Below are 60,948 nucleotides of genomic sequence, written 5' to 3'. Positions count from 1 at the left end.
AAAACTCTGTGCAGAAGTGTGGGTTGAAAACTTGTTTCAACCATTTTCATGAAAAATTCGGGTTGATATAACCCACTCTTCTATGTAACAGAATAGCAATGATAGATGGTTTTTTAATATGGGAAAATAATGGAAAAGACATGAATTACGTGGAAGTTGTTGGATTTTAAACCCATGTTTGCACAGACCAATCCAGATAATATTCCTCTCTGGAAATATACCTTGAGGTGCACAGTGTCAGAATTACCTGCCCCAGGTCTCTTCCACAGGACTTTTTTTCTAAATTAATTTTCAAACAGAAGGTGAGCTCAGGGCAGAAAGTGAAGTTTTTCCTAATCCCTGTTTGACAGCTTGAGTGCTGTATGAGCCTTTTGACAGATGTCCTTCAAGGGCCAACTTCTCCCACATGGAATATTAACTCACCACTAATAAAGGAAAAGCTTCTTTTACAAAACCAGGTGCCACAGAGTAAAAACTCATATTACAGAGCATTAATGAATTTCCCTTCTGTTTTTGCTTTTCAGATGTTTATACTTCAAACAGATCTTACTTTGACAGTGCAAGTTTTATACTTCATACAGTGATTTGTTGTGAAAATACTGCATTCCTTAACTCTGTGAAGTCAGACTCACCTTGTTTCATAAAGATATTTTCAATATCCAATAGAAGTTTACCAAGGGTTTGTGGATTCTTATTTATTATCTGAATGCTAAAAATCTGTTTTGATTGGTCTGATAGAAGAGCTCAAACTGAGCTTGAGAAAGGTCTCAGTGTTCTCAGTTAACACCTTCTGGTGGTAATATTGGTTAAATTACCATACCCACTCTTCTCTTCAGCCTTGCAGAAGAGAGAACAACAAGAGGTTCTTAGGGGCCAGATGTTGAACAGGAGTAAAAAACTTGGAAGAAGAAGGGCCTAACACCAAAATTATTTTACTTTGAGGAAGTGTGCTCTGGTGGAAGTACCTAGAGGGCAAATTTTGACCCTTTACTGAAAACTTTTTAACCATAGGGAGGCTTACTTTGTAGACAAGTGCCTTAGAGACCACTTGGAGATTGGAAGGGAAAAAGAGTTATGGGTTTTAGGCTTTGCACTGCTTTAATTATGTTCTCTTCATTCCCTCAGCTCCACTTTTACAGAAAAAAAGTCCATATTATATTAGTACTACTCAGCTAATGGAACTGCATCTCAGTTTTGCAATATCTTGGCATTCCATTTTCATCCTGCTTTGGAATGAAAAGCATAAAATGTTTTATATATCCTGTATATGTGTGTGTATAAAGCAAAAATAAGTTCTTGCAATTTTGATCTGGATTTGCAAATATGACATATTTTGACATTTTGAGCAGAATCTCATTTTAGCATTTGAAACAAATATTGATTCATACCAAACTGTTTCAATTCAAAACTGTTATTTCATTTTGAAAATAGCATTAAATTGGCATTTGCAGCTGAAATGTCAATTTGAAAGAAAATATTTCAGCTTAAGTCGACATAGAGGAACAGAACATTTTGATTCAAAATTTCTGTGGGGGAGTAAAAATATTCTTTGTTGTTGTCCAAAACATTTTCTTCTCAATTGCATTCATTTTCATGAAACCAGACCTTCCCACAATAACAACAGGAAAAAACCTACTTAACATAAAACAGTTGAACCTTTCGGCACTTGGCATTATTATTTGAATCCAGGCCCAAGGACAGCTGGACTTGTTGGTGCTGCCATGCAGACCTAGCTAAAATATTCTGAGTTCATCCTTGTGGCATTGCTCATGAAGAGCAGGAACTGCCATCATTATCACCCTCACTTTCCTCCCCAGCGCACCCCTCCCAAAACACACACACATATACAGCTGTAAGTTAGTGCCCAGTTTCACAAGAGATGATGGTCGGGATTCATCTGCCTGCTCAGGTTCACCCTTCAAGTGCTAAGAGGCTTCACTGAATTTACTGCTCTGGGCTGGCTGGGAACTAAATGGAGAAGTGTGAGCTCTGTTGAATTGGCTTCAAGGTGTCCCTCCTGATCTTACTCGTTCTTTGCTGTGTCCTTCTCAGATTTCATCCTCTCCAAAACTTATTCCAGCCCCTTCATGCTTCCCAGCTCTTTAAAGTTTGCTTTCTTAGTGTTGTCCTTGTGTCCCTTAGGACAGATTTCAATTTCCTGGTCAGTACATCTGGCCAGTTGAGGCTGCAAAGCAGAGAAGAAAGGAAGAGTTAGCAGCTCTGCTCACCAACGCATGACTTTTCATTTAGCATAATTTTGTGTCAGCCAAAGCAGAAATGATAAGTGGTGGAGTTGAAGTGGATCTTTTGCTGTAATACTTCAAGTGTTCCTCAAGGCCAGGTTCTGGGCCACCATCTGTTGGTGGGTGCAAATTGACTATAACATAATGGAGTTCTCAGAGACAAAATAAACATTGAGGACTTGTAAGAGGCCAGAAGCTCAGCAAATGGCAGGGCTTCAGGAAGGTCTCAAACCTACAACTGCCCTGTCATGGATAAAACATCATGTGGAATAAGATTTACTGAGTATGATAGAAGAAAATATCATTCCAACTGTTGTAAACCCAAAAGAGCTAAATGCTAATCCTTACTAATAGCACTATTGCTATTATATAGAGATTAGAAAGTAATAGTTAATAAATAGTTGTATATATAAATAAATGTATGGTTTAAACTGTACACACCATCATTGTGGACAATGAATGTGCAATTACTTTAGAATAGAAATAAGAATAGAATTAGAATGTAGAATAGAAATATATTTTATAAACTATGTGAATGCCTGCTTCACGTAGAAATAATACAAAGGGTAACGTGTCCAAACTAAAACAGGATAGATTTGAACTAGATATAAGGAAGAAATTTTTTATGATGAGGATGCTCATTGCAAGGGGGAGTGGACTAAATGGCCTTGAAAGGTCTCTTCCAACCCAAGCTATCCTATGATTATATGATCTTATCTGCTGGTCAGCTGCACCTTGCTATCCAGTGGTTTGGCCAGCAAGCTGCAATTAATTGGGTATTTACTGTATTTCCTGAACAAGAAAGAATGTCAAGGGATCTCCTGTCACTAAGCTGAGTTCATAGGATGAGGCATCAGAATGCAAAGAGAGTCAAATACTTGAGGGGAAAAAAAAAATAAATTGATACTTTTGGGCAATCCCAGGCTGGTACTTTTGTCTGTGCAGGAGACACTACCTGTATGATTACACATCTAAAAGTCAGCAGAGAGCAGTACAGATTGTACTAAGATTCACATACAATGGGTCCCTCCATAAATACAGCCACTACCAATCACACTGGGGTGAAATCTCACCTCTGAGAACTCCACAATGAAGACCCGCATGAGGTCTAAGTCTCATCTACACACTGAGTCCTGTCCATGGATCCTAGGTAGTCACTGACCTCTCTGTGACACAGTTCCCTTCTGTGTTTTGAAGTTAAAGAGAGAAATCCCTTTCTCCTTTTCAGAAGTATTGTAAGATGCTATGAATGGGATTCAGCTGCCTGAGGATATTGTCCAGCAGCATTTGATGCCATGGTTTATCCCACATTGTCTTCAGCTGTTGTTTCATCTACCAGCCTTACACAAGTGTCTGTGACAGCCATGGTGCTCTGGGCTGAATCCTACTTGCATGAGCAGGTTAGAAGGTCCATGTTAAGGTCACAGACCCTACCATAGGACAAAAGATAAGGATCACTGATGATATAGCCCAGAGGTCTATCTTCAAGTAACTGGAGGTGCACTTTGGTGTTCCTCATGCTTTGCTGAGTGTTTGTATCAAGATCCAGCCAGAACCATCACTTCTCTTTGAAATCAAGAATACACCAGCAAAGTCCACAGTCACTCTTTCAAGGTTAAAGGATTGACTCCTGAGCAAGAGAAGCAGAGTCTTGACCTTCCTCTAGACTCCAGGCCAGATAAATACTCCAAAATATACCATTACTCCAAGATGGGGATCCCTATTTTACTGCAGCAAAAACCCTGTGGGACTGTTAGCATTTTAGTGTCCCAGACTAATAGGACCATAAATTGGGTGAGTAGACTATAAATCACTGCATCTGAGATCCTTCTATAATGTTCCTTTATTGCTATTAGGAAAAAACAAGGTTAGTGGCAGCATAGTCCCTTTCATCAGAAGTATCTAAGATAGATTAGCTGGAAACATCACTAAACCACCAAGCAGGCATGTGGGAATAAGTGGTTGTTGAGGACTTAATTGCCTCCATTGAAAGCTTCCTGCACACAAGAAGGACTGAACCAGGACCATTGAAAAGATGCAGGTATGAATGTCATATTGATTTTTTCGCTATTTCCAATGGATTAAGCCAAGTTGGCTAATGAGGACCTTCCATTCTCTGTAATATACTGCTGATCAGCCTGCTTCAGTGAGGGAGTCTATGGGTGATATATGTACTAAATACTTATATATCACTATATGTACATGTTTTGTCAAGCAGGGATAACCCAAGTGTGAGATCCTCTTTGTCTCTGGCCTTTAAGATTAGCTGGTACTCTTAGGTGTAAATCAGCAGGGTGGTCTTCCGTGCCTCAGAGCTTGTATTTGGCAGTGGGTGTTCAACATATGGTCTCTTCAGACTGTGTCCCATATTCAAATAATTTTGGTTTTTATTTTTTTAATGAGGATTTTCTGCCCTTAGGTCCTCAATAGGCAGAACTTCAGACAAAAATTTAAATATCAGTTAAGAGAGATAAACCAGCCTGGTAACATACCCATAATCTTTAAAAGATGTGTTTGGGAAAAAGGAACACAGCCAACAGTTACCTGCTGAGTTTTATCCTTGTGAGAAAATTGGGTGGAGCTTTAGTCTTCATAGCAATCTATCAGCCTGATATGGTGTGTCTTAGGGGTTTGTAACCAGCCTATATCTAGGCACTCTGAGCTTTCATCCACCCCCTCCTTTTTTAGGGAAGTGGAAATGAAATACACTTGAGGTCCATAGGAGTTGAGCAGAGGCATTACCTCTGTTTTTAGGGATATTATTAAAAATCCCTGCTCATATATCATTTTCAGGGTACATCACACCTGTGCAGTGTGCATGCTTCTATGACAGCCTTGCTCTGATACCACCTACTTAATCAGGTCATGCTATCATATTCCATGTGACTTCCAAATTCCACCCAAACCCCAAATCCATCATCTCTTGTACTCATCAGTACCATAATGATAAATATCAAAGCTGCATCCTGTTTCTGTCATGAGGTATGGAATTATACTAGGCAGGAGATGTACATTACACAAAAACAACAGAAGGCAATTTGGATTTTTCCAGTCTCGAACTCCAGTTTTTATCTTTGTGTTTACCATGTACTGGGCTCTTCCTGGCACCGCAAATATCAGCATAGAGTGGATTGATAAAACACTGCAGATAAACATAGTAATACTCCATGTCTTTCAGTAATTAATAGGATACTAGGTTATAAATTCACTAGGAAATCACCCAACAAAGCTACAGCTTTGCTGCTGTTCCAAGCACCTCTTGAATGAGACATGTTAGAATAATAACACATATTATTAAAAAAAAAATAAAAAGGAGAAAAATAGAAGGAAAGGGGGGGGAAAAAAGACACTAAAACCAGTAAAGTGCAGACAAATGACACACAAGCAGACACTAAAGGGCAGAGCTACAAGGGGACTGTCCTTCAGCTACTACCTCAGATCTAGGCCCTTTTGCCAAGTTTTTCAGCTTTCCTCCTTTTGAACTCTGCAATTTCTTCCGGGAGTAACCCATGAGCTCTATACCTGCAGTGAACAGGTAGGCCATTAGAGAAAGAACCAATTTGGTTTCATCTGAAATAAAGAACAGACTGTAATGGAGACTGAGGGAAACGTGTCTTCTGGTGAGAGAAAGAAAAACAAATATGGGTTCTGGTTCTGGCTTTATTAATTCTTCTATTGTACCACTCAACTTACTGCAAAGGATGAGGTCAGCTAATTAAATTTTAAGTGTCCAGACACCTCTTGGCACTCTTAGACACTTCTGCCAAGACAAGATGAATGACTTTGTTGATTGAGGAGTACAAACTATATCTTTATCAAGGCTGTTTCCAGAATCTATTAATAAGATGAATCCTGAGAGAATGATTCATTATTCAACTGATCCTTCCCCACATCAATTAAAGGGAGGAATAGAACAAAACAGCAGTGAAGACCTTGCATTTGGTGAGTTCAGTTCCTGCTTCAGTGCATTTTGGTCTTCCAGGGATGTTGCTTTCAGAAGCTCTCAGCTTGCTAATCTGTTGGCATATTTCCTGGTAGAAATCCTATTTAACAGTCCCTAGAGAAAGCCAGTTGTCTCTGAATGCTGAACACAAATTTAACAGCCTTTCCTAAGGGAGATTAGGGTCAAGTTTTAGGTCTTTGGCCAGTTCTGCTCTACAAATGGAAATGCCTAGACAAGTTGTCCTCCCATGCCTTATCTAAATCCTCAAGTCTGGGAACATTTTTGTTCTTTTTAGAAACATTGATTTGTGTTTAGAAACTTCTTCATTAGTAATGGTGCCTTTAGGACTGTGTCCCAATGACAGGGAAGCCAGGAGGATATAATCCTAGTGGGTTCAATGAGGAATGACTTCTTCTGGGAATCTACAACTCAGGTGAGATTTAGCTTCCTGCTATTTTTTAAGTGCAGAAGAGATGTCTCCATCTCAGTCAAATACCTTGGATTCTATTCTGAGCTGGAGGAGGGAAGCTGGTATTCCTGGACCACAGCAGGAGTTTATCCCAAAGCAGATCAACACCAAGAAATGTCTGTTACTCTGTATTGCTGCAGGTTGCTGCCTGTGTCTGCACAACAGTGCAGCAGGTTGTGACCCACAAAAGGGGAAGGCCTGACCAGGGTATCTGGTGATCAAGCACAGTATTAGACTGCCTGAGGTCCACCTGCACACACTGCTCACACAAGGATCAAATAACAGTTTGGCAGTGACTTAAATTTCATCCACTGGACAACAGCAAAAAGAAAGATCCAGTATAAACAGAACCTGCACGTCCCCTAAACTGACAAATGTCTGAGCAACTGGAGTGGTCTGGTTCTGCGTTATCCATTCCAGCCTTGGGCAAAAGCCTTCTTTTTGGAGACAGCTGATATTTTTCCAAGGTCCTCTCTTTCTATCACGTTGTTTGCAAAACCAGCAGGAGCAAATCTGTGAAGTTCTTCTGACTTTGCTTCCTTTCTGAACACTGCAACTGTTTCTTCCTATTAGCACAAACTCTGTAATATTCCAGTCAATTCTCCCAGAAACTTCAGCTTGCTCAGGAAGAGCTTATTTAAATATAAAAGCTGATGCAATCACATCACAAGTCAAACAGTCTTGTTGAAAGGAAGATGAGTCATCAACTTTCATTCCCTTTCTCATTCTCCATCAAATTTCAGAGAAAAAGTCTTCTTTCTCGTTGTCATTATGCTACAGCCATGATCAGAATAGTCTTTTGTCTTCATTTTGCTGTTGTGTTAGGTGGTCAGAAATAATTTGAAAAGAAGGGATTGAGTATGAAGAAAAACACATCTGTGCTGACATTGCATGATCAAGCATATGAGACAGAGGATACTTTGATTTCCCTGAACAGCTCTTGTTAAATATTGCATAAAATTTATTTAGGAAATATTTTTATGCTGTTGTATAAGTCCAGCTATGGGAGGGCAACAAGAGTTTTTCACTGCTGTTTGGTCCACAAGTTCTTTTATTTTTGATTTAAAAGTGCATTTAACTGACTTCAAATATGAGCCCGAGCGGAAATGCTTTCCCTTTTCTCCCCAGAAAGACACATCAGCAGCAACAGCAACACTAGAGACTCTCTATGGATCCATCCTACAAGGGTGTTCCAACACAGACAAAGCAAAAACAACCTTGTACTGGGTAGAAGAAAAAACATTTTGTCCTAATGAGTGTCTTTTCCTGGCTCATAAAAAGGTGTTTCTCAGTTGGGGTAGGGAGGCGGATTCTTTGAGCATCCTTCACTGTTTCTCACCCATTTATCTTCAAACAAGGATCTCAGTGCTTCCTCCAGGGCTGATCCTCATGCATGTGAGGATGAGAGGGCCCCAAAACTCTCACCTATTCCTGGCTACATCTTCAGTTTTCAGTGATGTCACACATCAGGTTGCATTTATCAAAGTGAGTGGTAGTGGGCTGGAAGACTTATCAACCCTTCTGGAGTTAAGACTTACTGCATGAATTCATACAAGATAAGGGATCTGGGTTTATATCAAAAATCAAAAACTCCCACATGCTCTTTACCTGGGCTTTGGGTTAATGGTTAAAAGTCTTTAAGAGGATTTACAATATGTATCTTTGCTGAAATGTATTTTTTCCTCCAGTTAACTTTCCATAAATATTTTAAAGGGAAAGTTTCTGAATAAAACTACCTGCTGGGATAGAGGACTTCTGATGCTTTCAAACACTGTATTCAGTACCAGGAAAAGAATTTCTGAACCAGAATGCTAAAAGTTGGAAATTCAGAAGATCAAGAATGTCACTCATCTCCTTGGAATGGCAAATGAAAATCATCCTGGCTCTCGGTTTTGTTCTGGTTTGGGGGTTTTATTTGTTTGTTTTGGTTTGGTTTGGTTGGTTTTTTTCTCTCTGAATTTCATTAGCTGTTGAATTTCGCCTAGTGTTAGATATTGTTTCAGTGCTTTCTAAAATGCATCTGAGATTTAGTCCAGGTCAGACTTCTGTCTGGTAGTTTTGTATAACCTCATATCTTTTCTGCTTTTTTTGGACAAGATGAGTGCTCGACTGAAGTTGAAAAGATGCTGCCTGTCCCAAAGCATCACATGCCAATTCCAAATATCCCACATTTATATACTCATAACTTTGTGCTTTTTCCTTGTCTGATAATTCATCCCCCTCAGATAGTCACCTGGTGTACCCTCAAAGAAACCTCACAGCCTTCCTTTAAACCTATCTGACTGAAATCTCAAAAGAAGGTCTATCCTACGGGTAGTCTGCTGCTTGACTGCTTGGCATGCTTGGTTTTGCTGTATCTTAGTTTTATCCCACCTTCTCTATGTCCAATCTGCCATTATTTCCTGTGGCAGTATCAGGTGTATGTGTAGAAATATGTCTTGAAGCAAGGGAAGGTCTAGAGAGGCTATAGAACTGTCCTGCACTGTTCTTTGTCATGCAAAGTTAACCTAAATCTCCCACGAAAACCAGGTAAAACTGAGGTTTGACCTGATCAAGACAGAAGGACTTATCCTTTGAATAGAAACTTCAAGAACTTCCACCTGTAGGATCTGAGCCTAAAATCCATGGCCACAGGTTTGCAATTCCATAGCATGGACATAAGACTAAGCACAACGTGCTAAACCTTCACTTAGTAGGAAACACCTCTCAGCATGGCCACCACAACTGCCCAGCTGTAGATGTTTAGGCTGCCCTAGTCACAGTATAAATCACGAGATAAAAACAAGTGCTCATAGACCTCATGGTAAGGAAATACCCAAGAGAAGACAAGTTGCCTCAGGACAGATTGAAAAAAATGAGTAGAAGAGGAATTTATTCAGCATTTCCTTCTTCAGCTCAGAAGCCTACAAATGAGGAAATCCCAATGGAATTATACAAGGCAGTGACCTGAAACCACCATATTGGCCAACTAGAGAGAAACAACTTTCAGCCTCTTGATTTTGTGCCAAAACATGAATCATCAAGATAAGGCTGGATAACAGGACATAATGTTTGATATCAATCTGGTGTCAGCACAGCCTATGTGTGAGGCAGTTCTCCAAATATTTGCTTTGCTTCAACATCCAGTTACTTCTTTCTGTAACTTGATATTTGATTTCTACAGGGTATAAGATTCATTTTACCCCCTCACTAGGACAAATACAGGTTTGCGTAACTTTACTTTTTTCCTCTGATTACTGTCAAAATCACTCAGTCCTGTGGGGATAGAGATACTGCAGAAGAACAGTGAATATCTGGGCCTTGGGGCAAGAGTAGATCACCTCTATCTCTGCAGTGTTATGGGTGGACTCTTCAGCAGTTACACATGGATGCTCAAGATCCTCTAATCTTGAGTATGTGGGGAAATGAGGAGGTTTTTTTATTTACTAAGAGGGAATGAGGCCATAGGTAGAACAATATTGATCAGGAGAAGTCAGAGCTACATTAAAACAGACCTTGTTTGCTGTCAGACATTGATCTCTAAGGTAGTTACTTTAGGACCTCAACAAAACAGGCATCTTGCAAGGGCAAATTGAATCAGACCCCTCAGCAAGTATTTCTCTTTATTGTCTATAAAAGGAGTCAAGGCTGACTGCTTTTAATGTGGGTGACCAAGCTGTTCCTGTCAAACAAATCTGACTCCTAGTTTTATGTCCTGACCACAACATCCTTTCCAGGCATACAGCAGGTGACAGCTGAACAGGGAGTATTCTGTTTGCAAAGACAGGCATTGCAAATGCCCTAGAAAATGACTTAATGAATTTCCAGTGCTCAATCTTTGCTCACCACCATCTGGAGGCAACACCATTAAATCTTCATCTTCAATTATATAACAGTGCCATAAATTTGTAACGCAAAGCTTTCTTCTCTGTTAGAATGAAAGGGAAGAAATTTGTTTATATGTTGAATGAAGTTGATATTTTCAGCAGGAATTTGATGGAAGGGGAGAAAAATCTTGAGTGTCTCCCAGACATTGGTGTCACCAGAGACCTGAAAGTGTCCCTACCTATGTGTCTCCTATATGCACACAGAGCAGAAAGGAGGTTCAGGGAGGATCTCCCTGGTGTTCACTCTCCAAGGGAGTACAGGGGAGAAGCATGAAATTTCTGTGTCACTTCTCGGGAACTGTGAATGAGGAGAGGTACTGAAGGTACTCCATCACTTCTGAGTCCCAGTACTATGCCTTAATGTCTAAGTCACCTAAGGAATGTGATATAGACTTCACAAACAGATAACATGGACAGAGAGATACTCAGCCTTTGAGCTCTAAACCAGACCTTTAAATGAATGTCTTGGACAGTGATGAAGTCACACTTACCCTGGCTTTATTTCAGGAGGTTTAGGTAAGGGCTTCTGGAAGCCTTTTTTCCCAACCAGCCAATATGTTTCTTCTACTCCTTTACCCTAAAATAAAATAAAAAATCCAAATAAAAATCAGCTTTCTGACTGGCCTCTGCTTGATAAGTAATTTTCCTCTCTAGGTTTCTCTGGCTTCATACATATCCAGAGGCAGACCATGCCTGGGAGTCTTGGGCTGTCCTTCAGAAGAGCTCAGGGATTATTTGAGTTTCATTTTCCTGAAGAAGGATATTCATTATCCTTGTTCCAACTGTCATTTACAAATTACCCTCATTGATCTGGGTCATTGAAACTACACAGCTGAACAGAAATTGGAAACTACAGGATCATTAATCATCTTATTTGGCAGCACTAGCATTATTAATTGAGAGATTTTACAACTCATTCTGAGCTGAGTATCAGAATAATAACTTCCTCTCCCACCACCAATGATTTAGCTTTTAAAGTGTGATGCATCTGATGAACTGTAGGCACCTATATGAGAGCCAATCACCCTTGACTGAAGAAGGGGAGGAAAACTGGCATTCATCTTCACATAAACCAGACCCTGAAAGTACTTCAGGTCAATAATTTCCTAAAGGGCCAATTTATCTCCACTAACTATGTAAAGGTTTCATTCCATTGACTAAACCTGGAATATTTGCCCCAGACCTCCACTTGCAGACATATGAACTTGGATGATTCCACTTGTCATGCAAGATTGTTGAGGGACCTGAGACCATATTCAGACCTTTTATTCTAGGTACTTAAGGCAAGCAAAGCTCCTACTTCTGTCTATTGACTGTGAAAGGGTAGAAATTATGTTTGAATTATTTAGGACTGTCTTGTTTGGACATTGAAAAGTAGCAGCTTCTGTCAAGGGTGGACTAAATAGACTACAATATAAATACTTATATCCAGCATGTACAGCTGATTGCTTGATCCCACGGTCCTTCAACAACCACTTAATGTATTGAAACAAATGAAAGGGACAATTTTGGAAGGATTCAGCTGAAGATTGGCGTATGAAGGCTGAAAAAGATCTTAATATGAAAATTCCTTAAGCAAGATGACTCCCCTGTGAAGTGATTCACACAGCCCTGACATTCTTACCCTCAGTTCTGTTTTTCCCCTGGGTATGATTTCATAGCCTTCATTCAGATTCCGAAGTGTATCCACTGTACTTTGGCTGACATGAATTCTGTAAGCTGGGAACAGAAAGCAAAGCAGCTGGATCATTGTACTGCACACATGCTGCGAGTTCCCCACTGTTTCATCCGGACAAGGAAAAGTGCTCCAAGGTGGGAGTGCTCCAATTCAGGTGTGTGGCTGGTGTAGCTGTGCAGTGCTCCTCTGTGTAGAGTTTAATGCTGACTGATGGATTCTTCCAGGCAGGGCTGTAAAGAGCACAGGGGAAGAGGAGATCTACTCTGGGGGCTTCCTGGAGAGGGATAGCAAACACACTCAGTTTAGAAGTCCATCTCTTCATGAAGATGGTAAGTGGTTTTCCAGAAACATTGTCAGCTAGATTGCTGTTTTATCTATTGCCACAGTATAACTAGGGAATGAGAAATAAATGAAAAATAACCAACTGTCCTGATCCAGACACCAACAGAATTTGAAAGCTGGGATGAAGAGCAGAGGGGTGAAGTTTGCAAGGGAACACAAAGAATATGTGGCTATGCATGTAGATATGTCTGGATTTTTAGTAATTTACTCCACCCAGAGCTGCCATTTAGTCTGTGAACAAAAAGGGCAAAGGTGGAGAACTTTATTGAATTCCCATCTTCCCCAGATTGTTTTACAGCCACTGCTGAAACTCACTGAAACTTGTTATTGCTCTGCTTGTGTGAACAAGCCGGGAAATATTTCTAAAACATTTCCCGCCAAAATAGTTTTTGTTGTTGTTGTTGTTGAGCTTTTATTTCAATTTTGTCAATCACATTGCCTTCCCCTTTGATGGATGGGGTATGAGGTGATTAATTTTTTTCCCCATAATAATAAGAAAGAAAAACATCAGTTTGAATAGGTAGGGGAAGATCACACAGCTATGAGCTACATTTCCAGCAAAACTAACCTACAATTTTTCTATTTATCTATATGCATTTCTATCAATGTGCAACAATGTTTTTGTGCCTGCAGTGCTCCTGCTGTCTCCAGCCTCAGTGGAACTCTCTATGGGTATGATGGAAGCAGGGCCCACATTGCTTTGTACTGGTCATGAAAGGTAAATGCATTATTTTACTGTGCAAGAACAGCTCTGAATTAAGTGCTCTTAGCACTGACTGAAAGTGAGATCCAAACCATATTGGAGGAAAGCAGGGCAAGACTCATGTTGATTTGGATGGATGGGATTGGAGTCAGAGGACTGCAGCTGGAAGGCAGAGCCCCAATGGCAAGGCTAGCACCCTCTCCTTCGGGCTGCTTTGAATTCTGCCATTTGACTTTCCCCTCCGTTTGACTGTCCCAAGCACTCACGCAGGCCCGTGGACTCCATCCTGGAAGCCGTGTTCACCGTGTCTCCGAAGAGGCAGTACCGTGGCATGGTCAGCCCCACCACGCCCGCCACACAGGGTCCTGAAAGACACGTCAGCGGCGTTACCTGGATGGTCCTGCACACACCTGGGGTTCACTGACAAACAAGCCTCGTCTTCTCTGATACCCAAAAAACCTACTGGGAACACAGAGGAAGGTTTTCTAAAGATCTCATCGGCCTTGGTGCTTGCTACAAGCTGTCGAAAATTAAGCGTTGCTCTGGATTTCATGCTGGTGTTTTATGTCTGAGAAAAGGTGGTGTGTGGTAGGCCTTCAGTTCACCATCATCTGGGAGAAATTTTTTCATAGTTCATGGAAATTCAAGGACTATCATAATCTCAGTTTAAAAAGGTCTTTTTCCAAGTAAGAAAACTAAAGTTCAAATCCTGTGACATGCCCTGTAACACATTGAAACAGGATTAAAAACCAGCCTTGGCAGTCCAGAGGTGCTGGCAGCACTCTAGACCACCCTGTGTCCCCTCCTTGGAAAAGAAGACACTGTTAGTGGGCCTGTCTAGTCGAGACCTGCTTTTTCCCTCTTTCTCATTATTTATACAAGATCCATTCATTTCCTAAGTAGCTTCCAAAGAATGGTTGCCAAGTTGTCAGGGAGAGGTATGTGTGCAGGATCCACATGAACATGCACAGACTGGGAGATAAAATGTGTGGGAGCCAAAGAGCACAGACAATTTTCATCTGGGGTATTTGGCTTAGTTAATGTTTAGACTGCACTCTAAAAGAGGAGATGCTAAATTTCATTGCCTACATCAGAAAATATCGGGCCTGCAAAATAAGTGCAAAAATAAAAATAAAAATAAAAAGCAATGTGATAAAGTGTGGGGTTTCCTGCAGATAAAAGGCAGAATTTTTTATATTTTCCATTAGATGTATTTATGAGATATGCCTTTTCAGGTTTTGCCTGCCTTTTTACTGTCATGATCATTCTGAGTTAAGATTTAATATAACTGATATCTAGGAAATCTTTTCCAGTGCAAGATTACAAGAGATGTGAACATTGTACATCATCAACAGTACCTGAAATGATGCTACAGATTAGGGTTTTCATAATATAAAAAGGCTATAGGTTAAAATGCTGGTTTTAAAACAGTAATATTATACATAGTAGGAACTGTAACTTAATTTAGAAGTGTTCAGTTACTTAGTTTAGTAGTGATACATTTTTATGCTGATTTTAGCCTTATTTTAAAAAATTGATCCCTCATACATTTTTGAGATCTATCTCGTGGAAATGAAACTCCATACTTGAAAGCTGTGGGGAACTTCACAAGAATCCCTCTTGCTGTGACCTCTGAGAAGTCGTTGCTGTCCAAATTTGCCGGATTTTAAAGTAGTTCATGAGGATGCAAAATCAGAGGTAAGACAGATATTAACTCCTGCCTGATGAAGCATTGCTTGATAAAAGGTTTTTTAAAAAGAGAGAGGAAGAATGGTTCATACAAAAAATATTACAAGGACTTGAACAGCATGGATCAAACTGGATAAAACGCAGCAGGCAAAGACTGCTGGAGATCATGAAAACCTGATTTTAAGGGGGTTTCTTTCCAAATGTCAGTGTACCTCAGACAAAACACTGTACCTCAGAATCTCTTACAAGTTAATTCCCATCCTTATCAGTACCCTCTAATTTGTTTCAAGCTTTTCAAGAGAGGAATTATATCCACTAGAGGAAGTTTAATTCAGGTTTTCATCTAGAGACACTTCTATACACAACTGTAAAGGCACTGTTAATAGCCTTGGCCAAAGACCTTATGGTTTCCTAACTCATCTTTATTGTATGCATGCTAATGTGACACATACACAAAAAAAAGGTCTTGTTGGAGACTTCTTATTCATGCTTCAGTAAGAGGTTTCACTGAGAAAACACTATCTCACAAAACACTGCCTCTCTTCTTTTTGTGGTGATAACATGACAGCAGCAGTCTGAAATCTCACTAAGGACCAAAGCTCCTTCAGTAATAGGTGTTGGAAGGACATAAAAAGGTGATTCTTTTTGAAAAAACAGCCCTCACTGAGGTGGATTTGAGCTCCATTAGTTGGAGCATGGTGCTAATAACACCAGGGGTTGATCCCTGTATGGACCATTCACTTGAGAGTTGGACTCTATGATCCTTATGGGTCCCTTCCTACTCAGAGTATGCTATGATTCTGTGATTACATTTTAAGAAACACGAATAAAGGCAGATGAGCTTCTACTGTAGTCAGTGGAGACCAAGTCAATGTGGTCAACTGAGCTGTAAGAGCTTTTCCACTCCTACACATGAACAGCTTTACAGGGTTCATTTACATGAACTCAAAATGAGTGCAGGCTCCCTAAAAGTCCTGGAAACATCTCCATGTGGGTGCCTGAATTCAGATTCCCTACTCAGTCACCCAGCCATTTCTGCAAAGCTCACAACAGAGGAGAGGCAAGATTTTTAGGGCGAGGTGTTATCTTTCTAGAATACTGCTTTTAAGCCTATCCCATTGCAGAAAGTTCTCAGCTCAAAACCAACCCTACCATATAAGCATTCCCAAAATGACACATTCTCTGTGTTGAAAGCATCTAAGACTTAATTTGCTCACTGCCTTCACCTCCTATGTGTGTTCCCCCTTTTCCAAACAGCTCCAACAGAAGGCTAAGAAAAACTCCCAGTAGTAAATCTCCCACAGTTACAAGTTTCAGAGGAAACCAGATACTCTGTGAAGAGGACATTATGGCCTAGTTGTTTAATTACACAGGTTCATGCGTTTGCTTTGAAGTGTCTTTTTGCCAGGGCATGCAGGGGTCAGTTAATGAGAGGCTCTGGCTAAGACTCTGCAAGGACCATCAGCAGTTCTGCAGCGTTTAGAAGTCAAGATCAAAGTGCAGGGCTGGCTTCCAGAGAGCCTGACTGATACATAAATCATCTCCAGCCTCTGTGGAAAAGCTTATCTTCTCACCACTGCTCTCGCTGACCGTCCTGCTCCAGCCCAGGCATGGATAGAGGGGAAACAGCTGAGTCAGCTGGATTATCCTGGACCTGCAGTGAAGTCAAGAGAGGACAGCCAAGATTCCAGGATGTGTTTAAAGCAGGGGAGAAAATGCAAACCAAACACTGGTCATCTTGTCCTCTTCCCCTCACCCATGCATTGCCACAAGCAGACCATGGGCAAGGGCCATCAGACACTCCCAGAGGTGCAGCTTTCCCTCAAGGTTGAAAAGACATGGGCAGCCTACGCCCAAAATGCATTTACTGCTTTTTCTGAGAGGGCATCATGAGCTCTTCTTGGCACCAGTTTCCAGAGAGCAGCTGAAGTACGTGACTGGGGTTCACACCCTTTCTCCATCCTTCCCAGTACAGTGGAAGTGTCAGCCAAGTTCTCCTCTCTCCCAAGAGCTTCCCCAAGGCTTTCATGATGCTGATCATTCCCTCTTCATGCATTTTTTCTCAGGAGAACCCAGGTCTAGGGTTAATCAAACTCTGCTGTCAGCTCCATGGCTCAGAGAGCTGGTTTGCTTTGGAACATGTGTTTGTGGCTGCTCCCATGACAGCATGATGCTGCCAGATCTGTGAAAAACAAGAGCTGCAGAGTCCTCCTCCCTCTTCCTCTCACACCCAATACAACAGTTCATAGCAATTCTGCTTTCCAGATACCCAGAGTTCATAAAAACAAATAAAAAAAAAGGTTTATACCCCCCATAGACATCACCCAGGGATGTATTTTTTGGCCAACTGCATGGGAGATACATCGCAGAACTGCTGTCAACAGGCAGCAGCAGATGTTGCACAGCAAATTCCTCCTTCTATGTTGAAAATATGCTGCTGGTGCTCCAGAGACTCCTACTCTGGGCAAGACAATCTGCAGCCATAGTTTCATCTAATTTCTGACAGAGTATAAAACACGCAGTGTGCCTGCAATCATCCCTTAATGCTTTAGACTCCTGTGAAGGGTCAACTAAGAATCACAAACTTCAAAGGAAACAGTAGGGAGATGTGTTTTAGAGATAATTGCAAAAGCGGATCCTATAAGGTCTAGGATTCATAATATTGATTTTAACTCTGCTAAAGTCACAGCTCTGTTCTTGGGATATTCTGGCTGAGATCTTTTACTCTGCTTCTGTCTCCAAACATGTACATCAGGGACCAGGATATTGACATCTACCAAATGCTTGCATGCTAAAGCTGCAAAAGTGTGGATTTTATCAGATAAGCAGAAGGATAAAACCCCATATAATATTGGGTCAGACTCCTGGGTATTCTTAGTCATTGTTTGGCTTCCCACTGTGGGCAACACCTGGTACATTAGAGGAAGAGGCAGAAAATCTGGTCACAAACAGCTGTGAAAAATCTATTAATGGTTGACTAAAAAATGTATAAAATTATGAAGGTTTATACATGTTATACAAATAGTGATTCATGATACTAGAAGATGTATTTTCTTACATTTAAAATACTTTTATCTACATAACTGTAGTTCTACTGTTTTGGGATTTTTTTGTTTGTTCGTTTTACTTTGGAATTTAATTACATTATCTATATAATCTATATCTATATCTATATCTATATCTATATAAAATGAACTTCCTCATTTCATTTTAAACAAGCAATTTTTCTGTTAATTGAATACATTATGACTTCTACATCAGAGATAATGTTTTCTTTATAACATAACCTTTTCTTAAGAGCTGTATCATATTTTTCTTCCAGTATATCCTACCTGTAATAACTATCTCCAACCTTTTTATTCTTTCTCTTTATCTGCCAGTGCTTCTGTGCTTTTTCATTTCAGAACAGAGTTGCAAAGACATCACTGGGTATCTCAATATCCCACCTCTGAAAGTCCTATGGCACATTAAAGGGCTATCCATACAATGAAACCCTTGTGACTAACATGCCAGGTGTAGTTCCTGGCTGGGACAGAATACAAAATCTCTCCTTAAAATGATATTAAGCCACTTTCCTCCACAAACCCTCTCTGGTTTTTTGGCGTTTTTGTGTTGGTTCTTTTTTTTCCATTTTAACTCCCTTGTTGATGTGGAAGATTTTAAAATGTCTTGTAAGGGTGGTTTTTGTGGAACAAGCATGAAGAAAGCATTCAGAGTTGGAAATGCAGTTGAGAAGGAGTTCTCTGATGTTCAGATGCAGGTGGGTGCTGCTGCCTACCTGTGTGCAGCCCAATTCTTATCCTGAGGGGAATGTCTGGCATGTGCCTCATTTTGAATGTTCCCACAGAGCTGAGGATGTCCAAGGACATGTTGGCTATTTCAGCTGCGTGCTTGTTTCCATTCCGTTTTGGGAGCCCTGAAGCAACCATGTAGGCATCACCAATTGTCTCCACCTAGCAAATACCATTACATTAAGAAATAAATATAGAAATAGAAAAAAAATGGAAAGGAAAAACAGAATAAAATTACTTCTCACCTTGTAAACATCATGGTTTCCAAGAACGGCATCAAACAGAGAGTAAAGGTCATTCAGAAGGTCAACTACTTCAATGGGTTCACTGAGGGCTGAAATGGATGTGAAGCCCACAATGTCATTGAAGTAGATGGTCACCTGGTCAAAATACTCTGGTTCCACAGTGCCACCAGTCTTGAGGGCTTCTGCCACTGATCTGAAATAGTAACACAAAAAAGATAGCAGGGAACAAAGTCTTCTCTAGTGCATGCTGAAAATCTCAGACTCTTATTTTTCTGTGTCCGGATCTTCTACTAAATAGAAAGTTCTATAAGGCTGTAACCAGCACTGATTAGAGTTTCTTACTTTGATTTGAAGGTCCTTGTCAAAACTGATGGTCAGGTTTACAAGGTTGCTCACTTCCAGGGAAGAGTGTTGTCCAGATTAGCTATGGGTTTGTTTGGGGGTAGTTTTGGTTTGGGGATTTTTTACAGTACCAGTACTTACGGTGGAAGCATTTGTGACAGCAGTTTTTCTGTCTTCTGTTTTTCAACCTCTAGCTCTTCAGTCCGCTCGCTGATTAAATCTTCCAGGTTGCTTGAGTACTGCTCAAGCATCCTGAGCATTGAGTCAATGATATTGGTCTTTTTCCCTTTGTTGATGGTTTTGAACTGGAAAATCAAACTGGAGAGTTATTTGTCTGTTTCTTTACACCACTGTAGCACTCTGAGTTTGGAAAGGAGTAAAAGCAAGCATTTCTTCTGAAGTATCAGGGCTAAAGACTGGCTTTTTCAATGACAAGAGTTCAAAGATAAAGGAAAAGGTGAACTAGAACGTAAATTTGAATCAATCAGTGAGAATTAGATGAAAAATAACCTTATAGAAATTGTCAACATGTACACTGTTATGGAGTCTTGTCAGGCTGCAGGTTTGCAAGCCCGTTATCCCATGAACAATCCCATGTTATCCCATGAACAATCTTTAAGGTAACTTGCAAAACTTTGCATTCAGAGGCATGAAGTTCAGGGTGTTAGCAACACTTAACAACCTTTTTACATGTTACTGGACTTAAATTCATCTTTGCACACTGACATGCATAGGTACTGCCACCTCCATTCTCAGTTCTTCATTAAGTGATGCTTTCTCCTCCTGACCTGAAGTTGAACCACTGGAGCTTTCAGATAATTTGTGGCTTCAGAGGCCCTTAGACTCAAGAGCAGAGTTACGGGGTTCAAAATTATTCGAAGCTTCATAGAACCAAAAGGTAAAAATTATGGATATTTGTTTACCTAGTTGGAGGAAATGCCCTAGAGTTGTGTCAGGGAAGGTTTAGATTGGATATTGAGAATTTTTTTTTCACAGAAAGGGTTTGTAAAGCCTATTTGGAACAGACTGCTCAGGATAATGGTGGAGTCACCATCTGTGGAAGTGCTCAAGAAACACGTGGATGTGGCACTTAAGGACATGGTTTAACAGTGCACATGGTGGTGGTACATGGTTTAACAGTGCACATGGCTGATGATTGATGATCTTAAAAGTTTTTTCCAACCTTAATGAGATTATGACCTTATAAGAGCACAGGAACTACATTGCTTGATCAGAAAGGTGAGGTATTTTGCCAGTACCTGTCCATGAGACTAGCGGATATTAGTAACAGATATCTGGGAAAGCTGTTTAAACAGGCCTCAGGCACAGTCACATTTCCCTGGGATATTCTCAAAGCTTCCACCAATCTGGAATTGAGAGATCTCCTATGCCAAATGTTGTATCTTTGTCTTTAACAGTCTTTGGCAAATTTTTCTTATAGTCACCATTTAAGCATTTTAGAAGAAGAAAAAAAAAAAAAGATCTGAAGGAGCATAATTTTCAAATCCTTCATCTCCATGACCGTCCATGCAGGTACACTGCAGATGTGAAGACATCAAGCTCATGTCCGGGCTGCTTCACCACCCCTAAGTCAGAACATATCTAGGGCTCTGCAACTTCTTCATTCTTTAATAACTGAGTTAAAAAAAAAACAAAACAAACAAACAAACAAAAAAAACCCGAACAACAAAATACTTCCCCACCAAGAACAAACAAAGGGATTACACCAGGTTCTCTATTTACTGACCTTATTAAATACCTCCTCAAAGGTTGGACGTCTTTCAGGGGTTTCAGCCCAGCATTGCTTCATTACCTGGATGCATGTAAAGGGGGCTGCCTCAGGAGCTATGTTTGGGCGGCACAGGGGAGGGGGCTTCTTTACTTTCTTTATAATTTCTGTGGCAAAGAGAAGAATGGGAAGCACACTGTAAAATGGAGGGCCTTGATAGGGACAAAGGATATGGATCTTTCCATGTGTTCCTGGCTTGCTTCTTCAGCTGTCCCTCTTAGTTCTCAGCACCCAGTACCTGTGCCAAATGAAGAGCTTTCTGCTTTTCTCTGTCAGGAGTCTCTTGAAGGATTTAAAGAAGATTCATCTGCCTTCTTGTCCCTGGAGAACCAGGTTATGAGTAATAAAGTGACTGGATGGGGGAAGGATGTGTGACAGATGGATGTGTGAGCCTGCAGGCTTGTATTTAATGAAATTGCTCTGACTCTCTCTGCTAGGACCTGCAGTCTTCTAAGGCAGCAGAGGTTTATGGCTGAGCCCAGACAGGAAAGATAGCAGCCTCTGATGCTTCATTGTTAACTGGGAGCCTGGACGTAGGAGGCTGGTGGGAGTGGCGGCAGTGGAAAGTAGGTTAAGGGGGAGAGGTTGAGTTCAAAACAATTCCTGGGAAATGACTCCCTGTCTAGAGATCTCTTTCTAGAAATGAGGCTTGTAAGGAACTGGGGTTGAGTTTTCAAGCCCTGAGAAGTCAGTCCTTTAACAGCCACTGAAGTTATTGTGTTCTAAATTTTATTTTGCCCAGTGCAGAGCAGTCATATGGAGTGAAAACCTCTGTGTACCCAAAGCTTTTCAGCATTGACAGCTTAGTTTAAAGATGTTTGGCTCATCGCCCCAGACTCTGTCAAATGAACTAATCAAAACATCTGGCCCCAATATTTCCAGGGGCAGCCAAGGGGAAATGCCTTCCCCAGATTGTTTTAAAGTTCACACAACAAGTGAAAGCTCCTTAGGACTGAGCCACAATGAGTAGAAATTCATCACTTTATCAGGTTAGAAATCAGGACTGAACTGTGTTCAACATTTGCTGGAGGTTCTGCAGGTGGATGAGGTTGGGGAAACCTGCTAATTGCATCATAGTCTACATCATTGGTTCAGCTCTGATTTACACAGTGGGATACATCATAATCATCATTGTCATTGCATTGGCACAGCAGCTTCAGGCACAGAATGGCCATGGCTCCATTTTTCCAGCTGAACTGGCAGATAATGAATTGTCATATCCCACCTGATGACTGTCCAGCTTAAAGTGTGTTGAGAATGGGCTGTCACTGAAATCAGCTAATTTTAGATTGTTGTCAGTCCCTGTTCAAGTGCTTGTGACCTGACCCTGACTGCAGTGAGTTTGTTCTCCCATGGATGGGGAACACCATAAGCAGCTCCTAAGAACTTCATCTGTTTGCTATGCCCAATATACATAAGCAAAATGATGCATCACTTCAACCTCTGCTGAAGAGAGAGTCTCTTTAAAAAGGAAAGGATTAAGAAAAAAATAGATGGGTAGATGGACAAAATAGGGGGCTGGCAAGGGGTCCAGCTCAAAAACTTCAGCTGCCACAAGGCATAAAAAAGGGATGATGAGTGGGAAGCAAAGAAGTTTCTAAGCTATGGGAAATTCTGCCATCAGATTTCACCCCATACTGTGATGAAAAGTTCGAGTTTGGACAGGAAACTAGAGGTGCTGCAGAGGCCTGAAGCATCCTGGGGAGCATCCAGCACCCCAATCCCAGTGAAAGCAGTGATGAGACACATACCAAGGCTGTGATGAGAACTACACATTTTGATATTTATTATGAATGTTTTGTTGGAAACAGACTTCTGCCACTGAGGAAGGTCATGAGACTAATATATTGTTGACTTATTAATAAAGGGACTTGGCCAGACCTTTTATGAGTGCTCTGCACAAAGCCTTAAAAATATACTGTAATAGTTGCCTACCTTCAGCTGAGAGTTCTGTTGTGCAGTAAGGTGGACCACGAGCAACCACTTCTTGTAGGATGATTGCAAAGCTGTAAACATCCCCTTTGACTGTGCCTTTTCTGCACATGTCTGGGTCCCTCAGCAATTCAGGAGCTGTCCAGAGCAATTCTAAAAAAGTTCCAGAGCATCACACTTCTTACACTTGAATCCAGACTATTGCAAAGTGCTTAAATGAATACCTTATTTCAGTCATTTGAGGAAAGATTGGAAAATACTACATTATTAAATTAATCAAATCTTTTACTTCTTGTGGTGTGTTAGAAATATGAAACTTCTGTGTTGACAAAAAAAAAATTCGAGTTTTACTCTATTTTTTTTAATTGCCACACCAACAATTTGTATCATTTAACACCAGCTATGAACCTCAACCTAAGGAGTCATCTCACTGCTGCCAAAAGTTTTAACACCTTTTTTTTTTGATTTAAAATGTTCCTGAGACAAAACATTGTCACTGAATCTTGAATTTCTTTTAACACTTGTTGCTCTTTTACAAAGCAACAATTAACAACATATTTTCTGTAGTTCTTTTTAGATAGTTTCTGTAAAAGCAGTTTGCAACAATCTGATGCACAGTCTTTATAATCCAATAGTTCAAGTGACAAAAGACATAGTTTTAAAACATATCCAGCCTCATCAAGAAATGAATCTTCAAACTGAGATATTGTTACCCTGGTAACTGTGCATTCTGAGTAATGGGGGTACAGAACATTTCTGCCGCTGCAAATGTGTTTATCTTCTGTAAGGGGGGAGAAGAAAGTCTTCTGTCTGACAACCATCCTATGTGAGACACTGGAAAGGTCTTAGTAGGCATCAAATCCATGACAGAGGAATCAAAACACTATATATTACTTGGAAACAACTCAAGAATGAATTGGGACATCAGAGGAACCCCAAAGCAATGGCCAAAGAAATCCTGTCAAAGTCTCCAAACCTGGTCCCATGAGGGCTGTTCTTAAGTGGTGGGAATCTCATGTGGCAGCCTTTGGTGATTGGCAAGTAGAGGACCTATTTCAAAGAGACTTACATAATTTTGTGTTTTAGATGACTTATTTTAACAAAAAAAAAGTCTTTGTATTTGGGCTAACATAAAACTCTAAGTATAGGGTTGGATCTAAGGATGTGAAGCCATTCCATTAGTCACAGAAATTCAGTACTGATAAGATTTCAGGGACAATTCAGTCCTTCTCCAAGTGCAACATGCTGAAATTCTGTCACTGCTTACAGTAAAATATATTTTCTTTACCGTGTTGCTCTGCTATTTACTTCACTTTCAGGAAGTCTGAAAAAACCCTGTCTTATGTCTTATGCATGATATAGAGGAAACTAGATGTAGTGAGATTGAGCATGAAAATCCTTGTGTGGCCTCTGGCCTGAAATTGTACTAGGACAAACATCTGTTAAATCAATGGACAAATATTAAAAAAAAAAAAAAAAAAAAAATCTTCATCACACCTACCTTCTGGGGCTGGCTGAATATAGGGGCATTTCTGTGCCTCTAAGATCTCATTGTAACCATAGTCAGTGATCTTCAGGACAAACCGGCCATCCACAACACAGTTACGAGACTTGAGACGTCCATGGGGAAAATCTCGGTGATGCAAATATCTGATTCCCTATGAAACATAGAACAAAATCCAGGTTGATCCTTAAGAATTATCTTATCCATCAGCACTCAGAGACATCAAGCCAATTTGTCAGCTCAGACAGCATCAAAGGCAGCATTGACTCTATGTCAAATGCAGTAATGATCAAAACAATAAATTATGGAACAAGGTTAGAAATGGATTAGGAACATGAAAAAGGTTTCTCTGGACCCTAAAGTAATATTGGAAAGGTCTGACAACTTTAGGAAGAGTCAGATGCCTCCCTCTGCAGCCCTACACCTCACTGCACCTGGAAGTTCTGCTTTTAGGCAAGGATAAGAAAGTGGACACAAGTGTTAGCAAATAATTAGATCAAAAGAAGTCATGAAGAGCTGGGTGCCCCTACCCATCTCCCTCAAGGAGGTTCAGACGGCAGATCACAGGCTGCAAGAATGGTTCTGGCAGTCTACTCTCTGGAATCCACCTGTCCCAGATTAGTAGTTCACCATTAAGATATGAAAACATGGGACATGACTGGAAGTGTGAATACTGCTAAAGGGACCTTATTGCAGCCATCCTGTGGCAGGCAATGGATACCGTTTGGTTCTATGGTGGATGCAGTTCTGATTTATGACAAGAAAGGGCCTTTGCAAAGAATGAATTTGTCACAAAATTCTGTTGTTCTAGGTGATCAGTTGCATCCTGATATGTAGTTTTAGCCTCTTGTCCTGCTGTGTGGTTGTAGTTCTATTGTCCCAAAGGGTGCTTCTCTCAGATGGCAACAAAATAAGGATAAGAGGTCTCCTTTAAAGACTGATACAATTATATCCAGGTTTGTTTTCCCTGTGTTATTATAAAAAACCCAACATTCTGATTGAAATAACTTTGTCATGATAAAAGTCCCGTTCAGATAATGCCTCAGCAGGAGCAATGGATTTACTTTAATTAGATCCATCACAAGGGAGGACTTGAACATCCAGTCCAGTTTCATATCCTCATTTCTCAGCAAGTCCTCCAGGCTGCCTCGTGAGCAGTACTCAGTCACTATGGCAAACATGCCACAGTCAGAGAAAAAGCCCAGGAACAGATTCACATTTTCATGACGGAGATCTTTCATCTGAAACAAGACAGTAAATCACAGTGAGACCAGGTCAACCAGACATCTGCTCAGTAGCTTCTTTGTATCACTAGATGCCCTTTTCACACTGTTTGTGCTCCCAAACAGCCTTCCACAGAAGGATGGGGATGCAAACAACCTCTCTGGTGCTTAGCTTTGGCTACTCAACACACTTTTCAAGCTTTATTTTCCTTTGTCTATCCATTAAGACAAAGAAAGAAAGATAGCAAAAGCAAACTAAACAGAAGTTTGTGTTTTGTTTAGACAAACTGGATTGAATCTTTCACTAGGCCAGAATGGCTTTGCTGGGGTAGATTGAATTCAGCATGTGCATCTTACTCTGAACTGGAAAGCAATACCATACCTAGAGAGTCCAAAGTCATCCATCAATGGTGTTTTTGGAGACATGCCCTGGTAAATATGTTCCTTTTACATGCATAAAAATTCCACTGCTGTGTTAGCAATGGCTGTCAACAACTAATGGCATTGAATCTGGATAACAAATATGTTTTCTTGCCATTTGTAGCAATAAAATTGAAGACCAAACTTAAGCATCTGAGAGGCATCTAGAGAGAAACACAAAGCAAATCCCAGGAAAATGCACAACTGGGTCTGTGTCACACTGTCAACACATAATTCATGAAAATATCTGCCAGTGCCTCGCACTGTGCAGGGATGAGTTCCCCAAACCACTCTGCCTTTGCAGTCAAGTTCACTGGAAGGATTCATTGTATGTTTAACACTGCACCAACTTGGAAGTGGCAGGTCCAGGGTGGGGTTTTACAAGCTGCTGAATACATATGGATCCATGATAAATTTGTCAACTGCAGTCATGCATGGTCCACTCTACCACATTTCACCAGACAAGACTCATTGACAACCACAATGCATGATTTAATGGATAAATATGAGACAAGGACAACAAACATACCCTGAAGCCAAAAACCTCCCCTAAGAAACCTTCCCTCCACATGTCACCATCTTCTATTCTTACCTTCCTTAAGATGCTGGTGGAGCTTTGCCGCAGATTGTGAACTGCTCCTGTCTCAAATTTTTTCAGCCACACCCTGTCTCCCTGTCCAAAATCGCAGAATCAGAGAACAGTTAAGATTGGAAAAAACCAGTGATGGACCATCTAGTTCAACCTCCCTGCTTTGGAATGGTTATCCTAGAGCACATTGCACAGGATTGTGTCCAGGCAGATATTTTTTAATATCTCCAGTGACAGAGACTTCACAATCCTCCCTGGACAATCTGTTTCAGTACTTGGTCACCTGCACAGCAAGGTTCTTCTTCATGTTCAGGAGGAACTTCCAGTGCATCTGTTTATGCCTTTTGCCTCTTGTCAACTAAGAAGAGCCTGGCTCTCTCCTCTTGACATCCTCCCTTCAGATATTTATAGACATCTATAAATAGAGGTGCTCTCTCAGTTGTCTCTTCTTGAGGCTGAACAGGCCCTACTCTCTCAACCTTTTCTCCTAAGAAAGAAGCTTCAGCCCCCTAATCTCAATACTGGTGGATGACTGACAGAGCAAATCTCTGAGCAACAGTTAACATTGGGATCCAGATCTGAATTTCAGATCCTTGTCTTTGAAAGCGTCTGGGGATTTTTAGTATTCTTGGCAATAGATTATTTATGTGCTGAACCCAAATAAGAATATCCACAGCAAAACCTCAAAAACAGGGGTGAGGCAGGACCTTCACCTGGATCCCAGCTTCATACCTGGAAGGTGTCTTAGTATCTGATAAACAGCAATAAATTGATCAAAAAGGAAAATAACTCTGGCCAGAGCTTTCTCTGGCATTAATGATTGATCAAATTTTTTTTGCTTGTCTTCAGGGAAAAAAAATGCATTATTGAAAATACAGCTTTTTTTTTTTCAAAAACCTGCATTTTCAGGAATGACCTGATAGGGGGGATGAGTTTCTTGGTCATTGCCTCTGCTTAAGCTCCATACAGTCCTATTGCCAAAAAGGTGAATCTGAGCTTCCATTTGTGTATTTGGATCCTGTCTTGTAAGTTCCTCATTTGAGATGTCACCAAATAAAGATTGTCTTGTAAGAAAGGTTCTTCATGGTGCCACAGCCTTCTCTGACAGGACCAGACTGGCAGTGTTACATATGTATGTTGAATATTCCCATCCCACATGAATCCAAGTGTCAGCGTGAGGGTTGGCATAGAGACACCTTAAGCACTGCTAAGTCCATGTTTGAGAGTAACTTATTTTCATACTTAGGGTTTGTTCAAACTATCTCCATCCTGGGACCTACAGTACTGCAGCCAAATATTTTTTCCCCTTGGAGCTATCCAGTGAACAGAAGCACTGAGAGAAGGCTACATGAGGTCCCTACTTACCTCATATAAAGCCACATTGGAGGTTTCATGTGTGGCAACTGTGCTTTTCAAGGAAGCAGAGCGGGTTACGGATTTCAAGCTTCTGCTCTTGACTGCTATGCTGTGTGCATCAGTCAGACTGTCCAAGGTCAGCCTCTGGAAGGCAAGGAAAGCAGGTGCTAGGCAGCTACAACCTTTGGGTATAAACTTCCACTCCAGCTCTGCCTTGCAGCATGGATTTCCAGGTAAGGAAATCATAGAAATATCCCCCAGCAGACCACCAGCTCTGGGTATGAGCCAGAACGAACCAGGAACAGTTCCAAATATATTAGAATGCAGACACTTTATTTTAGAGGGTAAGATGGTTTGTCTTTTTGGACATGCCCTATGGTGCACCATCCAACCTGAAGAATAGGGAATAAGCCCTGGCAGCTAGAAGAAACACAATCAAGGCTACAATTTTACATAATCATAAAAGCTCTGACATCTAATATGAGACTCAAAAGCACTCAGCATATGGGAAATTTTCTAATATGCAGGGGAAAATTACATGAAGAAGTGAAATGATCCTTCCAGAGCTTCATGAGTACGAAAATACCACACAGCAAATCTGTTCTAGAGTGTTCCACCAGATTCCTTTCATGAGTAGAAGGACTCACCTTTCTATGTAGCTCTGGGTTGATGAAGACTAGGTCATCCAAGGTCAGTATTATCTTGTCTGGACCCCTGAAAAGCTGGTTGTTCAAGATACTCTGCCTGCAAGAGTCAGAGAGCCATGGTTATCAATTTTAGGTAGTGTATCAGGTCTGACCAAGGTAAAGTTCACAGCCCTTACAGTGCTGTGCTTTGCATTGGTAGCTGAATAGGTGTTGATAACAGCCCAGTGTTTTGGCTACTGCTGAGCAGCAGTGTCCTTCTGACATTCTTTCCCCTCACCAAAGGGGATGGGAGTGGGCATGATCCTGGGAGTGGACACAAGCAGGCCAGCTGACCCAAATTAGCCAAAGGGATATTCCATAGCATATGATATCAGCTCAGATATATAAGCTACGGGAGAGAGGAGGAAGGGGGGGCATTTGTGAGTTTTCAATGTTTGCCCTCCAGAGGAACCATTATGTGTGTTGAAGCCCTGCTTCCCAAGAAGTGTCTGAGCATCGCTGCTGATGGGAAGTAGAGACTGACCTTTTTTCTCTTTAGCTCTTGCAAGCACAGAGCTGTGCTTGTTTCCTTCTTTTTGCTGTAATAACACTGCCTTATCTCACCCTGCTGGTCATTCTCCTCTTACTCTCTCCCGTGTCCCAGTGGGAAAGGGAGAGATAGGGCAACTGAGTGGGCACCTGGAAGTCAGCCAGGGTCAACCCACTACAGGTAGGTAGCCAGTTTACACCTCCTCTGAATTCCCTACATCTGGCTTCGCTGCAGTATTAGACCCTGCCTGCAGTGCTGCATCCAACTCTGGGGCCTCTGACTTACAAAGGTCATGGATCTGTTGGAGCAGGTCCAGAGAAGGCCATGAAGGGCTAGAGCACCTCTGTTATGGAGACAGGCTGGGAGAGCTGGGGGTGTTCAGCCTGGAGAAGGAAAGGCTTTGGGAGATTCCTTCGGGCACCTTCCAGTGCCTAAGGAGAGGCGCTACAAGAGAGCTGGAGAGAGAGACTTTTGACAGGGGCATGGAGTGATAGGACAAGGGGGAATGGCTTCCAGCTGAAAGAGTGCAGGTTTAGATTAGATATTGGGAAGCATTTCTTTTCTGTGAAGGTGGTGAGGCACTGGCACAGGTTACCCAGAGAAGCTGTGGCAGCCCCATCCATGGAAGTGCTCAAAGCCAGGTTGAATGGGGCTCTGAGAAGCCTGGTGTAGTGAAGGTGCCCTTTCCCATGGCAGGGTTGTTAGAACTAGATGATCTATAAGGTTTAAAATGGTGTGGGAGTGGGGAAGGGATCGGTGAAAGCAGTGGACATTTGGCTTGGACTCAAACCCCAAGTCATGAATAACGCATTTCAACATGGATAGCAAGAAAAGCTATAATCTCAAAGGGTCTTATTACAAATAGATGATTGGATTTAATCTGCTTACAAATATTAATTGGATGTGTATGTAAGGCATATTTTGTTTTGCTTGCTTTTATTTGTCATATCCCAAATCATTCTCCATTTGGAGACAAACCCATTTTATTAGTCCAGCTGGTCTGGTCATGAGCAAACCACATTTAGGCACACCAGATTTTCCTAGAGACTGAAACTGAAGTTACTTTACTGTAGTTACTTTATAAGAGCTTCCTGGACACAAATTACTTTCTAAATGTGCTCTCTGAGTGTCTATATTGTAGCATGGTGTGTTATGAAGCACAGAGCAAGATGTCCCCTTGTGGTCACAGGTTTATACAGAGGGAAAAGCTACATGGGATGAGCAGTATGGCACACCTGACATCACACCTCATTATTTTGATCCCATTGTTTCAATGGACATCAGGGTTTAACACTGAGCACAAAGCAGCAGTATCTATTAGACAGTCAAAACCTCCTCAACCAGGAACAGAAAATGGAAGGGAAAGCTCCCCCATTGCCCTCAGTGTCACTTCTTCTGCTTAAGGAACATTGTTAACACTACAGCAGGTGGCTGATCTGCATTCTCCTTTTTCCCTGATGAGGTGGACAATAGGATGACTTTTGTTAATGCTACTGTGGAAGGACATCACCACATAAAACAACCCTAAATCACCACAATTCACTTTTCCTCTCCATGTATCATTCAGGACATTTTAGAAGGGTACAGACGGCTTCTTGAAGCTGAGAGGAGTCCTTGGCCACATAACCACAGGCTTTACTCTGGATGATATTTTACAATCTTTCTCTAAACACACTGTCCCAAGCCACCCAACTCATCTTCATGAAAAAAATCATCCCTTATGTACCTTTCACAAGTCCATCTGAAAAATCTTGTTTGATAAATCACATCCTGTCTCTAAGCAGGGAGGAAAGCATCCCTCTGCCAAAAGCTAAGCAGAGAGAGTGGAGTGACTCATTTAAGGTCATGCAGCAGATTCCTGAAAAAACGAAGACCAGAGCTTCCAGATTTCAACTCAGACCATGACGTGGTTTAAATTTAGTTCCAGACATGCCCCTTCCTAATATAAATCATTGTCTGAGTCATGCTGAACTTTTTCTTCCCTTGCAGATGACCATACATCTTTTCTCATGACCAAGCCTTTCCAAGCACAGCCTGGTGCTTGTGGAAGAGCTTCCAAATAGAGTAGGCAGAAATATTGTCTTTTATTTACTTAAATATAGAGGCTGGTGGCTAGGGAACAGTGCAGGGTTTGAAAGTGTGGGTGGATGGAGGCAACCTCATCGGTGTCTGCAGCTCTATCAGAAGCAGCTGTGTGCTGAAAGTGGGGGAGGTGTTTGGGGTGCTGCTTGCTGGGTGGCCTTATATCTGGGCTTGGAGGAATGATTCAGGAGTGGAGACAAAACATATCTGGGAATTATTTGAGAGGCAAAGCTGGAGGAAACAATCTAGGAACTCTGCTCTGCTGAACTCATTGCTGCTCAGTAAATATGCCTTCTAATTTCAGTCTTTTTTCACTCTAAATTTGGTTATGTGGACATCAATAATTAGAGACCAACTACTCCAGGTGCTATAGTGACCTTGCCAAGAGCAATCCATAGCTCCTCGACCAACCAATCAATTCTGGCACATTTCTACCTTGGATATAGAGTTGGGACACAGGTGTGACATGCAATTATGGGAAATTATCCTTCCCCCAAAAGACTACTGCATTTGCTCCAAAGATCTCATGCCCAGACTAATACATATATAATGGAGCTGAACCCCAGTTTTAAACACGGAGTGAATCAACTTGCCACTGGTGGAGAGAAAGTAGAGAATTTGGGAGAAAGGTAAGCCTGGGAAGAAGGGAGAGATGGGAAGAAGATGTTTTTAAGATTTTACTTCTCATTATCTTACTCTGATTTGGTTTGATTTCCCTACATCAAGTCCATTTTGACTGTTGTGGTAATTGGTGAATGATCTCTCCTTGACCCCATCTTGACCCAGGAGCCTTTTGTTGTATTTTATCTCTCCTGTCCAGCTGAGGAAGGGAGAGATAGAATGGCTTTGGTGGATGCCTGGCCAGGGCCAACACACCACAAATGTGAAGAGATATGTGGCTGGAGAGCCAAGAGCAAAATCAGACCTTCTGTGTGTGCATAGTCTAAACTGCTGGCTTAAGCACAAGCCTCACACAGAAGCTAAAAGTGGCACCAACTCAAGTACGTGTTGCAATTCTCACCTGATGAGAGAAGCCACGCCCACAGCACACAACACCAGGACAAATAACAGCATTACTCCCAACAAAATGACTGCAGGCTCAACCCCTGTGCAAAGAGGGGGAAAAGAGTCAGTGAATGAGAAAATCATTTTGATTTAGGCAACACTATTAAAACCATCAATATCAGGCCATTGGATTAAAAAGTCAAATATTCAGCCAGGGGCATGCCTGAAGATAATTTTAATTCAATGTTCATTTATGAATACACAAATACTAGCTTGGTGTACATAAGACTTCAGCTATGCTAATTATTTATTTCCATCCACTTCTTTTTTTTAAACCAGACTTAGAGCCCTGGAGCAGTGGAAAAATGTTTTTTCTTCAAGTAAAGAAATAGACTCACAGGGAAGTATTAAGTTTTAGAGGAATCTTCTGCAAAGTTCATAACTTTTTAACATTTGGCCCTTTTCTCTTGAGGAATAGAAAATCTGAAAAATCTTTATCATGTGATACTAAACTGATGGCTAGAGTGAGTCACTGGCCCATCTGGCCTTTTTCATTCTCTGCTGCAGATTTCTAATGCTGAAAAGAGAAGAAGAGGAGGAGCAGCTGAAGATTGATGTTCTCCTCAACACATCCATCAGCAGAAAGTACTGGAGACAATTTTGCTCATGAGTGTGTTTACTAGAGAAGCTGACACGACTGCATAAGCTAAATTCCAGTGGAAACTTTGCTATGTTTGTCCCTTCTGTTTTCCATTTTTTAAAATTTTATTCTGTTTGTATCCAGAGATCTATAAACTGAAACAAACATGCAGAAATTTGGGTTGACAAAAGGTTCGTGAGTCTATATCACACTGGCACCTATCTGCAAGCACTGAGACCTAGAGCTTTCCAGAGAAAGCTGAAGGCATTTTTGAAAATTGGTATTTGTTTCAGGAAAAGACAGAGCATTTTAGCTGAAATTTCACTGCTTCAGTCTAGGGCTCCAGGCCCTGACTGTCCTCACACATACACAGGAATAGATTGCCCATGGAATTCATGGCTGCCATCCCTGGCAGTGTTCAAAATTGGGTTCCATGAGACTTTAAGCAACCTGATCTAGTCTGGGATTGGAATAGATAGCCTTGAAAGGTCTCTCCCAGCCCATACTATACTTCACAACTAACCAGATGTCAAAGTAAGCTAATTATGAGCTTATGGAAAGAGCAAACTTATAACATGCTTGAGAGAACTTATGAGATTGACTTAAAGTCATTAGGGGATACTTTAAGGGAACAGTGAGAGTACATGCAAGTTCTTACAGGATCTTTAGGGGAAAGGGCAAACATGGATAAAGGGAGAGATAGAACAGGTTCAAATATGTGAGCAGATGGGGATGCTGGTCTCACGTAACCATGTTGTGCATTTTTTTCTGGGCAAACCCTGCACTTGATCAGTGCCATCATTCTCAACTTCTTAACCCCATCTATGTTTTTTTTCTTGGGCAACTGTGCTCTCTGGCTGTGTATGATATTTACAGACTTAACATCAACCTAACTAACAGGGAAGCTAAGTCCTGGAGCCTGCAACCCATGAGAGACAGCAAGTCTGGAGTCAGCTCCTGCAGAGACTGGAGGGTTTGAGGGATGGCTATGGGGGAATTGAGGTTTGGACCATCTACCAGAGGATGCATTTGGGAGTCTGTAGGAATTGAGGCTGTAAGATCTGGTAACAAGTTTGGAGCCTAATTATGAGGTGCATAAGAGCAGCACCAGGCCATTTCTGATGTCCATGTCCCAGCAGTGCTGGTTTTGGGTAGTGGTGCCTGTAAAGCCATAACTCCTATATGTGCTACTCTGCCAGTGACTGGCTGTGTCTGCAGTGTGTGTGTGTCCTGGGAGCACCAGCTCAGCCTGCTCCTGGTGAACCTGGAGCTAGGAAGCACAGCAGCCTGACAACTTCACATCCAACACCCCTCCAAGCCTAACTTAATGCGAAAGCTAGAGTGAGGCTTGTATTTAATTCTAGCCATAAAGTTCAGTCTCTGAAATTCTAGCAATCATAATAAATTACTGTTTAATTGACAGATGCCTGCAGCTTTATGCTTTTGTAAAGGTATGAACATAAAATCTCATCTCTCTAAAAATCAGTAGGATTTTTCCACAGACTGCAATGAGATGCTAAATTGCTACATTGTTCCTAGGGGCAGTGCAAAATTAGATCTATGATAGTATTATACTCTTCTATTGCTTGCCAGTTGCTATAAGATCAGTACATCTCCAGTTTTCATAGAGTGATACTGATATATGGGTTAGCTCAGTTATGGCTAAGCCAAGAAAGGTTTTCTCAGCTACTGAATAAAATAATCCATAGATGTGGTTAATTTCATCTGTTTAAGTCATATATTGGAGCAATAGATGCAAATGCTTAGTATTATAAGTAAATATATCAAGAGGAGGTTAAGTACCCTACCCTGAGGTTTTGGCTTCCCTGTGAACTTTAAAACTGCACCACAGTTGCTTCAAATTAAAAACAATAGGTAAACCCAGTGCCCAGTCTGACAAACGTAGGAAGCAGCACAGATATCTCTGCCCCCAGGCCTTTGAGCACTACCTCTGTTATCTATAAAAACTCAAATTACCTTGAGTAATAATTTTTGTCAATGAGGTGAGCTCTGATGGTCCTTCACTCCTTGTTGCTAACTGGATAAAGAAACAGGGGTTAACAGGCAGGATGCTGAGAGCATCTGCTCTTGTGCAGCTCTCTTAACCTGCCTTCAAGGTAAATCTTATTACTGTCCTGTCCCCCACAAGGACACAGTGCTGGGTGGAGCCTCTGCTATAAAATGGTTACTATTTATATTGGCAGGTGTTGAGTGTTAGGCCCAGAAAACTTTTTCGAGCACATAACAGTGGTAATGACCTTACTGGCCCAGGAGAGTAGTGGGATTAATGGCTTTGGAAGTGTTGAAAAATTTGTGTAGATGTGATATTTAGTGGTGGGCCTGGCAATGGTATGTTAAGGGTTCAATGGTCCTACATGTCTTTTCCAACAGTAACAATTCTATTATTCCATGACCTAACAAGCAATAAAAGAGAATTGTGGATTGATGGTGTTACCTCTGCAGAGGATTCCCATTACAAACAGCATGATGACTGGGCATTTTTATATTAGATTCTTGAATCTAATATAAATAATATATTTACTTTTATAATAGATATACTTTTATTATATATATATATAAATTATATATATACTTTTCTGGTTGGGGAGTTCTAATTTAAAGGGAGTTTCTCACTCCTCACTTGGAGTGAGAGAAAAGATCAAAGAAATGAGAAGAATGAACTCAATGCCATTTCACCCTATTTTTGGTTCTTTTTTTCTTTCTTACCTTCAGTGCAGAGAACATCTGGATCAAACCAACAGCTGGAGTCTGGTTTGGGTGGAACTTCATTGGGAAAGTGGATGGCCTGGCCTAGGGACAATACAGAGCCTGAAGACATGTCCAGCAGGTGGGTTGGGAAAAGCTGGTTCCCATGACCATCTGTGTCCAGTATCACATAGTTGCTCAGCCCCTTCCCATAGCTGTCTGTCTCTACCTGGTGACTAAATCCAGGGAAGCTGAAGTTTTTTGTGTGTTCAGCTATGTTGGCTCCTGAGGCTCTGCCTCCTTTCCTCTGTGCACTGTCCATTGCCGTTGCCATAAAATAAATGGCATCATAGATTGTTCCAAAGAGTGGAGAAACCTAAAAATACAGGAGAAATTGAGGATAAACTGCTCCTAACCTTCAGTTTGAGATTGGTGGAAAAATATTTTCCCCCTGGCTAAGTTGTGAACTTAAATACTGAGACACCAGAACATTAGGGCTCACAGAGTAATGGGTTTGAAGAATCTTAGGTTGAAGGTAGACCAGATATATGCATGACTGATTATCTGTCTTTTCTTATGGTGGATTCCCAAAATGCAATTTCAAAATATTTTAAAAACCACACAAAATTATATTATGGTGGGAACAGCCAAGATTCTGAGCCTGATGTTTGGCTGAAATTTATCCTGCCTCAAAACCTTACACTAAGACATCTTCTACAAATAGAAGATCAAATCAGAGGCTCCATACCAAGACAGGAAAAGTGTCATGCCCAAAGAATTGGTCTTCTCTGTCAGAATATTATTTATCCTGAAAATGCAAAAATGCCGCACCAAAGCCACACCAAACTTGTTCTGTGGGGTAACAGAGCCTTTTCTGTTTGAATTGCCCCCTTCCATGCCAGACTTGATTTAGGAACCTTTAACACAAATGGTGACTTTTGCAAGCAGGTGGTCATTCACAGCTGGTAGATGAAGAGAGATTATAACCATACACCTGTGAGAAACATGAGGAGTGCTCTTGGGAGCCACAGAACCTGACATTTGTGGGATTAATTGATCAGATGTAGATATCTGCAATGAAGAACCTGACACTCAATAGAGTTAACCTGAGATCTCATTAAAGTGAAGGGAAAGAAATTAATGCTTTCAAGACATGATTCATCTCCTTCTAAAGTAGATCCATGCAGATCTGTTAAATTATGCCTTAAAAGTACTTGTAATTTTTTTAAATGTCATAGACAGATTTGAAGAATAACTCAGCTGAATCCTGTATCTCTTCAGCAGTAGAAGATTCTCCAATTCTTGTAAATGTTCTCAAGCTAAAAACTGATTTTGTTTTTAATAGGCTACTGGTGACTTTTAGATAATTGTGCTGACAAAGAGTAACTTGGACTGTACTGCTAAGAAGAATGCAATAGCAATGGTCTTAAACATGTCCCTCTAGAGGCATCCAGTATTTCTTTAGTCTGTCTAATCCCCTCAAATTCTCGGTCATATGGACATCTTATTTTGATTCCCTACAAACCCCATGGACTTCATCCACCTTAAGAGATACCTCTTCAATTCAAGTCTATTGCAGCTAGCGCAAACCTGAGAGTCTCAGACACAGCCCCTTTTTCTTGAATTCCCATCATGGTCCTACAGTTGAACCAAGCAAGTTTTATTGCCAGACATCCAGGAAAAGTGATCTTTCCAGATGGGTGCAGACTACATTCAAATTTCTCTGTATTTTTCTCAAAATGAAAATGTGCAGGTTACATTGACTCCTCCCTGTACTATTTGTGTAGCTATTGCTCATGTTTCCTATTGACAGATCCCAGAAAAGCCCAAGAGAAAGAATATTTACCTGTGTGGCTTCTAAATCCCTGAGTATTTCACCACTTTCTTTAGCTTCCCTGAATGCATCATAGAAAGTCCTTTCTCCAGACTCCAGTGTGATGGTCAGCACAGCATCATAAGCTTCCCGGAGCTTGCTGTCATTATCAAAGACACTGAATGAGTTGTTTCGGTAAGGAAGACTGTACAGCAAAGTATCATATGGAACAAAGACGTATCTTCCATCTGCTAGTCCCATTTCCAGAGCTTTTGTGAGTAAGTCAGCCTGTTCCTGCCCTCCAATGAGAACAGAATGCATGCACAGGAGTATAACTGGAACACAAGGACAGTGGAGAGTGTTAGTGATCTGTTTAGGACTTTCAACACAAAATAGCTCTTCCCCCCCTTCCAAGAAAAGAGTTGTCTGAACTACTCTGTCAGGTCAGATTCTGATGTTATCTGCTGAGGAAGCTGAGAGTCACACCCATTTTGTTCAACCTCTAGAGGTCTGCAGCATCTAATAAAAGAGGTTGTGAGTATTAACCATTTCTGGAGTTGTAAAGAAGGAATGGAAAGGAGTTTTGACAGAAGTGAGGCACAGGTGAAGATGATGGGCAGTTGTGGTCATTGCTGTCACTGACCAAGACTTGAGCTTTCCCTCTGTGTGCTCTGAGCTGACAGACACCACACAGCTGTAGGTAGTGCCCAACCTCCACATGCTCACCCTGCCACCAAATATACAGATTTTAGGTTGGACACTGTGTTTTGTTTAAACATCTGGTTCATGCTTGACTGTCCCAAAGTCTGTGCCTTTTCCTGCAAAATGCAATGGAGCTAATGTCTGAGGGGGAAATCTGAAATACAGGACACACCATCAAAGCAAGATTTTTGATATTGATACTGATTTTTGATATTCCACAATACAAATCACCTTAATATAAAACCTTCCTATAAAGTCTTCTTTATATGAGCCAAGCACAGAGAACCATCTATGAAATATTATTTTTTTCAGACAAGCTGGACCCAAATTTTTCAGGTTGTAGTAGATGATTTTGGTCTATCTTCATCACATACAAAATGCTCAGCATTTTTTTTTTGTGAAACTCTGTCTGCATTAAGATCAGAGAGAAAATTCTGCTTGACTTAAATCACTTTAAGTTTTGATTCTCTAAGTTATGTCAGTTGGGTAACAATGCAGTCCTACCCCATGGAAAAAAAATTAAAAAAAGGAAGGAGACTCAAAGCACTTACTTTTAATGTTATTAACTTCTTTAATCTTGTTCCAGGTGTCTTCGATGCCTTTTTCTCCCTTATGCACAGATGTAACAATGACTACAGGTAGCCCATGGCTCCTGAGTGCAGTTGCTGACTCCTTGGCTGTGTACATCCAAATATCCTCACTGGATGCAATAATGCCAACATGTGCCCACTTAAAATATTTCATTATTGTAAGCAAAATCTGGGTTGGAGAGGGAAGAGTTCTTGCAAATGCATTATGGTGGACAGTGGAATCCAGCTTATAATTGATGCACATCCATGAGAAGATTGCTTTATTCCAGTTTTCCCCTAAATGTGCAGCCACCTCACAGAAGCCAGGGTTTAGAGGGCCCATAAAAGCTGAGGAAAGTTTTCCAAAATCAACAAATCTAACCAGAGCTCTTGGTGTCTCACATTCTTCTTGCAGGACCACATAATCCAGCCGATGGCCAAGATCTAGTGAAGGATCTCTGCTTATTCGTCCCACAGCTAACCTGGCAGCCACATCAGGAAAGGCTTTGGAAAAGAAAGGGTCACAGTTCCAGGGTCCAAGCAGTCCAATTTTAAAGACAGAGCAACGTGCTGGGGAACAAAGTAGGATTATTCCAAAGACCAGCCACCAGAGAGCCTGGAAAAATGTCTTGAATGAATTTCCAGTGTTAAAGTGATGCACTCTGATGTGCCTCAACAGCACCCAGAAGAGGCTGTTAGGACACCACAGAAGAAATGACATTGTTTTGCAGGTGGGTAGATCTGCACCAAGTTCTTCAGGAAGCCAAGGCAGAGCGTTACCAGATGCTGGAAGGAAAGTAGATTACATTTGTCTTTCACCATATGTATTAGCTCTGTGCATGTAGGTACAGCTGAGTCAGCCTAAGTTTGACAACAGCTCTCAAGGCACAAGCCTTTGAGGAGCCAAACCCACACACAGACACGTGGACATGCACCACATAAGCCACCTCACCACAGAGAAAAGTGTCTAACCAGTGGCAGACATGCCAGAACCCTTAAATGCACACCTTCATTAACATTTTAATATGCTTTGCAACATACTCTGAAACCAGGCAGTGAAGAATGAGCCTGCTCTGTTTGCAGCAGTAAGTACAACCTATGGATACACTGTGCTTCTGGTTCCTAAGAAAGATAGTTTCAAAGTCATGCAGACAAACACCTGTATAAGAAAATTAAAAGGTGAAATGCACTAGGCCATCAGCTTCCCTCAAAAATCCTCACAGGGTTGTGAATATGAATCAGAGCCCATACAAAGACAAACACACACACAGAAAGACACATATATTCATATAGTTAGGGACATGTATATATTGGCATAAAATTTTAAAATTTTCTGGAAAAATTTTCAAGGACAACTCAGAGTCTCTTAAATCTGTCAGATTAAAAGGTGAATAAACAGATAATCAGAAAATAAGGGAAAAGGAGGATTATGATTTGAATTTAGATAAAGAGCTGCTAAATAACTGTCAGGTAAAAAGGTTTGTGTACACACTTGGCTTCAAATATTTTTGGTTAAATACTAGGAGCCATAGGGTCATTTGTTGGTTTTTTAAATTTTTTTAATAACAATCTTCCCTCTTCACAGACAAGCACAGAAATAGCAAAGCCATGTCAGGCTCCCCTCCATCTGCAGAGTCACTCCATGGCTTAGAAAATTTTGCTGATCCCAGCAAGTTTGTGCTCTAAAAATAGCAGGCCCCTTACTCCAGCTTACCTGTTCATTACTGGAAAAGTATTTTTATCCTGGATGCTCAGGTCCCGGGACATGCAGCACAGAGCACCGCAGTAACTGCACCTGCAGCTCCTCTGCCTGATGGAGGGAGTCCTCCAGAAGGAGCCACCACAGCAGGGCAGCCTCTCTCCAGTGTCAGTGGCTGTTCTTGGATGTGGGTACCACCATGAGGATAGGCAATGTACAGTCAGCTTCCCCTGCTTTGGTGCCCACCTCCTTCAAGTTCTTGTGTGCACAGGCCATTCCAGCTGGGTGGATGCTCTGGGATCTTGTGTGCCTTGTCAAAAGCTTCCTGAATCCCTTTTGGTGAGGGCCATTCCTCCCCTGAGGGTTTCACAGCTTGGGCTATAACCTCCCAAGCCCATAGATCCTGGAAGGTCTTGCTAAGGTCCAAGTCTGCCTCACACTGAACTGTCTCAGTACAGATTGTACTCCAATCTAACCCAGTAGTTGCAGCATCTTAAAGCATCTGCCCTTGGATTAGTGGGATTTAGCTCCTGGGATCAGCCCCTGCAGAACAGCTCTTTAAATCTCTGGGGACCACAGCAAAGATAGCTTCTCTTCTTGAGCTGTTTAGGTTTGGGGTATGCAGAATATTTGAGTTTTGGGTTCACCATTCTGCTGATGTGCCATGCTCCTCTTTTCCCTTTTGTCTTTTTCTTTTTTTTTCTCGTACCCATCATGATACACACAGAGCTTTTTACACTTGCATCAAAGTCTTCCTTGGGGGTTGGACTAGTTGACCTTTAAAGGTTTCTTCCAATACAAATTATTCCATTATTTGATGATTCTTGGTCATTTCTCTGGGTCCTGCATATACCTCCCTAGAGCTGAGCTCTCTAATAAACCATTCCCAGGCACCTTCCCCCTGGACCTGGCAATACAGTTATCATCCTGGAAAAGCCTCAAATGTCTCCATGCCTGTCCTAGCTAGGAAGACCCTTGCAATAATTTAGTTGCGGTCAGAGGCCCAGCAGTTGTGGTCTTGAGGGAATAATTTGTAATTCAACCTTTTAGCACTATTAACTTCAACTGCATCATATAAATTATACACATCTCACTGGCGTGAGTTCAGGAGCAGCTCCTCATGACTAATGATTGAGGGAAGCCACAGAGTCATTCAGACACAGTGGGGAGAGCAGCTCCTCTGTTAATTTCATTCATTTTTCATTTTCATTCATTTGCTCCCATTCATTCATTTCCTTGCACAGTCCGGTTCCAGGGAGGTTCCTGGGCATGTGCCTCATTGAAGGCTGTTACAGCTCAAGATATAAAATAGCTTCACATTTGGAAAGTGCCTAATACACACTCTAATGTCAAGCCTGAACTCAGAACACAGCTTTGTATGCTACCAGCACAAGAGGTTTTGACACCAGGTTTTACTCAAAAAATAACATTAAAGTTTGGAGTCTTATTTTTTTTTAATTTGAACTTATAAATTTGATTTATCCACATTCAGATATACCTATATCTCTATCCATATGTCATATGCTCAGTGCTATTCTCATTTCTTTCTATATCAGTAATGGGGCTGCACAGTTTAATTCCACTTCAGGTCAGCAGACTCAAAGTCTCCAGAAGCTACAACACTCCAGTGACTCACTTCTAGAGCATGTTTGTTTATAGTGTTCAAATCTCAGCAATGAAAGAATGAAAAAATGATCTTGGCAGTCTATTCATTACCATAATTACTCTGCCCTTAACAATTCGTACCTTTCCATAGCAAAGTGGGTTGAGAACTTTGTCACTGTCTCCATTTTCTTCTCCTTTTGTTTGCAGATGTAACAACCTTCCTTCCATTAGGTAATAACTGTGGCAGTAATGCATCCTCCACAGGAAAATCTGGTTATTCCCACTGGTTCCAGCAAATCTCTCCCATGCTCAAGGCATCCAAGACCAGGGGTAACACTCCTATTTCTGCAAAACAAGCTCAGGTCCTGGCACTGCTTGTTTGGTTTCAGTAATAAACAAACAAGGTAAATCGAGCAGCTGAGGCAAAACCCCCCAACTATTTATGTAACCCATCTGGCTGAAATAAACATTGACATTTAAACCCTGCCTATATCTCCAAATCTTGCTTTTTTCCCCTCACATCTACAGCTTATCATTACTGCCACAACCACAGTAGAAAGCAAAGATTTCTTTGCAATGCTGAGTTATTTGCATACCATCAGATTAATTCCCAACACTCTTCAGTGCTCATTGAAGTGTGTAAGTGACACAGCGTTTCCCATGGGATACTTAAGCTACAGCTGTATCGCTTTGCTTTTAATTTTTAGAGCAGGAGAGGGTGCTCTAATCTCTCAGTGTGACCTCCCCCATCAGCTTGGCCAAGCAGCCTCCCGGGAGCTGCTGCTGCTCTGAGCTCTTCCAGCATTCTGGATACAAAATGTGTTTTGTAATGAATTATACCAGAGGGTGCCGCTGAATAAAGCTGATTTCTCTGGAAAATCTCTACTGTCAGCAGAGAGAGACAGAAAAGGTTTGATTCATGTTCTGATCTCCCTGAAGAAAAGTCTCATATCTCAACTGATTATAGAGAAAATTGTGGGAGAGCAGTACAGCAACACGCACATTAGGCTTTCTTCACATCCTCTGAGCCCTGATTAAAAACTACAACCTGGGAGGATCTACCGGGTTCCTACATCTGTTATTCCAAGAGCTAATTACCCTCAACGTTAAAAAAACCCACTTAACATCTAGGGTGTCTGGTTTCAGCTTCCTGCAACTGGCTCTCACTCTGTCTTCGCCTGAGAAAAAAAAAACAAAACAAGAAAAAATGATAAATATCACCTCCCTGTAGACATTTGCACACCATAATTAGCTCGCATCCTAGTCATTCTCTGGGCAAAATAAATAAACAGCTCATTAAGACTTTTGCCACAGAGCGTGCTTTCAGGATTCCATCCTTGCAAAGTTCTTTTAACATTCATTTTTAAACCACTATCAATTAGTAAGCCTCACCCCTTAATGCTGAATACAGGAGTCATGGCATCCTTTATCACCTATTTGATTTTTTTCCCACTTTAATTCTATGGCTTGGAAGGACATAGTTCCAAACCCACTGTTTTTAAACCCTTCTCTGCTCTCCTTAGCGCAAACATCTGCCTTGGAAGTGTAGTATAAATTTTTCTTCCCAGATGTTTACAAACCCATTTAGTCAGCTTAGGTTTCGTAGGTGCTTTTCAAATATTTCCATTTAATCAGAGGTCCAGACCAGTTTGCAAGTTATATGAATAGTGATTTTTCTCTCTCTTCCAGGTAATATGGTAGAGTTACTGAGCAGCACTGAGAGAAAAAAAAAAAATCACATCCCAGAGGCTCCACTAGAAAACACTAACAAATGGGAGTCCTCATCTACTATTTTATGTCAAAATAGCAATTTGTCTTTTTTAAAAATTTTTTCTATGATGCAGATACATTGACTGTGTAACACTAATTTTCTCTTCAACATCACCTTTCAGTAGGATGACAGTTTGTAGGTGTTTGGGAAGACAGCATCACCATTTGACTTTACATGCCAGAATTGTGACTTAACCACAAAAGTTATATAAAATCTGATAGACAAGATTTATTTTCAGTTCAGCCTCATGGTCAGGCATTTGTAAACCTTCACTCTTTCATTCTTTAGAAGTTCCTCCTGACTTTGTCCTTTCCATGACATTGAGCTTGCATGATGTCAACCCAACCTGAGCTCACTAACTGCAGCACAGAAGTATCTGATATCCCATGGTTTTGTTGGGACTGGAATTTTGGGGAAGGATTGTCCTGCTGTGGCATATTACTCTGTTTGCAAGATGCAGTCAAGCATTTGGAAACACTTTTTCTCCCAGATTATCTGGTTTGCATCAGAAACCAACAGGTTATCCCTGAGTCCTGTAGAGTCAAGTTCAAGTCAGGCCACTTCTTTTCCAAAACAGCTAGAGTTGATTTTCTTGGAAACAGATTTTGTAGCCTGTGAAGTCTGATGTCTCTGGCACTGGCATTAGTGGAATACATGATGTTGCAGGTTTAGATAGTCAATATTAGAGCTGGCAGGAAAGAGTCTCATAACACTGGATGAGATATTTATACATGTATTTATTTCGGCACCAAAACCTGAGTGTTTAATTTGACAGCCTTGTTTCCAGGAGGTCATTATACAGCAGTACAGAGAGGAATACTCCTCTTCCAGGGGACATTTTCAAATCTCTTAGAAAACATCTATGATTCAGCCTAAGAAGCAGCTACTGTTTATATATTTTTTTTTTTTACATGAGGCTTAGCCAGGCTGGATTTTTAATGAGCAGGTTAAAGCTATCTACTGAAGGAGATGTCTTCCCATGGGCAGGCAGGTGCTCAGCCATCTCCAGGAGAGCAGGACCCCATCACAGATAATGATGACTTGGGCAAACATCACTCCAAATGTCCCTTCCTTCCTTCTTCCTTCTTCTCCCCTTTATACACTGAGCATGATGTCACACCATCTCAAATATCCTTTTGGTCAGATGGGGTCATCTGTGCAGCATGTGTCTCCTCCACTGTCCCAGGTACCCCAGCTTCCCCACAGGCATGGCAGTATCAAAAGCAGAAAATACCTTGGCTCTGTGCAAGCCCTGCTAAGCAGCAACAAAAACATCTCCATATTATCAACTTTGTGTTCAGCACAAATCCAAAACACAGCCCTATAACAGCTGCTGGGAAGTTAACTCTATCCCAGCCAAAACCACCACGCTTAGTGACAACTGCAATTTCATTGGTGGCCTCAACAGAAAACCTCAGGAGAACAGCAAACCCACACAGCACTTGTAGAGTTCAGGAAGCTTGCCATTCCTTGGATATTCAAAAAAGTAAATGGCTTAAATGAAGCGTGGCAAAAACAATTAAAAAAAAAAATCACCATAAATTTTCTCGCAGACAAAGAATGATGGGTTTTGGCCAAGACTGAACACAGTGAGTGATAACAAGACTGCCAAATGCGTCAATGGACTCATGGATTGCTGACGTTTTGCATGATGTCTTACTCTATGCTATGTTGTAAACCTTCCCGTAACAACATAATCTCAGTGTAGCATTCATCAGATCCTGACAGATCTGATAACTGGCATTTATCTCTAAAATAAAGCCAGGAAATGACACTGAGTTGCATTTCCTTTGCACGAGGGCTTTACAAACCCCATAGAGGAAATTACACCATAGCATCTTCTATCCCAAAATGTCTTTCCCAGCCTCTGGCATCTTTGGCAGCTTGAAGAAAATAGCCAGTTTTACAATCTTATCTAAATATCTGAGTTTTCAAATGTCTGCTGGATAGACTTTAACTTGAATACAAAACCACAGCACAGTGGCCACCCAGTATTGATATTATACCTTCCTCTAGCTCTCACCTTGCCCATCAGAAAAATTTTTCTCAGTTATCATGATACTCAGATGTCTTGCCATAATTAGGAGCTACAGAAAATCCATAAATCAATGAATTAACTGATTAATTACTATGGACCATGAACTAGGTATAAATTTCCCTGGGTAGATGGAAGGTCTCAGCAGGCAGCAGCCTCCAGCAACTTGATATCTTCATCTCTTCTGCTTCAGCTATGTATATAGATATGTACATATATATCTTCAGTTCATAGAGTCGTAGAATCACAGAGTAGCTTGAGTTGGAAGGCACCCTCAACACCATCTAGTTCCAACTCCCCTGCCATGGGCAGACGTTCATTCAACTAGATCAGGTTGCTCAAAGTCCCATCCAACCTGGCCTTGAACATTTTCATAGCTTCTCTGGGCAACCCATGCTAGCACCCATGCTAGCATCTCACCATCCTCACAAGGGAAAACTGTCTATATCCAATCTCACCCTCCCCTCCATCAGTTTGAAGCCATTCCTCCTTGCCTTATCAATCCATGTCCTTGTCAGAAGTCCCTCTCTAGCTCTGTTGTAGCCCCCTTATGTACTGGGAGAGGCCCTAAAGGATCCCCAAAGCCATCCCTTCTCCAGGTTGAACAACTCCAGTTCTCTCAGCCTGTCTTCATAGCAGAGTTGCTTCAGCTCTCTAAGCACCTTCATGGCCTCCTCTGGACTCACTCCTACGGGTTTACATCCTTCTTATGTGTGTATATATATATACACACATATACAAATCCTCTAGACTGCTCTTGCAGAGTCTGACGGAAGATTTGCATTGTGGCAGAAGAGTCACCACCTTTCTGCACCCTGCTTCTGTTGACTCCTTCCAAAGCCCTTTCCCATGAAAAGCTGATGATCTGCCCCAGCCTTTCCACTAATCCCCTCTGTATCCACAGGGTTGGACCACTGCCTGCTCAATTTGCTGGAATTTAACTGGCCTTATTTCAGACTGACAGAAAAGCTAATCTGAAGGATTACTGGCATTTAAAAAAACTGTATTTAAAGCCCTTCTGACAACCCTCCCTCTCTAAAGGAAATATTTTCATCATTTCCAGAGCCTGGGTAAATCTTAATGAGGGTCAATGTATCTAGTTTCAGAGCACACCTACTTTTTCATGACTATTAATTGTCATTTATAAAGGCAACCTTGACATGACTATTTCCAGGGGACATTCAGACACTGGATGGTTGCAAATAGTTATTTTGTAGTGCTGCTCAAACTCAGTTAACATCTAGATTAACACATCTGTTAAACACATGCTTTAGCTCTTCAGCAAGACCAGAGATAACAGGGCAAAACACATCCGAGGTTCACTTTTTCTTTGCCTTCTGGGATTATAAAAGTAATCAGTCCTAACTGCCACCTAAAGAGCAATGCCTGCAATTCAACTAACCACAGAAGGGAGAAAAAAAATTATCAATTGTTCGTGTCTTCCTTCATGCTAACAGTGTGACTTTCTTTTAGTGGATTTATAATTTAATGAAGATGTTGACAGAAGCAAGAAAAAGGGTAAATCTTGCCATGTTTCAAACCTGCTGTCTGCAGGGGTCCCAAACAAGCCTCCAGGTATTAATCCCTTCATCTGAAACATGCACATCCAGGCTAACACCTCACTAAGTCCCCATTAGCTGCTGCTGCACAGCATGGAATGCTACAGCAGGGCAAGTGAGGAATGCCCTCAGAAGGAGATGAAAACAGATCAAAACCATTGGTGGAAATAAGCACTGACCCATAAGACAGACAGGCATTTTTAAACACCAGCAGCCTGCTGTGTCCTGGTACAGCGTTTCCAGGTGGCCATCATGAAGGGTGCCTTCCAGAGAAGTGAGAGAAATAAACAGCATGTTCCTCATGGAAAAGAAAATCCTTCAGAGAAATTTGACTTTCTGAGTACATCTGTGACTGAAAACCAGGACATTAACAGTTGGGGATCAGCATGGGCATCACTGCACTTCATGAAACAATTTATTTCAGACAAGATGAAGAAAGAAAGAGTCCCAAGAGCTGCAGCTCATCTCTTCTGGTGCCCATTTAAGGGAATTGATAATATCTTTGTCTCTTTGGATGTGAAAGTGTCTCTGCTGATTAAAATTCCCTGACGACCTACATCTCCTAAGCTGATAATGATAAGCCTCTCAGGCTGATGATGTGTTGCACTGATATCTCCAGCACTGCTGCGCATGGGGAGCAGACATGAGTACAGGCAGCCACTGCTGAAAGCTCTGCAAGCCAGAATGGAAATCTTGAATGCTCAGAGCCATGGGAGAAAAAGGGCAGCATCCAGGTCTGGGAAAGCAGCAAAACTGCTGCCCTAGGAACCACCGGGCTTGCCATGGGCAGATCCAGTGGCACAAATGTCTACAGGTATTTGTAGAGAGAACTGCAGAGAGATTTATCAGAGGAGAGTCAGAAAAGCCTTGTCCTCAACTGTCCATGGGTCTCATGGGCTGTTTCCAACTCTCCATGGCTCCAATTTAATTGGCCTTTTCTTCCTATTACGAATCAAGAGGTTCCATAAGCATATGAGCCCAGACTCCAACCCTTGCCAGGGCGGATCTCATTTGTCCTTTCAAACCATGAGAGTATCTTTGTGAGGCTTGCAGTGCTCAAAGGTAGGCAAAACACAGCAGTCTGGTGAGAAACCACCTCCACAGGTTCTAGGACCGCCTGTTTCTCAAGATGGATTTAGTAGAAGCAAGGCACTGGAGAAGATAGCTTGTCTTTTCCTACTAGCACTGCCAGCATCACACTGTGAAATAGGGAAACAGTCCTTGCCTCCTTTCTTTTACCACTTTACCTTCTGCAGCTGTCTCTAAAGCAGACCATGTGGTCTTGTACAATAAGGCTCTGGAACATGGATTACCTTATCCTGTGTTTTAAAAAGCACAAAACAGAGCCTGCACCTGGATCAACATCACTCTGAGTGACTGAAATACCAAATGCCTAATGTGGCAGGTGCAGCAAAGAGCCATCACTTCTGCTTCTTCCCTAAGACTGTAGGCATATGTGCAAGCCATGTTTTACCCCATCTTGAGTAATTGATGCTGCTTTTCCTGAGCACTAGACTTGTTCAGATGAGGATCTGCCAAATGATTTCCTATCTGGTTGACTGGGAGGAGGGGTGTCAAAAAGGAGTGTAAATACACCAGCAGCATTCCATCTGTGTAATATATATGGTATCTATGTAACATATAAAGTAAATATAAATGTAAATATTCCATCAGCTTTCAGCTGGTGAGGAGTGAAAATGTTCATCTACAGCAGTATCAAACACTGGATCTGGTCTATCCCAACCTCTAAGCATTATCCTCTGAGTGGAAAAGCCAAGGAGAACTTCTCCCGGACTGGGAGGAATCTCAATACAGTTAAGTATGTAAGCACACTATAGTGAAGAATGTAAAGATATGCTTAATTGTAAGAATCAGCATTTTGCACATTAGTTCAGCTCCATGTATTTGATCTGGGCTGAGAAAGGCTCTAGTTGTCTCTCTGGTGGCTATTTCCCAAGAAATAAGCTACAGAGCAAGAGAAAATGGCCTCAGTTTGTACCAGGAAAGGTTTAGACTGGATATTGGGAAAAATTCTTCCCTGGAAGAGTTGTCAAATGCTGAAACAAGCTGCCCAGGGAAGTGATGGCGTCATATCCCTGGAAGTGTTCAAATGCATGTAGTTGTAGCACTTGGGTACGTGGTGTGCTTGGCAGTGCCAGATTAATGATTGGATTTGATGCTCTTTGAGAGTTTTTCTAAGCTTAACAATTCTGTGATTCTATTCTAGTTTATAAATGCTCCTGGGCCATGAGATGCAGCAGAGATGGTTATATGGGTACAGTGTGAAGAGAGTTCTCAGCACACCTAGGCAGGTCCAAAGAGGTGGATGGTACTCCAGGAGGTGAAACAATTTATTTCAGGCTATTGTGTTTTGTCATAAGTTTTTTCTAAGTCCAGAAGCAAATTATTTCACCCATCCAGCAAAGACAAGCATGGCTATCAGCCTTGAACAAATCATCTTGTATCAATTAACAAGCTCTTCTTCTCATTCATCATCTCTGTTTCTTCCTCCTCATGTTCCTCCCATTCTCTTGACTATAGGCAGAAGAATATCCATCTTTAATTGCCTCGTCCAGCTGCCATCCTCAGCTTCTGGCTGCTTTGCCAAAGCCCCAACACGGGAGAAGTTAGAGCAAAACCAGTATGTCTGTGCTTTGTGGCCAGATGTTCTTTGTGCTTCTGCAATTCACAGCCCCCAGCCAGGGGTATGTGACATGTTGGACCTTACCTTTCATCTCCACTGGCCTCAAGCAGCACAGTGGGTGCCTAAAGTGGCTCTGACTTGTAGGGGAGTTTATTTATGTTCCTTCTTCCTTGGTTTTGCAAGGAGAAGATCAAAACAACCTGACATCTGGTTACACTTAGCTGCTGTGCCGGTTTATGTCATGCCTTTCTTCCCCAGTCTTTATTTTCTTTATTAATCACCTCTGAGCCAACGTAGCTGACACACACTCTACTCACACTCTTCATAACCCACAAGAGAGCGCTCCTTCGCTGGTAGACTGCAAATTTTCCAACTGGTTAGACTGGAAAGCAATTCAGCCGGGTAGTTTGATCCCTGGGCTCTCCTCTAATCCCCTGTTCATGCTCAAATACCACCAAAACCAGCTCTCTGGGAATCAGACAGGATGCATCAGCATCAGGTCTGTCAGAGAGGGATTTTTTTTTCCAGGAAAGAGATTTCTGCAGGGTACAAGCACTTGCAAGCAAAACAAGAGAGCGTGACAAGGGAGGGGATTTCTGTTATCCCAGTCACACGTTTTTCCATATGTAAGTGTCATTTGCCAGTTCATCATCCAGACTAAACTGTCACTAGCAGGATTTTGATCCTTAGACCAAGCTGAAATAAGTGCTGGTAAAATATATTTCACTGTCCTCAGCCTTCCTTCTCATATTCTTCTCCAAAAAGGCCTTGGATGTTCCACTATGTCACTGAACACTGTTTGTTTCTCAATTAAGCAGTGAGCTGCTGTGGAAAGAAGAGTGTCAAGCCTCTCTCAGCACCTCATTTTAATTAAGTTTCCCTCTTGGTGAACGTCTGAGTATGACAAACAATTCAGAGTACTCCCTAAATGCCAAGCTTATAACCGTTCCTGATTTGATGTTGTACTGAGGATTTTTCCCTGCTCAGATGATCGTTGGGTCTCATCGAGCCCTGTGCACAATAGTCCTGGTGCTAACAGCAAGTCAGAGCTGCAGCCCCCCATCACTGCACCCTGCAGCTGCAAAGTAATGCTATAAAAATACTTAATGAAGCATGATGCCTGAAAAACATCTAGCTCATTCCTCCAGGGAGCAGAAGTGCCCTCAGCCACGATTAGAGTGATCTTGGACCCACTGTCTGGGGGGGAAGGATGGTTTAGTTCACCTGGCGTCCTGTGTCTCTTGCACATGGTTCTGTGTCAGACAGCAGTGAAGCCTGTGGTTGATCCATGATCCTGCTGCACTGGGAGAGGGCAAGAAAATCTGTCTTCTTCAGAGCAGTGCAGGCAGGATGTTGTGAATGGCAAGGCAAGCCCCTGCTACAAAACTGGGGAAGATGAGTGGCTCAGCACCCAGCAGTGGGTCTTGGGGCTGACCTGGGCTTGGTCTCTTTGGATAGACACTAGAGGCCATTGGTTGAGAAGCCAGGTCCTCCAAAAATGCCTTGGACATTGAGTTTGTCCCTCCTTTCCCAATATCCATTGAAGTTTCTTTTCCTCCCAGCACAGCCCTTTAGCTGTAAGAAATCCCCTCCCAGCTGTTCCTGTTGGCAGATGTGTCCCCACCAGTATCACCGGCAGGATTCGAACCCTCCAGCTGATGCCAGGGTACATTTCCATGTCCACAGGGTATCTGAACCCCAATGTAAATGAGTGCTTTTGGAGCTATGAGGAAGCTGGAAAGTAGCTTAGCTCCTACTAAAACATTGGGAAAGTTGGGTTGCCCCATTCAGCTCCACTCCCAAGTATATAGTGACATATATGATGTCCTCTGGGTCTAACATATCCATGTCTGTCAGATAGGCTTTAGGCAGGAATTAGGGGCTCTCCTGGGCCTTCATTGTCCTAGACCATCTTCTGTTCCACACCTGAGTGGTCTCACAAATCAGCCCTCTCTTGTTTCCTAATGCCTTCTGACCTCACCAAGGTGTCCCACCTGGCCTGCCTGCCACTGACATCTAAAAAAAGCCAGCCATCTCTCAAAGGCTATGTCACACCTATCATCAGCACCATGCCCAGAGAAGCTGCAGGTGCCCCATCCCTGGAAGTGTTCAAGGCCAGGTTGGGCAGAGTCTGAGCAACCTGGTTTAGTGGAAGGTGTCGTTGCCATTGGGCAGAGGAGTTTGAACTAAATGGTTTTTTAGGTCCCTTCCAACCCAAAACATTTTATAATTTTACAAAGCAGAGCCTCAAATGGGAAAACCAGAGAGGGATGGCTCAGCTGTGGATGAGAGCAGATGGGACATGGCAAAGCCTCTGTGTTCCTGTGCACTGGGATGCTCAGCCTGCTGTCCTGCCAGGGAGAGTAACCAGCTACAGTGCTCATATACCAAGATAAACACTCAATTCATAGAACCAGGGGTATAAATAACAGGTTTCTTCTGCAAATTATAGCTGCAAGCAGTCAGTCCGTGTTTCAGAAGGATCATCTTCAGATTTTACCAAAACCACTGTGGGGAAAAAAAACAGGGAAATGCTAATTGCTGAGTTTTTGATAGCATGGGATTCAACACTGAGGGAGTTACTGTAATTTTCTAATTTCTTTTTCACACAGTGCTTTAACTTGTCCTTTCAAAGCTGAGGGTCCAGTATATGCATGGTAATAAGTCTTTAAATACTGCCTGCCCTACGTTGAGGGTCTGACATAGCTTAGATGCCCATAAAGAGGGGTTAAAAAGGAAACCCTACCACATACTACCTTGAGTGGATGGAGCTAATGGAGGGATGTCACTACAAGTAAATTTCCTTGAGGTGGTGGCTCCAGGTCCAAGTGTACACAGGCATGTGTATACTGCTGTATCTAAGCAATCAGGGGTGTAATAGGAGGGATTGCTTTGGGTCAACATTCAACTTTAAAATCTTCCAGAAATGTTCAAACATCCTCCAAGATTTTCAGTCTCTCTGGCCATGTCTGTAATGTGTAGGCAATATCTCCTCCACTCACATGGTTGTTGAGAAGAAAAAGATGTAAAAAGGATGAGACACTCCATTACTATGGAAACAGGAGCCATTGGATTATGGGTGGATGTAGTCAAGTCAAAATGATCATGGAAATGCATTTGTGTCTCCAGCTCACTGTTTGTGCACGTCTTTTTCCACTAGTGCTCCAATTCTGTGCTATTCCAGGAACAGAATGCAAAATGTCATCTCCATTCCCTGGCAGAAGGGCATGGTCTCCCACAAGGCTTTTATGTATCTTTATCAACATTCTACATTTCTGAGGTCTTGTAAAATATGCATCTCCCCCACAGTTTGCTTAATGCTAACTCCTGTTATTTCATTGTCTGGCAGAAAAACAGATAAAGAGAAAAAAGGCAACTAATTCCTCTAAGTGGACATCTGTACTGATGCTGAAGCAGCTCCCAGCAAGGAATACAGAAAGTGCTCTGCTGTGACTTAGCTTTTGCAGTAGGGGAAAGAAACGTGTTAAAGGAACTATTTTGCACAAAACTTGTCCAACCCTCACGCCTGGAGCTGAACTCTTCAGCTGGGTGGACATCTCTCTTTACAGCATCTCTTTCATCACAAGGAAGCCTTGTTCCAGGGAAGAAGACACATTGTTCCAGGGAAACAAATCCTTGACACCAAGCAGTGACTAAGCAAAGATGAGGTGTAGTAATGAAGGAGGATAAAGTTTTTTGCTAACCAGATTTCAGCTCGCATGGTCACAGTGTCAAAACCTGCCTATTTATACTCAATTACCACTTAGTTTAGTTCAGGGGAAAATGAGGACAGAGAGCTGACTACACAGTGAAGGAAACGAAACAGCAGCAGCCTAGAGCTCAACAGTGTTGGCTTAGACTTCTATGCTATGTGAATGTGATGAATGAGGGCAAACACATCAGGCTGAGGTTTTCGGGCCTTTTTGGAGGCAAAGATTGTGGCTCAGGCTTACTACCAACATTGAGGTTTCTTTGGGAGCTTGAGTATGGCACACTCTGGATGTAGGAAAAAAGGGAAGAAGGAAGGAAGAACAGAGCTGGAAGAGGGAAAGAGATAACTGTTCTGGCATTGCTGTCTTGGACAGAGTCTGAGCAGTACTATTTGGCCCCAGAGGTGATGAATATTCCTTAGTAGAACAGATGAAACAACATAGCCCAAAGAGATTGATGGAAATCCAGAAAGAGGATGGCACAATCTTCCCAAAAGATGATAGAAAATTCTAATTCAGCAGAAAAACCCCAATCCCACAAGAGCTGGAAACTCATAAAGCAAGAAGGCAGAAAGAAACAATGACATGCATGTACGTAGGAGTCAGGCCCTCATTATGTTTTTTTTTTCAATTTGCCCTTTTTCCTATATGAGAGGTTGTATTTCCATTAACATTGGTTAAAGTGGGTCATATCTCTAAAGAGCAAAGGATAAATGCCTATTCCTGGCTATCATTGCCCCATGCTGAGAGTTGTTTTGCAGACTTTCAAAACCTCTGCAGCAATTTGTTATGAAGCAAACATTTATGCTTAACTTTTAAGCAGCATAGATCTCCATATAAGTCTATAATATATGCAGAGGATCATTAAATTTTTATTGTGCAATTCTGGAGGGAGAAAAAAACCAAACCAAAAACAAAAAAAACAAGCTAGCAAGTGAAATTTTGAATATAAATGGGGTATGTTTACCTAGTGTGATATTTTTACTAGAGATGAAACAAAGGTGTTTTGGAGCTGTTTGCCCAAAAGAAATTTAAAACAGGCTTGTGTAAGAGGAAGAAGGTGAAATCCCAGAAGCCTTTGTTGACACCCTCAAAGCATAACTTTCCAGATGCTTCTAATAAGCCTCAAGGTAAAAATGAATACAGTTCTGCAATAACACCATTGGCAATATTAGGAAGCCTCATCAGTTTTGGTCTGATGCATTTTCCTATGCTTACAGGGAGCAGGAGGCAGAGCATAACAGCAGTAATGGATAACAGAGCTGGAAACAGATGGCAGTGATTGGAGCTCACATCAAGTATTGAGCAACGTGAAGGTTCAGCAGGATTGGACTTGGCTTTGCGGCTTGGCCCATTTTAAAGAGAGGCATTGTTTGCAAAGATTCAGAGTGGGATTAGATTTCCAAACCCTTTAGAGTCTGAGGGATGCTTGGAGAGAAAACAAAGGTCTGGGCTATTTGCAAAATAATAATAACAGCAGCTTCTGGTTGCTATGTTTGATCCAAATATTTCCTTGGAAACAAAGCACAGCAGCAGCTTATGCCAAGTCAGACGAAGCTGGTTTGAAACCAAAATCCAGATGTAAATAACAATAATCATTTGGAGGGGAAGAAGGTTACCAAAATCCCAGTTAGGTAATCTGCAGGGAAATTTATTTACCTAGGCTGCTCTTAGGGTCATCATCTGTACCACCATGAGCAGTGCAGAGAAGAGGAAGATTATTCATTGGTGATGAATGGACCTCCAACAAAGCTTGTAGTGTCAGGTTTAAAACAAGCAGGAACTGCAGGTTTCTTTTCCAATTGATGCACAGAAATCTGCTTCTAGATGACATAAAAACCCCCATGTGTCTGTGGTAACTGCACACAAAGTGTAGCCCTTATTCAAATTCCAGCTCAGGAAGTCTTCAAACCACTACAAAAGCTGAGAAGGTCTGTTAGGGAAGGTTCACTTTTTCTTTATCCATTACACCTTATTCCACAGGTACTTGACATGTCAGACAAAGGACCATTTGACCCAGAAGAAACTTTCTTCCGTTTCATTCCAAGTTTCCAAATTTCTCTCATTCCCAGAAATCATCCAAATCACTACTATAATATGAAGAAATTAAAAGTCTTTAGCTGTGATAAAATCCTATGAGTGATGAATGCAATGTCCTAAGAGCTGTTGCTCCAGACAATATGTGTAATTCTGTGTCACAGCAGTGAATGTCTGAAAACCCTGCCAAAATGAAACAGTCTGGGAAGATATGACCCTGATGGGCAACTGCCAAGACCTGGGAGGATGACTCTGTGGTTAATAGATGTAGCAATAATTTTGTTAATTATTGGCTTCCTTTATAAGTCTGACTCCACAATGTAGTTCATACTTTTGAAAATAGTGTTGTTAAAATGTAGGAAAGAAATAGTGAGCAAGCCTTTTTTCAGCTGCAATAAAAAATGACAACTTGGCGTGATTGGCAGATGACCAGTCAAGCTAAGCCCTGGTTTACTCTTCTAGACTCTCACATCCTCAAATAAACCCACACAATTCTCACTTTTGTCTCCTTAGATCATCTGCCAAATGCAGTTTTATCTTATTTTGCACACCGAGGTGTCTTGTGCCCAATTAGAAACTGGCATAATCAATGATTATTATTAATGATGGCCATATGTTTCCATTAGGAAACAAATTATATTCTCTTCAGCAGAATGAAGCTGCTGCTTCAATGTTTCTCCCTGTTCCAGCTTGAGGGCTTACACAGATGTGTTTGCAGCTGCACAACCACCTTTCCCAAGGTACCCAGTGGAAATCTTGTGCCCAGGTGCAATGTCCTTCATCCAGTCACAGGACTGACTTTTGACGTTTCAGTGAGCATCTCCTGGGCTAAGGAGAGGTCTGAGTCAGGACAGAAATGGGGATCCAGTTGCAACAATAATAGCAAGGGGAAAGAATTTGCTCTTGGAGAGAAGGACTTGAACAACCTTCTCAAGAAGGCTGCTAATACATAGAAATATGTGTGATCAAATTTTCCCATTTCAGCACACCATGGCATTATAAAGGGTATGAAATCCATCCCTTCACCACTTGAAGACACAAGATGTGAGATGAAGCAGCACATATATCAGTTGTGCTTTTTAAGGGCTCTCTCCTGATTCTTCCTGTTAATGTAGCACTTAAATTAAATGCTCCTGTAATTCAGTAGTAAAGGAGACACTTATTTCCTGGTATTCCCTGTGTCATACCTTCTGTATATACCTGTGTAACATACCTTCTTCCAAGGAAGGGTTGCTCATCATCTGTGCTACCTTGATATCCCTGTAGCAGTTTCCCTCCACAGTGATGCTCAACAACTTGTGATCTGGCAAGTTGCACAGTGATTCCTGGAACTGATGTGGGACAGTCTAGGGACAATGCTATGAAACATCACCATCTGCCCAGTCTTGTTTTTTTGGCCATGAGCCTGTTTCTCGTATCCTATGAAGATAGAGGTCTCAATGCAGACATTGTCCTATTCATTCAGACCATAATACAAGCCTTATTTAAAGCTTAATTTGTTCTGTGCTGAAATGAGAATAAAATTTCAGGATTTGATGGCAACTGTTAGAGCGGACTGGAAACAATTTTTTGGAAAATGTTTTCTCAGCTTCTCATTATGTTACACATTTTATAAAACACTTTTCCAGTGTTATTGCTTGGGAAGTGTAGATAGAAATAGGTCCCCTGTTACTAAGGATTTCATCTGCTCCTGTTCAGCATCAGATGTCATGTGTCGTTACTACAGCAGTGGCTCTTTGATATTTGCAGATGGAAGATGGCAGTGCACAGCAGTACATAATAAAAAGCAATGGGAATGTTGTTTGCCCTAGTTTCATAGGGAAAGGAGCACTGTGCAATCATGCTACCTTTGTGACTGCCTCTCTGTGTCTTTGCCTGCTTAACCTTTTAGTCCTCTTCTTTTTTCCCCAAGTATCTTTGAACATGCTTCAAAATTTCAGTCCCTTTTAACAGAAAGTTGGATACCTTAGAGATACTCTAGAGCTAAAGATTTTCTGCTCATAGTCAATGGAGAAAACCTTTACTTTCATTTGTCCAGAGGGAAATTCTGCAGAAAAGCCTATATCCTTACAAGGTGTTAGAGGATCAACCACAAGACACATCCATAGGAAGGCAGATTTTGGTAACACCACATGTTGGAATGAGCCATCACTGTAATGAATATGGGTGAAGAAGTGCAGAAACATCACAAGTTCTTGTCTCCACAGAAAATTTTATGTCCAAGTCAACTTAGGCAATATTAGCAGTTTGCAGAGACAATTTCCTATTTTATGGGGAGGTTTTTTTTCTCATGTGTGTAAGTCATTACAGTGGATCTGGAGGACCTTTAACTCAGTGTATTTTTATTAGTATTGCAGTAGTTGAAACAAGCCCCTGCAATCCTAAAAGAAATGTGGTACAGAGAGCTGATAAAGTAGCCTTTGGGCAAAAAGGAACAGATAAATATCACATGGAAGGCGGATGTAAGCAGTAATTGTGTGCTCTCAGCCCAGAAAACCAACTGTAACAGGAGCAGCACAGCCATAGCAGGTCAAGGGAGAGGATTCTCCCCATCTGCTCTGGTGAAAACCCACCTGCAGTATAGCTCTGGGACCCCCAACATAGAAAGGTTATGGGTGTGATGGAATGAGTCCAGAGGAGGCCATGAAGGTGATCATGGGGCTGGAGCACCTCTGCTATGGAGACAGGCTGAGGGAAGTTCAGCCTAGAGAAGGGAAGACTCCAGGGAAACCTTATTGTGGCCTTCCAGTACCTGAAGGGGGATACAAGAGAGCTGGAGAGGGACTTTGGACAAGGGCGTAGAGTGACAGGACAAGTGGGAATGGCTTCAAAGTGGCAGAGTGCAGGTTTAAATCAGATATCAGGAAGAAATTCTTTATGATTAGAGTGGTGAGGAACTGGCACAGGCTGTGCAGCCCCATCCCTGGAAGTGTTCAAGGCCAGACTAGATGGGGTTTGGAGCAGCCTAGTGTAGTGGAAGATGTCCCTGTCCATGGAAGGAGGGTTTGGAACAAAGTGATCTCTAAGGTCTTCTGCAGGCCAACCCACTATGACCTTCTCTGTTTACCCTGGAGCTGCCCTGGACAGCAGTAAGTGGGTAGGTTATTGTTCCTGTGAAGTGACACACTTTGGGAATTTGGTTTGACTTTTACAGAGTTAGTTGATGTCTACCTCCAAGGCAGAAGTAATTTCTTGTCTGCCAGTCCCAGTATATTACATAGAGACTAACTCCAGCCTTAGGGGCTGTGGTGAATTTTACTTGTGAAAGGGCATATGCAGGGCATGTGTGAGACTCTAAAAGTGGATATTTCTGTTGCCTATGTCTCTCTCAAGAGTGTTGTGTTGCTTCTCTCCTGACTCCATGCATCAGGTCATGGATAGAAGAAATGGCAGAAGGGTGTCCACAGGGAGCATGCCTTCTAACAGCAATCTCTGAGCATCCATCCTGCACAGATCACCCCCTTGTCATGCCTTCTGTTGCTCTGTGACCTCACAGCCCAGCTCAGCTGCCCAGATAACCCTTTATTTGTGTCCACAGAGACTCTCATTTCTTAGGAATGTCCAAGAGATTTTTGTCAAATCCCTCCAAGAAGCTGTGAGGTCACAAAGAGCTGTGAGACATCTGAACTGGGCCATTCTAGCACTTGTATCTGCAACTCCAGCCTGAATCTTCTGTCATTAAGCCTGGCATAGCTCTAGGCCTAGATTTGCATGCCCACACAAGACATCCATTATTTAGTGTATTAGTATAGCCTTCCCCAAGTGACCCTCACAAGGCCCTCACAGTTCTCTCCTCCAGGATAATTCAGCAATGACAAGTCCCATCCAGGAAATATGACCTCATGTTGGAAAAGGTGGACCCATTCAAAAGTGCTTGATGCAATTTTACTGAGCAGCACAAGGCAAAAAAACTCAAAGGAAATCCTTTCCACACAAAAAACCTTGTTCAATGTGATGGTGAAAACACACCACCAGCCTTTTAAAATTTCCATTTCTGAGAGTTTAGATAAGCTTGGATAAAACTTATCATCTCCCAGGCAGTCTCCTAAGAGATCCTTCAAAGAAAATGTGTGGTGCCTCTGTCTTCTGCCATATAAGCCTGTACTAGCCCTGGGCTACAATGAGGGAACTGCAGGAGGGAAGCCAAGGGACCAGGCACAAAAGTTGAAGCTGTGATTCTTTTTCTATAGCTAGTTAAACTATTATCATAGTGTTAACTAGCCCCAGGCCATCTCCCACATGTCAAAGCAGAGGAGCAGAGGTACACTGTGCTTCTTTGTCCATCCTTCATGCAAAGCAGATGTGCTTTCTTCAAATTCATCTCATGGTAGAAAAATAAAGTGGGAATACAGGTCTTTTGAACCCGTTTTTTTGTCCACTCCACTAAGACATCATTGCTTTAAGAGGCTCCAGGGACTCTGGTCAGCAGAGTTTCTAATTTTCTGAGGTTGTTTAAACACATAAAACACGGACCAGAAGAACATCTTGGATTTAAGGGCTCTTGACTGTCTTCTGGGACACAGAAGAGATGGCATACATGGACCCACAGAGGGGGCTCTCCTGCTCTCTGCAGCCTCACACTGTCAGCATCCAAGGATTTTCAGGCTCACAGTTCTCTGCAGTGGAATATGAGAGCTTCTGGGTTGAGTTTCTGTCCACCCTTACCTTGCAGCACATCTAGGCCTCAGCAGTCATCTTCAACCTTTCTATGCTGCAGACCTCCTGCAGGTCCACCAGGATCCAATCTCAGTGGAACCAGCCCCTGGGATTTTCCCAGACTCTCTTCCTTGTGCCTGGCAGGTTCCTTTGACATCCAGATTAAGGGATTTGTCCCCAGACAGACAGTTTTAGTAGAGTGCTTTGAGGAAACAAGTTTGCCATCGGTCTGTGTCTACCTGTGGCAGCTTAATGGAGAGTAATGATCCTCCATGAACCCTCTAAATGAAAGCCATTAACTGAACTGATGAGAGAAATTGAATTATTGTCTCACCCAATACTTCCAATTTACTTGCCAGTTCATCTTGTCCAAGATGTGCTGAACACAAACATGGTCTCTGTCAGTCATCAAGTT

The 60,948-nt window shown here is 41.8% G+C and overlaps 1 protein-coding gene across 1 annotated transcript; it reads right to left on the bottom strand.

The window, feature by feature from the left end:
* Positions 1-2,085: 2,085 nt before the first annotated feature.
* Positions 2,086-39,538, bottom strand: GUCY2F (guanylate cyclase 2F, retinal; the record flags this gene model as incomplete). The annotated part of the gene is made up of 18 exons (XM_083854977.1): positions 2,086-2,185; positions 11,013-11,098; positions 12,146-12,240; positions 13,511-13,609; positions 18,712-18,886; positions 18,970-19,162; positions 19,453-19,616; positions 21,059-21,207; positions 23,036-23,185; positions 24,534-24,690; positions 25,601-25,777; positions 26,772-26,852; positions 28,134-28,268; positions 28,772-28,868; positions 32,404-32,488; positions 35,755-36,109; positions 37,580-37,881; positions 38,800-39,538. 18 exons carry the CDS (start codon positions 39,536-39,538, stop codon positions 2,086-2,088), a joined length of 3,339 nt encoding a protein of 1,112 aa, XP_083711103.1.
* Between the last annotated feature and the right edge of the window lie 21,410 nt (positions 39,539-60,948).

The sequence above is a fragment of the Zosterops lateralis genome, assembly GCF_965231275.1.
Source record: "Zosterops lateralis genome assembly, chromosome: 2".
NCBI lineage: Eukaryota > Metazoa > Chordata > Aves > Passeriformes > Zosteropidae > Zosterops > Zosterops lateralis.
The sequence above is the reverse complement of the archived record's forward strand: the minus strand, read 5'-3'. Positions and strand labels throughout refer to the sequence as shown.